Consider the following 60948-nt stretch of genomic DNA (forward strand, 5'->3'; position numbering starts at 1 on the left):
AGACTAGAGACTTTTTGGCTCATTTGCGTAGAAGGCAAATTCAAGGGCCTGTACCCTGATCTGGTACATGTAGAGTTTCTTATTAATGTGGCTAGGCAAAAAAATAAATAAAACAAACACCCCCCACCCTCCCCAATATTGTACCAGATGGGTTTTCTCACATCATTGCTTGCTCTTCTTGTGAACATAGTCACATGACAAAGTCAAAATCAATGTGTACCTCAGGTATATATGGATGTGAGTGAATCAGTTATCTCAGCACTGGGCAGATATATATTTGTGGTTCACACAAACTTATATTTTTTTGAATAAGCTATACCAGTTCTAAATACTCAGTTCTTTAACAGCAGAACACCTTGACAAAACTTTATAAGTGTATGATATCGTTTATTCAAATGAATTCTAAAATACGTCATTTTAAAACAATAGGATGTATTGTGTACAAATGCATTCGATTGACAGAGAGATGTTTTGAACCAATTTAAGAGAGTTGCAGCAAGTGATATTCTTTCTGATGAGTTCAGCAATGCAAGCTCAGTCATGCCAGTTTGGTGAGAAAGCTGAACCTCACCCAGCTGTGAGATTTTGCACTGGAACCTCAAAGCATCATGAGCAATTACATCTGAATGTGGGCAACAATTATAGCTAAAACAGCAAAATACTTGGTATGGGTGAAAAGCAATCAACATAGAGTTAGTTTAACTGTTGTGCTGTTTGTATTTCCTCCCCCTCCCCCCCCCCCCAAAAAATGAGTAATTTGTGTGTATGTGAAATATGCCCAGCCTTTGCATGGGATTGCTCCCCCATGTCAGAGCCACCCTGGCTTCCCCTTGCAGGTGAGGCAGAGGAGGGCCAGCACAGCTTGTGGTAATGGAGGCAAACATACCTCTGGTGCAAGAACAGCTGACTCCTTAAAAGAGATTCTGCTTGCATGTAAACAGTCTGCACCACTAATATTTTCAAGAGCTAAACTTCTGAAAAACAGCAAGAAGACAGAGTTGCCAAGTTTTCCTGTTTCCGAGGCTGATTGTGATGTGATCCAGTGGTAGAGTCTTCCTCCAGGGAATAAATAAATAAATAAAAATTCTAGTTATGTTTTTACGACACTTAAAAGAGACTTCCTGCAAATGCTGAGTAATGTGACTCAAGCAGATCTTTGAGGGCTGCCACATTTCCAGTGATTAATGATTTCAATAGAGTGATTACCTACTGTGACCAGTTAAGTCCTTTCTTCGAGGTGCAGCTAGGATATTTGTGGGAAATTCCCAAACACCTGTAGTACACTTGGCTGTCTGCCAGGGGAATTGTGTAGGTACATAAAACAAATGCTTACAGGTCAGCATCACCAAAGTAACCAAGAAATGTTAATGAGAAGAATAAGAGCAAAGCAGTTATGATTTTGACTATTTAAGAAGCGTGGACAGAATTAAAGAAGCTGACTCAGTGTCTATTTCATTTACAAAAATCTTCCAACTTTCACTTCGTTGGATCATCTTTCACATCTTTGAATACATCAAGTTTTCTTTTTTTGTTTTCTGTGTAAATACATAGTGTCATGCATACTTGTCTGAGAATAAATTCAGTGTATTTGTAAGAATGATTCATTTGTAATATATATATATATGTTCATAATAAACATTAAGTTAAATTCCTTTGAAATTTGGAACTGTTCAGTGTACATTAACTTGAATGACTTACAAATGTGAGTAGTATACTATTACCAAAATCTCCAGATAAAGTCAAAACTGGTAGACTCCAGTTTTACATAAAAATCTCAAATGTCACTTCAAAATCAGAGGGTATTTCCTGTTGTTTAGTTGCAGGAAGAAAGTGAACAAAAATAATTAAATATTAAAATTATAACAAAAAGCTTCATTTAAAAAGACTTCATTATTTTTTTCATGATTTTTTATTATTGTTATTTAAAACTGCCATTATTTTAAAGTGCTGTTGTTATGCAGCATTACGTGATAGCAATAAGCTTCAGTGCAAAAATAGACTTCTCAGTACATATTTTTGGAAGCTATCTTCTATGTCATATGTTCAGGTAGGTATCATTATAGTACTCGTGCATCATTTGACACTTATTAGTCATTTGACACATCACTTATAGACTTTAAAATAGATGGTTTCTCCTTAAATTATAAATTATCTTTTAATGAAAGAAAAAATTGCATATCCAATTTACGGTATGTATAGAAAAAGAATAGTTAAAATCTGACACTGAATACAAAAAAATATTCTGATTATATATTCACATCAGATACACCACAACCACTTGCCTTTCAACCATCTCATCAACTTCCATTCCTGTTAACTTTTTATGACTGAATATCTTTCCATTCTTTTTTTTTTTTTCTCCTAACTGACAGAATGAATAAGCTTTATTCCCCCATCAATAAAAACCAACATAATAGTTATATAGTTATAACTAATAGTGATAGTTATAATATATATATGTATTATAATAGTCATTCAAATGTGTTTATACTTATACTGTAGACAGTAACAAAAGAGAGAAGCAGATTAAATATCTGGCAAGTCTTTTCCTTAAAAAAAAAAAAAAAAAAAAGAAAAAAGGAAAAGTCTGTATTATTATTATTACTTATTTTGGTACTTACAATATTATTTATGTTATAATGATGATATTAAGCATTTTGCCTTCACAGAAATCTGTCTGCTATAGTTCAAGATCAAAGGAATGATAAGAAAATGTGCATGAATTTATATTATTTCAACACATAATGCAAAATTCTATTTTTTATTAATTGGTTAATCACTATCTGCTTTCTCCAACTACCTGTTGTTTATGCTTGTAAATTAAGTAACTTGTCTTTATTGTTCTGAAAATGTTAGTGGCTTGAAAATAATTTATGAGGACTAAATCATTACTTTTGCATGCCCTAAGGAGAGTTTTCTGTTTATAAAGGATGAAGCTCAAATAAATAAATAAACAAACAAATAAATAAATAAAGTTGAATATTAAATTTCTTATATTCAGTATTTTCCGAAAACAAAATGATGAATTATTATTATTTGACACCCAATGACCAATTCAAAGCACTCATAACAAGCCGCAGCTAAATCTGCTGGCTATAGATGTTTCAAGAGTGTGTACATCTTCTGAAGGCACACTTCGGCTTTTGGACATGGTTTACAACTTTAATTTTTACAAGACAATTTTTTTCATACCCTTAAAGGTTTTTAAAAGATTTTGCCAAGGAGCATTTGAACAATTAACTTAATTAATTAATTAATCAGCTAAAGAAAAAGGAATTAAAAATATATCCATCATTGCTAGTCTCTAAGAAGTATGAATTAGGTAATTATACACTGGTTAGATGAAAATTGGACTTGCTGTTTTCCAGAGGTGCCCAAGCGCACTACACCAAAGTGAACTCAAAAGCAGGCACGTTACCTGCTCCGTGGAGCACTGGCCTAAGCAGGACTGATCACATATAGTGTCCACAGCAGGAAACCAAAGCAAGAAGGCATGTGCCTACCTAAAATAAATGTGGGGGACTCTAGATCAATGTCTGTCTTAGGAATTTCAAAGTCATGCTTTTCCCTTGCCTCTGCAATTGCCCTAAATATTTCTTGCAACTCTCTAAAATTCACCTGCAATTGCCTTAGCTATTGAGGTTGGGTCTCTGCTTGGCAGAAATAGGTAAAATAAGGAAACATAAAGAAGCTTAATGGTTAAAGAAAGCACTCAGAGTGTCTTAGTTCAAGATGTTCTGTGCTTTTAACTAAGGATTATTTGCAACTAATATATTTCAAGTAGTAGTTATGAGCTTGATGTGGATTACAGAGCTTGACCTTTGGGAGGTAATGATCCCCTCTGACCTTAAAATCTGTGCTAGCTTGATACCTTTGAATGAGACTCATACTCCTGAATTTCCAGAACCCTTTTTTATAAACCATGTGAAAATGTAGTATAATAATTCATGTTTTAATGCCTTGTTGTTGAGACTGTTCTTGATTGAAATGGATCCAAGACAGATTGCCACTTTTTTCCTATTTAGTTGGGTTTTAAAATTTCAATGTAGATAAATTGAAATTGTGAAGGAGTTTCAATTTTTTTTTTCCACTGTCAACAGAAGTGCCATTTCTTATATATTCCTTTTCTTGAAAGAAATGTGCCCAGTAACTGGCTTTACATAGTTAACCTATCATGCCAAGACATATTGAGCTAAAATTTATGTCCTTACAAATTCTATAGAGTTAAAAAACCTCATAAGTTTTATTTTTAATGAAGTATAAAATGCGTTTATTAAAATTTTGGAGAACTGAAATTTCCCCAGTTTTCAGTAGGTTAATTGTTTTGGAACATGAGAGAAGACAATGTGAAAAAATATATATGCTTTTTATTGGGTAAGAAGGAACAATAACGTATAATTACATGCTCATAAATACTACATGCTTTCTTTGAAAGCTTGTTCCAGTGTCATGTGTATAGTTACAAAATTTAAGATGTCAAAGCCATTTTATTGCAAATAACCAGCCCACTGCTATGGAAATAAGTTTGTTATTGATGTTTCACATAGACTTGAAGCCTGCACACATGCAAACTTATACATAGTAAAAAGTATAATTTATACTTTTTATATGTTATATGTGATGAATATTAATGTAATTTAAATTCAAGCACGCTCTTGTCCTCTAGCTTTGAAAGCATATCTTCACATGCTGAACTCTAAGTCATTGAGATTACTGGTAGTCAAGTTATGCACATCATTAAATGTTCTGAAGATTAGGTCAATTTTTATTTTATTTATTTATTTATTTATTTTGTTAGTGAATTTAAAAAGATTATTTAAATATACTTAGCAAATATTCCTATATTGCATAACATACATAGATGCATATTAGAATAACTTGTGTACATAGTGATAGAGAGAATCCATGTTGAAATATCTGCCTTTCTCATCCTGTCCTGAATCAAAAAAATGTGTAGTGATGAAAAAGTTTTTGGAACATAAAGCCAGAGTACCTGAAGGTCACAAAGTGTCTAAGGAATTTTGAAATTAATTGTATTTCATGTCCATATGGGTGGTGATAATAAAAGTTAAGATATGTTAAATAACATTCTGAAATTAGGCATATAGCTCTAAGCTGTGTTTTTCTTTGTATTTCCTTTTTCACCTTTAGAGAAATGTGAATATGTAAAGAAGTTTATGGTTATCTGCCATGTTACGGTCATTTGCAAATTAAAGATTGCAGGCAAAAAGTAGCAATTGTTAATAGATTTTCAATTAAAAAATATGCAAGTGGTTAGACATTCAATGCAATACTGAGAGGAGTATTTAATCCAGCAGCTTTATTTGATTGCCAAGAACTTTCTAAAGGTGCTTGCATTTTAGAAAACTATTGCCACATTTTCTGAGTATGGTAAATTAAAGCAGATAGTTTTGTTGTTAGAATAAGCCAGGTCGTTGGAGATGTTACGCACAGCAGAAAGCTTAGAATTTCCTTTTCCTCTAACAATGAAGTCTGGATACTGGAGCAGATAAATTAAAGACATTTTAAACATTCATGAAAACAAACAATTAAGTATCCAATCTGTTAATTTTTGTAGCAGCCTCCTTTATTTTCCTTGTAATGAGAAAATTATCTCTTACTGCCTTACTGACCCACACTGGTTCTGCATTTAGTCAAATCACTGGAGTTCAGGAAATGAAGTCAGATTACTGTTTTACGCTATTCTTTCTTTTCATAAGAACTCATATGTTTGATTGTAGAACAAGCAAGCAGTTATCAGTATACTAGTTCGTATCTTTTTTTCAAAAAAAAAAAAAAAATCTTATGCAAAAGTAGTCTCATATGTTCCCTGATCTCTACATGGTAGGAAGTAAAAACGGCCTTTAAGTTCTTCACTCACCACAGGAGGGAATACATACATGTGTCAAATACTAAAATGAAGTATGTTAGAAGTTGTTATGATAACAGTTTTGGGGAAGTAATGATCACAAGTATGAAACAGAACCACACAGGAATATCTGCTCTATCCCCTAGGACAGTTTCAATTTATTTCCCATTTTTAAAGCAATGTTGTAGCATGCTATGTATTAAACAATTAAATGTGTGTCATCATGTTATGCAGCTGTATACGTGGGATGGACTATCCCATCACAGCAGGTGTATAGGAATTATGTCCATCTCAGCAGGTGTATAGGAATTATGTTTGAAAAGGTGTCACCTTTCACAAAAGTGTCCTACCCTTATAAAAGACATCCTTCAAGCTGATAGAAAGGTCTACCTGTGACTGTAATGAAAAATATGTTTTTTTATTGTATATTCATACACAACTGTTTATCTTGGCTATTAAAATTATTGTAACAATAATATAGCAGTCCATAGTCCATAGCAGTCCAGTTACATCAACACTCAAATGTACATATCAACATACTCACATGCATAAGACTTACACATACACAGCAGTGACTAGAAATTTGTATACGAAATTGTCACATTATACATCAAAATGCATATTAAGATTAGTTTGTGACACATCTACTAGAATTGTTAAAATGCTATTTTATCCAAGATCTGTTAAATATTGGATTCAATTAACTAGCATCTCTTAGAATATCTGCATGTATAGGTCAATTTAATAAATTACTAATCTATATAAGAAATGTACTGTAGTTTTGGGAGTAATAACATCAGGTTGCAAGAAAAACAATCTTTAAAAAAAAAAAAGTGAATCTTAAGAATAATAAATACAGATTTTTTTTTTTGCACTTTTATTCTATGAATCAAATCTGACAGATATGCAACAAGAATTTTACCTAAGAAAGAGATAAAAATAAATGTTCATTATTTGCCCTGTTTCTTGAATTTTTGGTTAGTGATTGGTTTCTATTTACATTTTCCTGGTCATATGTTTAGGTGTTTGTTTTGTACAAATCTACTGTCTCATCTGGATCTAGGATTCTTCAAAGGAAGTAGGATTGTGACAATAAGTTCAGAAAGCGTAGTCCATTCTTTCCATCATACTAACAGTGGCTATTTAAGTTTTAGATTAAAGAATGTATTGTTTCATCTGCTTAAATGTGTACAATTTTCTGTCTGTTTTTCCCCATTTCTCTCTCGTTCCCCACACTGATTTTGTTGCACCTCTTATTTCCTGCTCTGGCATGCTCAGTGCTCTGTCCCCTTGCAGGTGTAAGTCAGTAAGCAGTAGACTTGTAGTCATTCTCTTTTTTTAAATAAATTTAATATGATATCAATGGAAAGATGAACTAAGGCCAAGACATGATGGTAGGACTTGCTGATTTAGAAGGTCTCTTCCAACCTAGATGATTCTATGATTCTGTGATTCTATGACGATTTAAAGGCTTAATTATTTTGGCAAACACTTGTTCCTCTAAATTGTTTCTGAGAAATGATTGCTTTTCACTGTGTAGAGTCTGTCAATGGACTTGTGCTTTATCCAAAAAATCGGCTCTATGAGGTTCTTTTAGAGGCTGTCAGAGTCTTCTCCTCATTGAAATTTCAGTAAATTTTATTTGACTTTGCCAATGTTTGACTGTGACTTTGCCATTCTTCAGCTGAAGGAGTATTTCAGTTGAATGAAATCCTTTCACTTGATACCAGACGTGATATTTCCTTTTACTGGAAAATTAGAATACCGCTTCTGCAGATGCCCAATATCCCGCTATCTTCCCTGGTGCTCAGGGTAATCACTCTACATATTTCAATTAGACTAATTATGGTTCCAATCAGCTGTTTGGGAATGTGTTTTGATATCTCATAATACAATTCTGTAGTATTCTCTAAATGGAATATTTTTCCAGAGATCCAACATAGTTAGAACCAAGCTTATTAATTAAATTAGACTGTGTTTATATAAAAACAAAGGTAGCAGCCACACCTTCTCATGGGTAGCAGTGCGTCTTCCAGAGCCCCTGTTTCAGGGAACAGACATTCATGTGAAATCTGAACATGACTCACGTGCTCTTGCAACTAACTGGATTATTCATCATAGGTGTAGTCACTGTACAGAGGCTTGCCTTTCCTCTCACTTCTGCAAGACCAGATTTGGAAATAGTAATGGTAGTACATACATGCCAGAAATACTTTATCAGATATTTTAGATTTGTATGAAAATTTCAAATGTTGTAGTATTTGCTAATTGGGTTCAGTACTTCAAAGGCATTGATCTTTTTGTTTCACAGCAACATTCAGAAAAATAACAAGTTAGCTGCTGTATGGTTTCAAATATTAGATCTGCAGTCTCTCACACATCTCTGCTTAAAAGGTCCAAGAGACAAAGCAGGATCAGTGACTCCTATATTACTTTCATTAACTCTCACAAATCCAATTTTATTCACAGATTCATAGGGTCTACCTAGACCTACTTACACAAGACTAGCAGTACAGATGTTTTCCTGTTTAATATGACTCTTCGGACAACCTACAAGCCTTTTACTATATATGCATGAGATCAAGAGAGAAAAGTTCTTTGGAAAAGCTGCCATAAAATTCCCATTGACATTATAATCTTATTTCTCAAGTGCTAACTGTGAAGTCATTACTCATTAATCAGCAGAAGCACACAACCTAGTAAACAATCCGTGTAAACAACTTCTTAGCTAGGAAACATATCTTCTTTTTGCTTAAGATAGAAATCCTTTAAAAAAAAAAATAATCTTATTTATACTTTTTCTTACTCAAGATTTTTAAAGAATCTTTATCTCATGCACATTGAAGTACACTACTTTTTAAGTAAAGGACACGTAGAAAGACAACTTCCCTTAAAAGGTCTGGTGATATATGTAATGGTATTTCCTAAATTTTCTAGGCAAAGTTTGTTTTTCAATGCTTAAATTAACAGCCAACAACCCCCCAAACCTTAACCCAGTTTTCTATGTTGTTATAAAATTGCACAGAGGGAAAAAAAAAAATAGGTAACAGAAATCTCAAGGATTTTTTGGGTAACAGTAGTCCAGTGGCTCTTTGTCCCTCATCTTCCTTCCTGCTTGCAGGGTCGTGTGTTCATCAGCTCATATCTGTGGGCTGCCCCAGCCCCGTCTGTCCCCAGCTCCCTAGAAACGCACCCTGAGGTCCTTGTTTTCACTGGCATCAGACTCCCCTCTAGTGAGCCTCAAAAGAGGTGACAGAAAGTGATGCCATCTCCTGGCTTTCTCCTATAAGCCTGTTCCCCCAGTCACTGTGGTGGAAATTGTGCATCGCTCTATGCTTAGTGGGCGTATTTAAAAAGAAAAAAGGCGGGCGGGGGGGGGGAGGGGGGGGAGGGCAAAGGGGGACAGGCATATGGGAACGTCCTGTGTATGTGTGGGTTCATCATGCTAAGATTTTTACTCTGGTGGAGAGAGCCCAGAGTTGCAGGGCTTTTTGAGGCCTGTAAGAATGGTCTCTGACCATGGAGACTTGGCATATTTCCACAGTTAAAGAAACAGTCAGTTTCAGCCTTGCTTAATTAAGACAGAATCTCTGCAGGATCACATGAAGCATATTATTTATACATAAGTATGAAATCAGAGTTCAGACTGGATTAGAAAGTAACCTGGAGAAACTGCATGTGCAGGCAAGGGTTGTGTTTCTTGGCAGGGAGCTGAGCTCAGTGTAGAAAGTGACCCTTCCATTGGTGGTTTTTATTTTAATTAACTGCAAAAATGGGAAATAGGTATGAGCCCATTTAACTTTATTTTTGAAACAGTTCATGTTGTTAAATAAAATACAGAAGGTGCGTGAGTATCTGCTGTTATGCATATTTTATCAATTTTGCAGTGATTTATTCAACTGTTTGCTGTTGCTTTACCACTACAGCCTCACAGAAAGAGCTTTGGTTCTTGAGGAACATATCCAGGCTCAGCTGGAGAGCAGTAATGATGTTTAAGGTCACTTGTCAGAACTGGGGCGTATGCTGCAGCTGTGCTTGCTCCTCCTTACCCCTGTATTTGAAGCACTGTCTCTGCCAGATTCATAGCTTCATGGGATTATGCTCTGGGGCTGTCTTAGCTTGTTTCAGTTTGCTCAGGGGAAGAGACTGTACTTGTCATTTGGCAAAATTGATATTGTTTGTCTTTATTTCCAGATACATTAATTGAATCCTGTGTTTTCTTCAGTATTTCTTCTTCACTTTTCATCATTTTTTTTTTATTTTTTTTTTTCCTGGTCTGATTTACAATAGCAACACAGCTTCTTTGAAAAACTGTAATATATATATATATTATTTATAATAATCATGTCCACTCCACTTTTTTTTTTTTCTTTACAGCCACAGTAAAGACTGGAAAATATTTAGTATGTTATATTCCCTTCCTTTCATTGGCTGCAGTGTGAAGTAAACACAATGCATTTAATGTGTCTTTGTCTATCCTCTGGAGTATATAGACTGAGTGATGTGCTGTTGGTCATTCTAAATTATTTCTTTGTGGTTTTGTTTTTCACAAGAATACCAAACTCTATTAGACAATGAACCTCTTTAATTATTAGATGAAATATAACCTTTCCAACCATGGTCTGAGTCGCAGAAGACAGGCACAACTTAAAAAGTGTCTTTGTATTTACTTTTTCTTCTGTTTTCACAGATTATTTTAAATTCTTTTCATCTGCACCTTTCTGAGGACAGCTTTATTAAAATTTATAATATAACAGGTTTCTACTTGCTTCCATGATAACAACTGCATTTTGACCATGACAGGTGTTTTTTGTTTGTTTGTTTGTTTGTTTTTTAAGAATTAAGCTTTATATTTAAGTCCAATCATGATTTACAATTATGTTATTTCATAATTTATTTCATTCAAAGTATCCAAAGGAAGTAATAAAATAGTGAAAATCAAACGAAAACATTACAAGTGTATCTTATAATCTAATACACTGTAGAGCATTGCGTACTCTTTGGTCAGCCTGTAAAAGTAACAGGATAGGTATATGCTTCTGAGTGTATTTCTTCCATTTCTCCTACGTTTCCAACAAAATAAACTTCAGGAGATTGCTAATTATAGTTCAGTATTTCTCATAACTAAGGGATTTCCTTTCTTAATATCTTTATGCACTCTTAAAATTAACCTGAAATGATACCGTCAAACTAGCAAGCTATATATTTTGTTTCTTATGTTGCACAACACTTTTGACATTGACTCACCAGACAAGTTAGGTGCTGCTACCACAAGTATCTTGAAGATAATCTAAAAAAATAATTGAAATCAGTTGCTAATCCTGAGAAAGTATGAGACTGTAACCAGAAAGAAATCACAGAGGCAGATTTTCTTAAAATCAATTTATTATATGGGTTTGTAAAGTACAGCTCTAAAGTGATACTTTAAAGTCAGAAATGTTCTGACAAAATCCATACACGGAAAAGAAAAAAAAAAGAAAAAAGAATAATAATAAAAAGAAAAAGAAAAGAAAATGGAAAAAAAAAAAAAAAAAAAAAAAAAAACCAGGAAATGTGATCAGTGATAGATCTTGAGCTGAAAAGAAATGATTTATAGCTGCTGCATAAACTAGCAGTGCTCTAAATGCTCAGGAACAAGTTCTAGCTGTCACAGCAGGCAGCTGGTGGCTGGGCATGTTGCACTGGAACCTAGGTGGCCCTGGCAGCAGGGGCAGGGTTGCAGAGTCCCATGGCCAAGTTGTTTGGCAGATCCTCTGTGGCAAAACCTAGTGATGCTGGAGGCAACCACTGGGACAGTGCTCTTGGGACAGTGGTGTGCTTTGAACATGTGTGGTCCAGACACAGCCTCATTTGCCCTCTTCTAGGCAGGGATAGAGCATGGATTCACAGCGGAGAGGGCTCATGCTGGGGCTAGGCAGCACACAAGCCCCACCATGTGCTTACTGGGACTTGAGTAGGACTGCTGCAATTTTAGTCCTTCCGAGGGGAAGGGATAGAAAAGTGTGGTTTGTCTGCAATTACCACAATTTGGCCTGCAGGTTGAAAATAGAAATGGTTAGATTAGAACAAATTAAAACTTGAGTCATGCACTCCTTTCTAGTTTTTAGCATGGTAAAAGCTATAAGCTCAGGAACTAATTTTCCAGCTCAGTTGCAAACAAAAAATGAAAGAAATGTAGGGCACAGGAAATCATTGTTTTTAGATGGGAACAGCTCACTCCTTGCCTTCCTTGTTTTGTGAAGACCATTGGAACTGGCCTCCCCAAACCTTCCAGATGCTCAGAAATACAAATTCTTTCAGAATAAGATTTTGAAGAAATTTTCATGCTAATATTTTTCCTTGGAAGAAGCTCGTTCTACCTGTTAATAAAGTGATCTTTAAATCTCTTAGTAAATCCCACTTCTGTCAGTTAACCTTTTTGACCTCTTCTGTCTCCTGTGCTTAATCCTTAAATTGTCAGTGTTGCGATTGTTCAAACTAGGTTGCAAATTTCTCAGGGCGGGAACCTTGTCTAAATTTGTATTCGTAAGACACTATCCACATACACTGCACCTAGGGCACTGTATAGGTAGTAGTGAATTTTCTGAGTGAATAAGAGATTTATCTAAAATTCTTTATTAGAATACTTATTTTAAAAAAAAAAAAAAAAAAAAAGCATTTAAAGTTTACAATAAAAGTTATGATTGGAACATACATGTTACTGATACCAACGATATTTTAATGTTATTTCTTTTTGTCAGTAATAAATGGAATTCAAATTTAATAACTGGAAGTACATTCACTGTAATTAGCATTTATCTTTCAAAAGCGTTTATTTTACTAATTGTGTTGCTACTGCCATAAAGTAAAGTGTTATTGTTATAAAAATAAGTAATTTTTAAACATAATATGAACTTCACAGAGACAGAAAGGTATTTAAATGCCTTGCTTGAAAAAATGCACTTACTGTTGTTGGTTGTATTCTCATGTATACACAAAATTTCAGTGCAATTACTCTGAACTTGCACTCTATTGTTAGACAGAAACATGTCATGTTTTTTCTTAGGAAGTCTCTGTCCCAAAGATTGCTGTAGGCTGTGTGAGTTTGCTAGGAAAGTACCAGTATGTACCTGCCATGTTCTTATATGCTTCCCTGGATCCATTATTGGCCACTGTCAGAGAAACAGGGAGCTGGGCCAACTGGGCCTGTGGTTTTGTCTGGTACAGTTGCTTTTATAGCTTTAGATGTCTGTGGAGGACTTAAGCTCATCCTACGCAAGGCACACCAAACAAATTAAGGCAATACAACTGTTGTATAATAATCATTTCTGATATTTTTGCAAGCACCAAAATGATTTAAAAGACTTCTTTCCATAGAAAAAAGCCTGGAGATACTCTTTCAGTCTTATCTGACCTTCTGTAGCAAACCTCACTGAATCTGAATCTAATCTCCCTTTGCAAATGAGAAACAAACTTCACTGAAATGAATGGAATGTCATAAAACTAGATTTTAAATTAGAATTGGGCCAATAACACTGCTTTAGAGGATTGTCACACAGCCGATTTCAGAGACCTCTTCTTGACCTAACTGTGAAGATACAGGAAACCAGGTGTGCTGGCTTCATTTGAGATTTTAGCTTGAAATTAATGAGAATTTAGTTTCTTATTCTTATTTTTTATCCAGATTTTAATGCAACCTAATTACAATTCTGTAAAGATGTACAAACTCCAATGAAAATCACAAAAGAAAAACAGAGTAGTTCCTCCAACAAAGGAACAGAGAGGGAAAACCAAGTTTCTCTCATGCTGTTAGAAGCCAGAGATCCTGTATTTCATGGGATGTACCAGTTTGCACAGAGCTTGGCAAAGTTTACATAGCATTGGTGAAGATCTGCTGTGAGCTGTAATATGGGGACAATGCGACTGCCAGAGCTCAGTTTCCAACTTGTCCTGAGGGCTTTTTATGCTTATATATGCCCCACCTGCAAATGTGCTTAACTAAAAGGCTAGTACTTACAAATGACATTCAGTCAGCATTTTCACACGATTAACTTGCCAATTAAAAATGGGCTTGGTACTGCGTGTAGAAGTTAACTTAGATACTCCTAGCTTGGGCAGAGAGTTGCTTTCAGGCAGGGTGAGGCCAAGTCTGATTTTGTAGGAGGTGTTGTGCCTGCTTTGAGAGAGACGCTGTGACTCCCTGGGGAGCTGGCGCAGCCTCAGCCGAGGACTTGCTGCCCTTGGCCCTTTTCCCGGCGTTGCAGGCAGAGGCAAGAGCACTGCTGGCAGATAGGAGTATGACTTGTCCCCGGTGAATGGCAGTTTACTGGGGTTTCTTTCACTTCCCCTGCTCTTACTTGGTGCTATGTATAATGGGTTCAAAAAATAATAATAAAAATAATAATTTCCATCATTTTAAAATCTTTAAAATAATTACTATGGGCATAGCCTAATTATATGTTGGTTCCACTGCAAGACGAAAAGTATATGTGTCTGGAATTTGATGACTGTATAGCTCAAGAAAGAAGATTTACAGTGTTTTAAGTATATTAATTATACACTTTTATATTAAGAGAGGAGATAGAAGGCATCACAAGATGCTTTTCCTCTAGGTGACATAAAGGCAGAATAAAACAGCTACTTGTCCTTGGAAAAGCACATCTGTGGTGGTTTTGGATGTGTTGTTGGATTGTGAGGGGTTTTTTTGTGTTTTTGTTTGTTTGTTTGTTTGTTTGTGTGTGTGTGTGTGTTTAAGGGGAAAATGCTTATCTTGGATATTATAAGCATGAACATATCTGGAAAATAATAAAATGTTTTGGTGTGATGTATATATAAAATACACATTAGTATGGCAAAAAATTGGATATTAATTGAATCTAATTAGACTTATGCATATGACATTATTCAATTTGTGCAAATAATTTTGATAACTGTGAATAAAAATTAGATGTTTGTCCTTTACACATATTATGTCTGACATTTGGTTTATGTATATATACATTAACATGTGAGATGTTGTGACATAGAGGGTTACCTTCTTGACTTCCCTACATAATAATGAAAATTTAAATTTCCGGACAATCATAAAACAAAGCTTGATTATTTTAAACAATTGCAACAATTAATTTTGGTCTGTACTAATATTATGAATTAGTCTGAATAATAATGAGGAAAATTATATTTCCCTATCACTGTCCAAATCAAATAGCAATACAAGTTCTCCCTGTGGCACCTGTGTAGATATCACTCGTCAACACCTCCTACTGTTTGTGATAGCTGTTAGGGCCTTATCTTCTGTACAAGATGAAACTTGATTCATTTACATTTTCCCTTTTCAAAGTAACAAGTAGTAAAAGCCATAAAATCTCTGAGATTTTTTTTTTACATGTTCCCTGTCACTGTCATTCATGCCTTTCTACTTTAAGTCACACATAAAAATCAGATTTTCTAAAGGAAATAAGCTGAGAAGGAACTCCCTGCTTGTCTCTGACCACATGACTGCATTTGCTTTGTTTTGCTTTGCTTTGCTTTGCCTAAAAACATTCTCCAGAGCTTTTCAGTGGAGGGATTACATTTTTTATGTTTTTGTAGCATCTTTGATGCTATTAGTGCTCCTGTAATACAAATAATCAATATTTATGTGAGTTAAATATCAAGAACTATATTCTAATATATATTTTATAATATAATGTATTCTAATCTGTATTCTAATAAATATTCCAGACAGTAATTTTACTACTCTCATATGGTATATTACCCCTAAAGGTTACATCAAACTGTGGAAAAGGTCCATACCATAGAGCTTTAAAGTTCCTCTTTGTCTTCTTAGGCAAATGGTAACTCTTTTGTTTACATGGGATTTTCATTCTGCATATCCTGCCTTTGCTATTTTAAAATAATGTAAATAATTCATAGAGACAGAGGTCTAACAGCAGCAAGTAACTTCAGTGTCAACTAACACAGATTAACTCATGCAGAAAGAAACAAAAATGAAAAAAGTATATGTAAAACCTGCTATGGTGAGGGGGCTCCCTACATACCATCTTTCTCAGCTCTCAGCTCTGTTGTTATGATGATTAAAGCAAAAATGAGGTCCTTTAATTTTATCTTTGTTGATGACAAAATTCAGAAGATGAATTTTGACAATTCATTACACAGTAAACTGAGCTGGCAATGTGCACTTGCAGCCCAGAAAGCCAGTCATATCCTGAGCTGCATCAAAAGAAGCATGGCCAGCAGGTCAAGGGAGGTGATTCTCCCCATCTACTCTGCTCTTGTGAGATCCTTCCTGGAGTGCTGTTCATCTCTGGGGCTCCAAGTATAAGAAGGACATGTAACTGTTAGTTACCCTATCCCAGAGGAGGAACATGAGGATGGTCAAAAGGGCTGGAATACCTCTCCTATGAAGATAGGCTGAGGCAGTTGGAGTTATTAAGCATGGAGAAGAGAAGGCTCCAGGGAGACCTTATAGTGACCTTTCAGTACCTACAGGGGACCTACAGGAAAGCTGGGGAGGGACTCTTTGTCAGGGATTGTAGGGATAGGATAAGGGGGAGTGGCTTTAAACTAAAAAGAGAAGGTTGCCAAGAGAAATTGTGGATGCCCCATCCCTGAAATTTTTCAAGGCCAGGCTGGATGGGGCCTTGTCCAGCCTGATCTAGTGGGTGGCATCCCTTGCAATGGCAGGGGGGTTGGAGTTAGATGATCTTTAAGGTCCCTTCCAACCAAAGGCATTCTATGATTCTTTGATTCTAAAAGAATATTATTTTAGATTAGGTATTAGGAATAAATTCTTCACTCAGTGGTGAAGCACTAGAATAGGTTGCCCAGAGAATCTGTGAATGAGCCTTCCCTGGAAATGTTCAAGGCCAGGTTGGATGGAGCTTTGTGCAGCCTAGTCCATAATGAGTTATCCCTGTCCATCCAGGGTGGGTGATGGGGGTTGGGGTGGAAAAAAGTGATCTTTAAGATCCCTTACAACCCAGGCTGTTCTATGATTATTCTATGATGACAAACTGCAGAAGGCAGATGCACAACCACAGGATGCCTGTTCTACAGTTAGCTTCTGTTGGCAGAGGTCTCTAAGTGAAAATGGTGAGCCTATTGTGTCTCAGCATAAATGCTTTACCAGACTTCTTCAGAGAGCAGGATTTTTAAATCAATCACAAACTTCTGTGTTAACCATTCCTTCCTGCAGCAAATTTCTCCTTCTGTCAATAGTTGTGACACTGTCTTTCTTCAGTCAGTCTCCGTGAAAGACCCATTTACTGACCACTGTCAATGATGTATCTTTGGTTTGTGTATCCAGTGATGTAGACTCTGTGTTGTCTTGAATATTTGATTAGTTTGCAAGACTCTATAGCTAATGCTATCTCAGAGACATAGACTGGTTAGGAATGATACTACACACCTCGTGCTTCAACTTTTTCAGTTCCACTTAAAATTGGAACCTCAATCTGGTAAGCCATCCTATGCTAGCTACAGGCCCCCAACACATTGTGAAAGACCACGTTTTACTCCTTTCATGTGTAACGAATGTGACTTCAAGATCATACAGACTTGACTACTACCTTTTGTTTTGAAAATGTATTGGTAAGCCTGGAAATGAAGAATAATAGGAGAAAAGGAGATCACAATTAATTTAAGATAACACATGGTAGCAGCAATATATTTCTAGCAATATTGATTAAATAACTCAGTAAGACTACTGAATTGTTTTTATAGGAGCAAAAGAGTGTCAGGTATTTAAAAAGCACTCAGCATCTGCCTGACATTCAAAAGGCTGACACACTCAAGGAAATCTTTGTCCTTATTGTCTCCAGACTGAGTAAATGGCATTAAAATGGTCAGCCCAGAACAGACTGTCATAATATAAGACTATAAAAGACCTTGACAGGGTCAATGAGTCGAGCTCCTTGTTGCTGTAAGCAAAAACGTCAGAGGTGTTTTTTCTACAAAGCTATCAAGTTCTCATCTCCTAATAATTAGATGTGTTGGTTGCTGTCCTTTAATTATAACCTCATTGACACTGCAGGAAACTGCTCCTTTCTTTGTTTACATTGTTTTAATTCACTGGAACGTAGTACAAATTTGGGTGGAACATGCACAGGTTCCTTTCTTTCAATTACTGTAATAAACCTCTCCTAGTACTTACTGTAACAAAATGTTGTTAAAATGTATGTTACAAGACCAGAGGATTTCTGTTATAATTTATGGAAACAGTATACAAGCACCAGATAGAATATTTCTGTAATAGGAATCTGATGTGTTGTAATACAGCTTTGTAAGACTTTGTGATTTTGTTCTTAATAACTTCTTCACAAATCACTGATGAAATTTATGAAACAAAGACAAAAACATCATTGAGCCTAGATATAAAACAGTTGTTTTTAGAGGGAAGCTGTCTTACCAGGCTGGAGGAAGCTGTTTCTCAGAGGATCTCTGTCAGCCCTTGAATAGGCAGCCCTTGAAGAGCTTCAGTCCTCCTGGCTAATGTTAGGGAAAAGTGAGATTTACAGTATATAAGCACTATTTTTTCATCTCTTTGATTTTCCTGTTTATATATATAGTTTCTGATTGTGAGGGAAAATAGAAGTCTGAATTTAAGAAATCAGTTTCCAAAAGGAAATAAATGTCAGTTCTAATTTCAATGAGGCTGATTTATTAAGGTGTTATATTCCAAAGATTTACTGGCCTGGAGTAGCACTGGACTTCAACTATGTGATGGAAAGGGTATAAAGCCTGACAGCCTCGAGGTGCTTCAAAGTGACCAAAAGAGACAGAGGCAAAGATTTTCCACTTTCGGTTTCCGTTATTTAGTGCTCTTTCAGGGAACTTTCTAAAACAGAGGTTCAATGATCTGACATATCTTACAGGCAATATCACTTAGCTTTGAGTTTCTTTCTTCCTTTTCACCTTAATCCATCTGAGGGAAGTTTCCATCCCAATATTTTTATTTTTTTTTATTTACTCAGACATATTTATTCCTCATTTAAAACTTTCAGAAAGGTTTGGTCACTTATTTCCCTATTTTCCATAGTACTTTTCCTAAATCATTCTCACTGTTTTTCTTTCTCTCAACATTTTTCTATTGTTCCCCATTCCCTTTTCATGTTAAACTGAGGATCCTTCAGTGCTAACAAGATTTACCCATCCATTTAAGTCTGGTTCCCTTCACTCCCTTCCATGCACCTGCTTTACTTCACTTAATCACCTGTTTCCTAATCAATTGCTTTGTCTCTTTTTGATGTCTTGCTGGAAAGTTCTCGTACTCTTTTCCATCAAACTTCCTCTTGTAGAGAGAAAGTTTCGCCTCTGACTTTGGATGATACCTTCTCTTTTTCACTTTTCCCAAAGTCACGAATCATATAACCTGCTGTTTTCATTGGTTTGTCTGTGAGTTTTTTAAAACAATGAAACATCTTTTTTGATTGAAAAAAATAATTGTATGTTATAACATTTGGTAGGAGAATATACTTCAAATAAGAGATATTTCTGTGGCTGGGTTTATTCGATGACAACATTTTTTCCTGTTTGAGAGTTTAAGGCAGTGTGCTGTATTATGCTGGTCCATTGTTGCTGTTCATTAATTCTGACATGATCAAAGACCACAAAAAAGGGTGAGGTAATATAGAAAGAAAAAAAAAAATATATTAGAAAATATAGTTAATTAGATTTTTTCATTTAAACACATAGAGAGTGTTTTTCACTGAGAGTGAATCCCCCACTTTGTCTAGTGCATTAATCTGTCACTCTGCATGGGATATAAAGTATTACTGCTGAAACTAAATGAAAGGTTATTTTCTGAGCTGCACAGGACACTCAGCCAAGCATTAAAACTAAAAAGTAACTCTAAGTTATGGCTAGGTACATGTATAAATAACAAAGCAAACTACCTGTATCTCAGAAATTCATAGCTGCATTTTTTTTATCTTATCATGAAAGTTGTTGATGGACAAATTTTCATACAAGTTGAAGTAAGTTACAACCTTCCAAATAAAGGTACTCAGAAGTTTTGATTCCCTTTCTTGTTAGTTTATGTTATTCTATAGTAAATGGGCTGGATCTGAACTTATGCTTTCTTTTTAGTTGCATAAAATAAATGAACTACTAGAAAAGAACAGAAGTGACTCTATATTAACGTGCAACTTCTCTGGGCAGTGAAGAGCCCTTCCCCTCCAGAGCCTTCCAAAGAGGTTGATACAGGATTTTGTCTTATTTATTGCCCTCTGAAGCAGTCAGGAGTCTCTGATTAGCCAAGTCAGATTTCTTTGATAGTTCATACTATTAATATTCATATGAATATGATATTTCATGTGATAGTTCATACTATCACATGCTCCATGCTATGTAGCCAAATGACAAAATAAGTGCCAAGAAAGGAAATTACATTGGTAGCATAGCAAAGTGTTAGAAAGCTCAGCTAATATCTCAAGTCATAGATTCCATTAATATTGAATAGATGTCCATGTATGTTTGCTACTGTTGAGTTTTAGTCACCATTACTGAGGTAAACACTTCCCTCTTCCGCAAAGAAAATAAGACATAAGCCCTTTCCTTTCATTTATGCCAAAGTGTCATAACTTTCTCTTTGACATCTGCTTGTTTTACTGGTTAGATTCACATTTGCTCACACAAACTTGCTTAGCATGAACCCACAAGAATAACCCAGTTATATTACCCAGAAAATGCCCATGTATTTTGTCCCCTTTCCCATCCCAAATCTTCTAATATATATATATCTCTATATATATATGAAATCTGACCACAGAGATGAAGGTAACCATCAGTTTAAAAGTACTATCAATTTTGTAGTCTGTCTGAGCAGTACAGCTTTCTGCTTGGAACTGAGGATTGTTTTCACCTGCCAGATAAGTAAAGCAGATCCACAAGGACCAAATAAATACTTCCTCATTCAGTGTCTCATTGGGATCTGTCAAGAAATTGACAAGTGAAACATGTACTTGACAAGTGTATTTCATGATTCACACACAATTGCAGAGTATATTTAACTAAGATTTCAGGTAGATTAATCCTGTAAAAGAGGTCTATATAAAAATTAACAATACTATCTGTATTACAGGTCAGGTTCTTCAATCTATAATTGTCTGCTCTCCCATTCCTTATTACATACCTTGTGCATTTTCTTTCTGTTTTAAATGCATGGTAAGTGCATGGTTATAACAATTTAATGACTTTTTAAAATATATTTTAACATTTAATGTCATTGATGGCAAAAGATAATCCTGTAACATATTTTCATAGCAATCTTAAAATCTCTTAAATATTTTGTATCATAATGGAAGATGTGGTGAAAATATACATATATATTTAAGCTACAAATATTTTTCCTACTCTTATGTTTTCTTTCTTTCTTATGCAGATCACACTGTATTTATTCATACTTTATTTATACGCTGTCAGACTTGCTGCAAATGTTCTTTAGGAATTAATCTTGAAAGACAAGTTTATAGTTATTGGGTAAGTACCCCAAAAGCATAGATGCACTATTTGAATATTTACGATGGTCAGGTAATAAACAAATAGCATAGGAAGGACTGTGCTGGAACAGACCAAGATAACAGACAGAGCAGGGCACCAAGTAAAAATTATAAAAGTAGGCAGGTAGGTAATGATTTTCCCAAACATTGCAACAGACTGATTATTTGCAACTTGGGGAGTACATGAGCTCAGTGTATTCTGTGACCCTATAGATTTTACTTCCATGAAATTTTTCAGTTTGTCCTTCGATCTGTACAAACTTCTAGTTTCTGCAAAACACTGTCACTATAGTGACATCCTGCATGAAAAAAAAAAAAAATCATATTGTTTGGACCAACAATCTGCAGATTCATCTGATGTCACTGCTTCTACTATTGAGAGAGACAATGAACAACTGATGCCTGTTCACCCTTCCCATGCCACTCCCCATATTTTATGGCTTTATCATATATCCCCTCAATTGCTAGTTTGCCAACCTGAAGTCTCCTAAACTGTGTAATTGGAAGTTGTTCATACCTTTGATCATCTTTACTTCTTTTCTCTGGATCATCTACAGCTCTTCCATATCCTTTTTTGAGCTGGGAGGATGAGGACTGCACTGAACACTCATTCTGTGTAGATCAAGTGGGACCCTGATAATTAGAGCAAATATTTCTCACACGAACTTGGGGTTTACATTTATCAAAACATTTAATTCTCTTGATTTCCTATTACAAGTCAGGATTTTAAGTTCAAGATTGGCTAATGAATACTGCTTTTGGCATAGCAAATCAAAGTTTGTTTTTAAGTGATACAGCTCCCGGGAAACATATGTTTGCAAGCTGAGTTTGCCTATGCTGAAACCAGACAACATAGATCCAGTTCTACCTTTGAATGTTTAGATAATAATGACTCATGCTAATATAGGCTGTCTAGAACAGTTCAACTGGAGCGTACTAAAGAGTTTATTATAAAATATATTAAAAAGGGGCATATACACAAGTGAGTCACAGACCAGAGCAGTTCAACATGCTAACAAGCAATGCAAGTGAGATGTGTCATCCTAAAGGTGTAAATGCTCTGGTGATAGCCCAGCTGGGACCACTGAAAAGTATGGTATATAGTATAAGAAAAAGCAAGGAAGTCAATGAAAGCACATGTGCTGAAAAAGGATACCAACCCTGTCTCTTTTCCATATTTGACATAGTTATTCAAAAAGTTATTTAGTGGAATTTCATCTCACACTTGTGGCAGGCCATTTATGAATGTAGACAGAGAAAAACGAGCCTGAGTCAGCTCTTTGTGTATGTAAGCAATGGAAGAAACAGACTCTTTTATTATTATTATTATTATTACTATTAATTTAATATATTTCTGGTAGAATTACAATATTATTTTAAAATTGAATATATCATAGTTTTCCTAAGCATGATGCTTCAGTCAGCTAGGCTCCTCTTTCTTGAATAAAACTAGTTGTTGCTTATATTTTACATGTGTATTTTTACTTCAGGCATTACTGTATTTCTGGGATTTATTACTGGATATTTTACAAAATTAAAGCTGTGGCATGTATTTTTTACTACTTTCCTCCAATAGTACATAAGCTGCTGTTCCATGTTAAACTTAAAAATTCATTCAGAGATTCCAAAATAAACACATTTTAATGAGCATTCATTTATTTCTGTGCATCACTGAGAAAAAGAAAGCAATGAAAAAGATGACACTTCGACATTATGACTGAAAATAAGAATAACACAGTGTAGGGATGCTTCAAGTTCACATTTCCTATCATGAATTTCTAATTTGGAGCATTTGTTTCTTTTATCATGCTGCTATGACAACTAGAGCATTTCCCCCTACTTCTGTGTTCAGCAAGAAAGAAATTAAGAGTTCAGCTAATGCTTGGTTTTCCGTATTTTGGACTGGTGAATTATCTACAGCTTTTTAGGACTGTTGACACAACCATCTCATTATGAGATCGTATCCTGTGCCTGAGAAAATTTTACCAAATCAGCACAATTCTTCAAAAATATCTAGTGTCAACTAGAAAGTTTTTCTCTGAATAACTGTATAATATCTTTAAAAAAAACCTCTTGAAATCACACTGAAATTCTAGAATATGTAATTGCTTACAATTTTTAAATGTGTAATGGAGATTTACACATCTTCTGTGCTGCAGTTTCTTTCCTGCAGAACAGGTTTGAGTTGTCATGAGTACTCCACCCATGCATATGCGTATATGAAAGATTAGCAATGAAAAAAAAAAAAAAAAGAAAAAAATTGAAAAATATAAGCTAGAAATAAATTAGTAAGTATAAGTCATAAAAGTTCACTTTGCTTTGACAGTACAGAGTCATGCTGCTTGAGCAGAGACAATGGAAAATGCTTTGAATCAGCGAAAAACCCTACTGATTTTCCCTATGTGCTTTGATGATGGGGTTATTTGTTGTACAGAGTTCAGCAGCTACATTATTACATCAAGTATTTCTGGCCTTCCAAGAAAGACATAAATTGACTGAAACGAGTCAAGATTACATTTACTTCCCAATTCATGTACAAGTTACATGGCTTTAGAAGAACATAAATAACACTGCGCTAAGAGCTGTTGAATGTGTTGCAAGCAGATTTTGCAAGATACAGGAGTCATGCTGGAAAAGCTTGTGATGAGACAGGACCTACGCAGAGAGTTGTTCCTGGGGGAAGAGCAGATAACCTTTGCCAGCTGTATGTGACACATGGGGTCATCAAAGAGAGAAGCCATGTTGACATGCTCCAGAATTTGAGACATCTCCATGAGGGGACAGACTGAGAGGGGGACCAGAAGAATGAGTGAGCCTTTACTCAGCACGTGTGATCTGACAGGTCTGGTCAGGTTGTAGATAAATCCTTTGAAACTGCAACATCCTTTTAAGGAATGAACAAGTGACAATGAATGTATGGGAGGTACCACGTTGGAATCACACATCTGTTCCTTGCAATCAGTTCACGGCAGTGTGGCACAAGAAAGGGCTAGCCATAGTCCAGTTCTATGTAATGAACAACAAGACAACATCTCTTGAAGTTATCCATCAGTGTACAGTGTGAGGGCTATGAAAATACTTACAATCAGACCTGTAGAATAAAACACAGCAATAATGACAGGATATACTGATACTGCACAAAGGGTCCAATGCTGCACTTTTGCTTCACATAGTCCAGTTGTGATCTGCATGATCATCCATAACAGCATCATAAGAGGTGCCAAGACAATAGAAGATGAGCTGAAGTGGGGAAATAAAAGTTTCTTCAAAGGTCTATAGCATAGCCCCTAGCTTTAAAGATCACTGTTCTGTGTCACAGTCAAGGTGACAACAGTGCTGCATCTACTGGAAATGAAACTGAGTTGATGACACCTTTGAACTGTTCTACCCTGTGAATTTGTCTTGTGGGAAACTTCTTTTTTTTTTTTTTTTTGGTCAATAAGTAATGATTTAATGATGCCCTTTAGTTATAAAATTAAAATGTTTAACTTTCTGTACCACTTTTTGTTTTCCTCCAATCATTATTCTATAGTGATTGACAATCACCTGTTTTACCCAGCTTTTACTTAATGAACTCGAGAAGGGATCAATTCAGGTAACAGCCAATATAGTCAACAATCATAGCAATTTATTTGAAGCTAAATAGACTTTTCCTGTCTTCTGGGTGATATAGCTAGTACACAGTGTGTAATAAAGGTTTTTGTCAGATGAGGTTCAACTAGCCCTCTCATTACAAAGGAGCATTTGATGACTGAATTTCTTTCACTCTTTCTTTACTTTGTTATCTTTGTTGGCTAAACCCTTGAGACTCCATGGGCCCTGAGCCCTCTGTTCTACTTATTTATTCATAATCTCTATGCAAGTACCTTCCCCCTCAGGATATGCTCCACCAATGGGAAGCTCAGACCAGCATGACCCTGGGACTTGACTGTACCACTGAAGTCCATGTGGGTTTGGCAACTGACTTAGCAGAGTTAGGAACAGTTCCTAACCACCAGAAGTAGAAGAAACAAGGTCACATAATACAAGCTGTGTAAAATGTGGTTACCTTCATTTTTTAGCCACTTCACCAGCAATAGACCACACAGTCCTTTAAGTCAATGCCTAATCTTCTTATAGAATTTAGAAATAAAGCATAAGATCTTACGCAAGGATCCTGAAGAACAAGCACTTGAACTGGGGACCAATATAAACTGCCTACTCAGCAGTATTTAGGAGGGAAACGTAGCGGTTCATCCTTGCCTGTGAAGAGGATTAAGAAGCCATCTATCTGCTATTTGAATCTCATGTTCAAGGCAGATGATTAAATCAGTCCTTTCTCATAAAATGTGAGAAGATAGAATTTAATCCAGACATTTGCAGTACTTAGGCTTCAGTACTTCCTCTATTTATAGCACATATGCATTTAAATTCATCTTCTGCCTCATTTCTGCACCTCACATGAGAGTGCCCAAGTTTATTAGGGGTTAACTATCTGCCAAGAGAAGTTAAGAACGGCTCTCCAAGAACCTGTTGTCTTTCCCACAATGCTGGGAGTTGAGAAAAACAATTTTGAATCCCCATTCCAAAAAACACAATATAAACTATAAAAGTGTTTATCAGTAAATGGAGATGACCAACTTATCCTGTAAATCTGTGTTTTGTATGCCAAGAAATCTCTTACAGAGACTTCAAGTAGTACCTCACAAAGCTGACTCAGGTTTTCTCAGGGCTGGATCTTGTCCTAATAACTTGTCTTTAACGCCTTTCCTCAGCCCTTGGGGAGTCTCAATGACAGAGGTGCAAACAACTTTTCATTACATATATTTGTAGCACTGTAGACTGAATGTTTTAAAAATATTGATCTATACATGATTATTTATTTTTACTGAGTGATTTCCAGTGCCTTGAGCATATCGAGGCTATGTTCATACTCTTTCACAAACTCCTGCATAAATACAAACCTCAGCAGGAGCACTTAGACTGTAATATGAACCACAGTTCAGCAGTTTTCTTTTGGGGAAAATAAAACAATGACAAGGCTATGCTGTTTCTGATGTTTGAGTTAGCACTTGGGGCCCATTAACAAAAGGAGAGAAGGGGAAGTATTGTGATGACAAGAAGAATCTGCTCCTATTGCCATATTGCTATCTATCATACAGCTCAGTGCAAACCAGTTGTAAGAGATTTGAAATCTCTAAATCTCTTGCTTACTATTCCATAATGTCTTTATGGGCTTGTGGGCCTGTCCCTAGAGGAAAAGTATGCACTGATTACAGTTCATCTATCAGCTGACACACTCTCCAGGACTTCTGATATTGTTGTCTAAACCCTAGGGATCTTCCTTTAAAGAGGAGATTCCTCCAGGAAATTTAGACCTGACCTTAGCAATTCATATAAATGGGACATATGGAAGTACATGTCTTTGTTAACCTTTTGCCCTCCAGTGCACAGCATAATGAATGCCACAAGAAAGACTATGGATTTGTCTACACTGAAACTTGTTATTGACTCTTAGAGCCGAGGCACATCAACAGCCATTGCCTGTCTCTACCTTGTCTAGAAAGCAGTCTCATCACATCTTCTCAGTTTTGCTTCTCATGGAAAACAGAAACAGAAGCATGTGTATGCAGAGAAGGGAAGGGAGGAAGAAGTCTGGGCAAGAAAGTGATGGATCGCTGATGCTGGATTTCCTATTTTTAGGTATGTCCTTGCAATGATTTTTCTATGATCCCTGAAGGATAGAGCTGAGCAAGGATTACACTAAAATTCACTGGTGCTTCTAAGCTCAGACTAGGTGGTTACTAGTGTGAGAGGAAGGAGAACAAGACAAGGTGTGGGTTGTTGTTGTTGTTGTTTTTTAATACACATATACATATAGGAAGTCTGTGTTTGAGAACTGATCAGAAGTGTCAGTTAAATTTCTTTTTGCTGGTCACAAGAAATCTGGAATTCCTTAGGGAAAAAAAAAAAATATTTTCTGTCCTCCCTTCCTTTTGTCTGTTGATTATTATTTGTCCATACTTTTAAACATTTACACACCATTGGTACTATTTGCCATATTTTTGTTGGTTTTCTTTTACTAACTCTGAAATCGGTGTACTGGGCACTCATGCTTTTAGATAAAGGAAGTTGCATCCTAGATAGATTGGCAAATTACTTACAGCTACAACCAGAAAAGGCTGTAGGGGAATATTTGATAATTTATGTGTCTACATGGGATCTCCAAAGCCTCCGTCACTTGTTGTCTGCCCTGACAGTAGCTGCATTCCTCCATCATTACATTACCATCAATAAAGACCTGTCGGCACCTAAAAGTCTGACGCGAGGACTGCCTGTAATACCACTAAGCTTTTGTCATATATGTGCCTCCTGTCGTTTGCCAAACAGGGAATTGGGATCCAGGGATGGCTTTAGGCTTAGGCAAAACAGGAAACTGTCTAGGTCAGTAGGCTGCCAAGTAATCACAGTGCTGGTGGAGGCACTACTGCCAGCAGCAGTTTTGTGTGGGCGCCAGAGGAAGGGCATCAACATTTCCAGAAGTTGGTTAGGCTCAAGAGGCTGATCTTTGCCTTTTGCTTGGAGCATCTCATATTGTTGCTCCAGTTGATGATGTCTTAAAAGGAGAGCAATTGCCTAGCCCTTTTCCCCACAACCAACTAAGGTTTAACACCTGAATTCCAGGATTCCTTTCCAGCTTTTCTAATGGTAAGAAAGAGAATGTCACAATAAATACCCCAAGAAAATATGTTAGTCACTGGTATATCAGAAACACTAAAAAAATCAGTCTCTGTAGTGAAATATTGGATAGCAATTAAGGACCAGATAGATCATGTCACATTTATGGAGGATATCAGTAATGATCAGAAGACCTTTAAAGGAATAGGAAGAAGATCTGCAGACGAAACTATAGGACTAACTCAGTGGATGAAGAATACTGCAAGGAAGTGTTTTCACTATGAGGTAGGATATTTTACCTGTACAGTCCTTTTTTGTACTGTTAGGCAAACAGAAGGACAAGAGTTTGGTAATGTTCACTGTGGCTTGGTAGACATGGAGCAGACAGAAAAATTCATTAGCATTTAAGGGGCAGCAAACTGTTTTGAGCACAAAACTGAGATGACAAAGAGACCAGCTAAATTATTTCTGTGGATTTCAAGCTCATTGCCACAAGGAAAGAAGATCGAGGGTAATACTGAGATCAAGGGACTTTTGATTATTACCATTGTAGTATTACCAGTATTATGAGAATAAATGTGCCCTTCACAGAAAGAGGTTTGCAGGGAGGTAATTTGGAAAACAACCAATATTTCACGTTTGTAGAGAAAAGAATGCACTGCCTGAAATATATATACATATGTATATCTATAAATTTCTTACAGATCTTAACAGTACAAAAATCAAATTCCACATACTAACATTTGGTTTACTTGATACAATATATATTATATGGTACATTTTTTACTCACAATATTCCACATATAATGAAAGAAAAAAGCAAGTAAGTTTTCATGTTCCAAACATATGGTGTTAGATAACATGGTGTCCTTTTAAGGTACGGTAAGCTTTTCTTCTTTGTGTGCTAAATAAATATAACTCTAAAGAGATAGAATGTTACTATAGAATAAGCAACAGTATGGTCAGTTTCAAAAACTAGTTTTAGATAATGCTACCATTTTTTGTCCAAAAAAAAAAAAAATATATATATATATATATATATTCCGCTATTACTGAGCGGAATATATTACATATTAAATGAAAACACTTTTGTATTTTTCTGTCATCTCTTCAATGGACAAAAATACTTCTGAATGTATGTACAATGTATGTACACATATAAATATTTAGGACATATATTAAAAATAGCCGTGTGGTGATTGTTTGTTTGTTTGTTTGTTTTTAACATTTCTTCAGTTGTGAATAAAACCTGATTCCCAAATACTGTTTGTGCAAATTTGGAAAAAACATAATGGTAATACCCTTCAAAAATAACACTGAAAAGAAAAAACAAAACAACAACAAAACAAAACAAAATAAAACAAAAAACAGAAAAAGTAAACAAATTTTCAATATTAATATCAAGAAAAAAGTCTAATTAACAGTCTTTTGATTGGCAACGAGCTTGTATTTGTTTTTTACATGGAAAGGTGGTAGACTCTTATAAAGTAGGATGAATTAAAGTAATGTTTTTTAAAAAAATCTGAGGAGAGAACTCACTGAAGTTACTAATATAAATACAAACAGAAAATTAAAAAAATATATATTAAAACAAATTATTAAAATAAATTTAAATGAATGGTTGAGGGAAAAAGGAGAAATCTTAAAGAAATTGTATTACTGACTTACAGATAATAATCCAGTTTACACTCAGTTTCCCTTGGGCCAGTCTTCTTGATAAGCAACACCACATATGCTTGTGAATGTATTTTTAAGAAAACAATGTCTCTCATAAATTATCTTTAAACACAGCAATAGCAATTAATCTCATTCCCATGCCATGACTTATACCATGACAATTTTCATTCCACATAGCAGATTTTTACACCTTTTCTGTTCCATTCATGGGTGTTACTTTAATTGCAAGATTATTTTGGATGTTTGTTCTGTGTTCACTGGTGCAATGTTTATTTCATCTCTTTCTCTGGGGACAGCATACTTTAAATTTTTCTTCTGGTGTTATTATGGTCAATAACTGCTGATAATAGATCACACCCTCTAAAATCTCTCCTCATTTTATGCTTTCCAGTCTCTCCACAGCTAACAGGGTAATTTTGCAAACTTTTCCCAGCAACGATATCTCTCAGTAAACTTGGAAGCATATAGGACAGCCTACTAACTCCAATTTGAAGGCACAAAAATGCTCAAAACATGACTTTTGCATGGTCAAGGTCATACATACTTATGAGACAACCTTTTTCTTTACATTCTTTCCATAGCTTATCTGAGTTTCCTGTTGTTTTTATATGCAAAAATGGTGTCCTTTTCTCTGGACCCTATCTGTCTAGCTTGGGTGATTACAGATCACCCAAGCAGGGACCATCACAGATGCTGGAGAAGCTGTAGGACCATGGAAACATACAAGCCTTTCCACCACATCAAGGTCAAGCACTCACTAAATGTTTGTTTTCTTGTTTGGGGAGAATTCTGTTGTTGTTTCTGGTATCATTAAGTTACTTTTGAACTTGAACAGCTTACTATTAAGCTCATGGGTAGATCATAGAAAAGTCACTAACTCATAGGTATTTATATAATAAATGTATATATAGGAGGGGCAGATAGGGGTAGAACATTATAAGCAAGTGAAGCAGTGTTCAGGCACAGTGAGATGCACACATACTACAGCTAGTTTTATTGGAAAGGAAGCAGAGAGCCAACTCGTGATAAACATCAAGAAATCTTGCATGCTTTCTCACTTGTATTCCCAGACCCCAAATTAATTATCAGCAGATCACATTTGTTTGTTTCACTTTTATACCTAATAGACAAAGTAAAAATGGCAACTGTTTTGAACAAAGAAAAAATTGTTAAAAATGCCAGGTTAATACATTGTTCATGAAAGGAGAGAAGGAGAGTGAAAGTAATCCTAAAGACAAGCATTACTGGATCTTCTTCACATGGTCATGCGAATAACTGTTATACTTATTGATGGGCAGCCATTAAACTAGATATGAGATTAATTGCTCTTTTGTGTCTCAGTTCATATGTAGCATCCTTCATCTGAAATTTCCTTGAAGTATCTCACAGGATAGAAATATCTGTATCCAGTTCTACAGGGAATAAAAGCACAGAGCTGTGAAGTGATTTGCCCAAGGTTGCAGATTCTTCTGGAAGAGCCCAGAAATAGATGCAGGTCAATTGGTTTCTAGTCCTGCCTTCAACCCTTTGCTGATTTGCCTTATTAAAATATTGTTTCAAGATTAACTCAAGCCAAATAATTTGGCTGTGTTTTATATTGCAGTCTTCATTAAAACTTACTTTTCAGAGAGTGCTAGAGAGAGAAGCCCTGATGAGAGTTTGACAGGGAAGTGAAGCATTAGTTGAGTCATCAAGGAAAACATTTTAAAAGTCAGCATCAAGGAATTGATGCGATGTATGATTATAGCCAGCATCTCCTTCCTGGATTACTTCTTACCCACAGTCCACAGTGCTGTCCATTTTGGAAACTCCATCCCTGCCCTTTGGGTTTCTGTATCAGGGATGGCCAAACATGTAGCTTTTGTAATATGAATGCAATTCACATGCTAGGGCTGCTCTACCAAAAAGCAAGATGGTGTTGCTGTGGCAGTTTCTGTGTACCCAAAAACCCTGGTAAATGGAAAAAGAAAAGGAGCCATTGCTGCTGTGGCAGCTCACCTGTGGGTCTGCCTTGTCCAGCAATGGGGCAAGGCACTTGTAGAAAACCCCTGCACTCTCCACCTTGAGCTCCTTCTGTTCTCTCACACATATACTTAAAGCTGTGTGGGTCTGGTACAATTTGTGGGGCGAGAAAAAAAGGGTACCTTTACTTGAGTCCCCGCTGGGCCTTCTCCAAGGCACCTCTGGCAAGGGCACTGACTGGTAAAGTTGGACTTTCAGGGTGCCAGCTCAAAGCACAAGAGAGTAGGCTGAGCCTGCCCATGGAGGGTAACAGGAAATTTCTTTTCTGCTATTCCTTCCACTTTCCATCCTACCTGCAATGAAGGAGAAAGGAAAGGGTACCAAAAAAAAATGATTGTCTGGGGTTATGATCTCACTTCTAAAACCTGGTGTTTGCAAACAACTTTGATTAGACCAAGATCTAGAATTAACTGTATTTTGCACATATTCCAGATGCTTTACACAAAATCTATTTTACATATTATCCAATATAAATCTGCTTGAAATGTAATTGTATACACAACCAGGGAACTTGCAAAAATACCTAAATAATGTAATATATGCATAATATAAGGGGAGTCTTTACTGTGCAGCAGAACAGAAATCCACAGACTAGTACTGAGCTACCAGTGTTAAATGCAGCAGTGGCACATTGCGTTCAGATTAAGTAACTGAAAAGAAGCTATGCTGTTTCAACACCTTAGTGTTTCTTCATGGTGGTATTATGTGCCCATGAACACACGTAGAGCAGGCATCAACGCACATGCTGCATGGCATCACACAGATGTACTTTTAAGTAGTTTGGAGTTCTTTGATTGTTTTGGTTTTAATTTTAAACAATACATTGTCCTTGTGCTAAACCGACTTTGTGGAACATTCTGATACATAAAGCAAAGCAGTTATTCACTTCTGTCAGGAATGATTCATTATTTTGTAGCCTAGGTGCAGAACATTTTAAACAATTAGAATCAGCAATTATTTCTATGGCAGATTATGGATATTTCAGGTATCATATATTCACAACCCAAGGAGAATGCTTAGAAGTGAGAATTTGGTCTTTTGGAAGTACTGTGCAATTATTTGTGACATGAATAAAGCAGTAATGATAAAAAAGTAGTAGACACTTTCTGAGATGTTTGTCTGAATGTCAAATGTGACCTTGTTTTGATTTCTCTTTCCTTTTTATGTTTGTCAAGGACAATAAATTTATCCAACTCAGATAATTCAACTCAGGACTCTCCAACTATGAAAGCTTTGGTTTCAAGGTGCAATAGAGTTGCAAAGGTTCTTTGTGTGTGTGTGTTTTGTTTTGTTTTGTTTTGTTTTCTTCACAATCTTATTTGTTTGAAATAATACATTGTTCTTGTCCTTCCTCTTCGTTGCAATCATTCCATTCCTTCTTCAACCAGTAACAAATATTTAAATCACTGTAATTCTTTAATTTCTATTAGCTTTGGGCTCAAAAGTGAAGGAGGAAGAAATGGTCTTAAATCAGTGTGATGACTGGGATGGAAGCAAGCCAGCAGGGACTTTGGGTTACCTTGCTGGTGGACACGCACACCAGCTGTGCCCAAATTGGGAGGTTGGACAGCTGGGATGTACAGTAATATCCTGAATTCTTCCAGCTCTCAGCTACTCAAGCTTCATTATGTATGTCCTATGGCCGTTAGCCACATGGCAATTTTAGAAAGTCATCGGTAGAGTCTTTGTCTTACTGCTGAGTGTAAATCTGAATAATTTTCCAGGCACGCGTAGAGGTACTTTCATAGATAAAATATTTATCCAAAATGAATGACAGATGATATTTGCTGTGTACTTTGATAGGGTAGGTGATACATCTTTCCTAAAATCCACCTATAACTTCCAGTCTTACAGAAAGTTAACTCAAATAGATAATAGATCCAATAGCAGCATGAAGTTATGTTTTCTTGATAAAGTAAAACAACTAACATGATACTAGATCCTGGGCAACCTGCTCTAGGTGACCCTGCTTGAGCCTTGTTGGACTAGACAGTCACATGAAGTCCCTTCCCACATCAACTGTTTTGTATTTCTGTGACTAGAAAAAAGTTCTACTTTTAATGAATTTATCATTTTGGCACATATCTCTTTCCCTCTTCTTTTTCATTCACTCTTTTAATAACTTACTTACCGTGAATTTCTTCTTCACGGTGAGGGTGACAGAGCACTGGAACAGGCTGCCCAGGGAGGTTGTGGAATCTCCTTCTCTGGAGATATTCTAGGCCTGTCTGGATGCCTACCTGGGCAGCCTGTTCTGAGGAACCTGCTTTGGCAGGGGGGTTGGACCCGATGATCTTTCGAGATCCCTTCCAACCCCTACAGTTCTGTGATTCTGTGATTCTGTGAAAACAATTAATGAAATCCAAATAACTCTTTCATGTCTTTGCATAGGACCCGATGAAACGGCTTGAAGCTGTGGTGGGGGCAGTTCAAACTGGATATCAGGAAAAGATTCTTCACCAAGAGGGTGGTTGGGCACTGGAACAGGCTCCTCAGGGCAGTCGTCACAGAACAGGGCCTCTCAGTGTTCAAGAAGTGTATGGACAATGCTCTCAGAGGGTCTGATTTTTTGGGTGGTCCTCTGGGGACCCAGGAATTGGGCTCAATGACCACTGTGGATTCCTTCCAACTTGGGATATTCTATGATTCTATGATATCTTCCTCAAGACAATACTTGTCATCTAGAGAAGCCAAGCTGAAATACCTATAGAAGTACATGCTGTTAAAAATATGATTTATAACCTCCATAAAAAAAAATCACTTATTTAAGTACTGACTCCATTTTATTTTTATATTCTTATAATATTAGGCCAGCAATGTTCCAATGGTAAGAACACTTAATAGTCACCTTCTTCCCATAATATGAGCCTTACTATTCTCTTGGGATATTAAATTTGAGGCAGAGTCTGTCAGGTAATGTCTATGGGTTCTCACTGTGACTTGCAAATATAAAGACAGAATCCATAAAATGTATAAATAACTGTTATGTTTATCTCCTAGTTAAGTGGGAATAATAAATGTGTGCGTGAATACATTATTATTTTCCTCTGTTGAAATATGACCTTTGATCTTTGGTAAGTACTCCCACATGCACACCACAGTGCAATGATGTCACAGAGGATGGTGTAAAGTTTCTCCCTCCTACTGCTTTGATGCCTATAAAGCCCCTTATTTGCCTGCACAAATATTTTTTGCATGTTTCATAATTTGTTTTGGCATGTATTTTGCATATTTTTAGTAGTAATTTGACTCCTTGTCCTTATGCTTTAGAAAAGTTTATTCAGAACTTAGGGTACCTCCAGCACACCAGCAGAAGGAAAGGAAATAAAAAGCACTTTCTGCTACCCATGCCTTTCACAGGAAGGACTGCAGACTTCACCTGATAAACCTCTGGGTAGGTAGACAGCAGAAGATGGGAAAGGTTGAGATATAGGAAGGCAAAAGAGTGTGACAGAAGGGGAAAACTGGGATAGTTCTTTTCTGAAGTGATGCAGAAACCAGGCAGGGGATCATGAATCTAGCCATGGAGTCATACTGTCTTTCCTGGGCTGATCCATTGCAATAGAGCTGACAGATAGTAAACAATACTACATGCACATACCAATTAAGAAAGTACTCCAGTGTACTCTAGACAGATTGCTACACATCAAATTGTTTAGCCTTGTCCAGGGGTAACTGATGGATGAGGGTAATCACAAAACTTTGCATGTCACTGTGCATGGTCCTCTGGTGTCCACGAGGCTCCTCAGCATCTGCTCATCTGAGCAGTCCTCAGGGCCTTACTGTGGTTACCTACAGTGTCCAGGCTCCTGTCCAATGTAGATGTATGGATATGTGACTGCCCAGTCCCACTAGATTAAGCTGGATTCAGTTCCCAAACTCTTGTTTTTTCTCACAGCCTCAAAGTCCAAGGCTGTGTCAATCACAGAATTGTAGGGGTTGGAATGGACCTCCATCGGGTCCAACCCCCCTGCCAAAGCAGGTTCCCTAGAGCAGGTTGCACAGGTAGGCATCCAGACAGGTCTTGAATATCTCCAGAGAAGGAGACTCAACAACCTCCATGGGAAGCCTGTTCCAGTGCTCTGTCACCCTCACTGTGAAGTTCTTTTTCACGTTGGCACAGAACTTCCTGTGATCCATTTTGTGGCCATTGCCCCTTGTTCTGTCCACACAAACCATTGAAAAGAGGTTGGCCAAATCCCTCTGTCTCCCACACTTCAGGTATTTATAAACATTAATAAGATCGCCCGTCATTCTTCTTTTCTCAAGACTGAACAGACCCAGGTCTTTCAGCCTTACCTCATAGGGGAGATGCTCCAGGTCCTGTATCATCTTTGGGGCCCTCTGTTGGACTCTTTCCAGAAGATACCTGTCTTTTTTGTACCAGGGAGCCTAGAACTGGACACAGTACTCCAGGTGAGGCCTGACCAGGGCAGAGTAGAGGGGGAGGATCACCTCCCTTGACCTGCTGGCCATGCTCCTTTTTATGCACGCTGGAATCCCGTTGGCTTTCTTGGCCACCAGGACACACTGCTGGCTCATGGTCAACCTGTTGTAAATCATATTTACAAGGGGAACCTTGATTTGGATCAAACAGGTTTACTTTACACAAGCATTAAAAACTCATCAATCTTTATCAAGAATAAGAAATACATACATATCCTGATAAACTAAACTGCCAGCTGCATGTTCTTTCATGTCTTGGCTGATTGTTAGGCAGTCACATTTAGGTCCAAGACCCAGGAGATGTAAAAACACTTTGCCCTTTTTCTTTTATGAATGCTTCCCAAAACAAAGAGCCCAGCCTCATTTCAGCAGGAGATATTAAGCTAACTTACCCTCAGCTACTGGTGAGATTCCATCAATACAGTCACTTTACAGTGACACTCCAGCATCAATGTTCTTGGAAACCTCCCCCAGGTAAATGTATTGAATTTCCTTTCCTGTGCTAGGGTTCAAACTAGAGAAAAGCGAGTATCCCATTCAGAAGTCCAATCATTAAAGGCATTCTTCTTTGGCTTCTGACAAATAAAAGCACTAGTAAAATGTAAAGAAAAAAATATAATTTCCCCTGAGGAAAAGTATAGACAAAGGAGCCACACGTGAGCCTGGTAGTCATGTTGCTTAATGTGACTTTGGAAAACAATTAGGCACAGTACTCAAGCACGAGAAGAATAGAATCATATATATATATATATTTTTTTTATAATTCCAAATATTTGAATACAAAAAAATGTTTTAATTTTAATGTAATTAACTTTTCTGGAGCTGCTGTATTGGAAGCACAAATTTATTCTAGTTTCAGTTGGGGGGGGGATGAAGGGGGGCATTATGTCAGTTTTACTTAGAAAGACACTCCCTAATTTATCATACCATAACCAAATTAAGCTTGAGAACTACTAATCAGTAGGTGTCTATTATACAGCAAAGCATTAGCCTTAGCATGTACAATGCCTTCGGCATTCAACAGTGCATATACTGGAAATAAGAATTCCTTTGTCATTTGGCCAGGAAAGCAATTATCTTCATAGTTCATGGTTTGAATAATAATCAGTTAAAATAAGGTGTGTCATCTGCAGAAGCTCATGAAAACATTAACTTTCTGGTTCTCATTTACCAGCTTTAACTCCTTAAATATTTCCAAAATTCCTGAAAACACTGTGTGTTAATATAGCCCACAGTTTCTCTTTCTGAAGTCCTTCTTTTTTACCTCCTCTCCCCTCTGAAACACACAACTTTAAAAGAAAACTGGAATTTTCTAGTTACGGTTGAAGACTTTAGTCTACAGTATTTCTCCCATTCTGATCTTCTATCTCTAATTTCATGTATGCATCTGTGAACTACGCTTGTTCCAATCTTTTCACATGAAATCTTCTCCTTGTTCCTATTTCCATACTAGTTTAACAGACATTTCAGGTCATATCTCTGAGCCAGGCATGGCAGTGTGCTCTAGCTCACCTTAGGGTACCCTCAGGAGGCATTGTGTCCCTGAGAAGTTCTCTGCAACCTCTTCCTCTCTCTGCTTTCCCTTTTTGCAGAGGAAGGAATGATTTATGTGCTGTGTACAACAATAGTAGCAAATTGTGTCATCTTGTTTTGCTGCTTTATATGCTGTTTATTTAGAGTTATTTACACTAAATAGTGTAGAGGCTATTATAAACACTACTTATTTAGCATTTTCTTAATCCACACCCATCCAAATGGAGTTACCAGGCATGCAATTTATTATAGTCCACATGTATTAGAGCCCAAGGTCAGGAAAGTTATATCTAACCACCTTGCTTAACATATGATACAGATTAATCTAGCCTTTTACTACTAGATACTTGAAAAAAAAAAAAAAAAAAAGAAAAAAAAGTATCAAAAGTATCACTAAAGGTAGGACATCAAGTGACAGATATTACTTCTATACATGTATATTTTTCAGTGACTTGGTTTTACTGAGCAGAAAAGAGCTAATAATTAATATAGAATAACTAATAGTCCATGATTAATTTTCAGACCACCATCCATATGAAGTCTCATAACACTTTGCTTTTTAACTAATGGAGATTGCAGGTTGTCATCAAAATCTATATTAACAGTCCAGTTGGTAGGAGACCTCCTAATCCCTCTCGTTAAAATCATCTTAAGCATCGCATCATTCAGAAATCTTACATCACGTGCAAAACCCAAATACTTAAAATCAAGTAAATGATACAAAAATCAAGTATTTAAAGTATTTAAAGTTCTTATTTATTTCAGATAATGTTATTTCTCTATCTATGCCAAGACTCTGATCAGATGAACCCTTAGTCTGATGGTTCAAGCCACTCTCATGCATCTGTCCCTCAGATTCCAGAACTCCTTTCTTCTTCAAGCTGATGTCACTTTAAACATCTGTTTTGACAAAATCATGAAGAATCTTTTTGAACTTACTGTTTTCTTTAGGATTACAAGAAAACTGTACTCTTGCAGAAAATCCATCTGTAGCATAGTGAGGAAAGCATGTACATAAAAACTGAAAATTAACAGGGTTATTATTATTTGAATTATTTTATGTCATATTGTTGAACTGAAAAAATAACAAAAAGATACACTGATCTTCTAAAAAATTATGGATAGTGCTATCCAAAAGGTAGTAATATAATATTTTCCCAGTTGCATAGTGCATGGATCTCAAGCTTTGGAAATTGAGGAAGAAATGAATTCATTGATGAAAAGGCAGGAAGAGTTCTTTGTGATTTTATAATCTGGTACAAATAGCCAAGATCATGCACAAGCTGAACAAAGGGGAAAATCACACCTGGAATCAGAATTAGCTAAAAAAAATGTTACTTATTTTATTTGAACTTTATCTTTACCCTCTTGAGAAATAAATAAATATATATATATATATATAATCATACAAAGCTTTCTTATTGGTATCAAAAGTATTAAGTGCATTGGTATTCCAGCACAGATTCTATCTTCCCAAAAGGCTGAATAATCCTGTGAAGCCACAAGACACAGAAACAGTTTCTGTTTTCCTATTCATGGGTGTTATAACCACCTAATAAAGTTAAGTGGCTAAATATTGTTTTTACTGAGGAAGAGAGGATACTTCCCTGCCTAAAGAGGAAGCCAGTCTTTGGTGGCCTGTAGCCATACCAGAGCATCCTGTCCAGTGACCCAGTCAACCTGTCTATGTGTAGGGATAGCCCTTAATAACCAGACACAATATTTTATGGCAGGTGTAGTTTAGTGGACTAAACACAGCATTAAAGGTCCAGCCTTCCTGATCCTAATAAGAGCTCACATAATTGCTCATATATATTTCTCTTTCCTGTAATAAAGTATCTGCATCATGAAACAGGCACAATGACACCTTCCTTAAACACATATTTAATTGATTTGTTGATGCTCGCAATACCATTTGAGGATGAAAAGTTCTTCAGATGTCCTCTTGTGTGAAATCATTACTCGTTCCTGAGTCAGACTGAAATTGTATTATCTTCCAAGAGAATTTTCACTCAGAATTTCATATTGTATTGCTAAATTCAAATATTCATTCAAATTGACTGGTTAGCTTTTTTATCTTTTGAAAACTGCATGTGACAGATGCTGGTACTTTCCAGTACTGTGAAGTGATTTCTAACAAGTAGATATACAAACACCAGAGCAGAGAAAAGAAAAATGTCGGTATTTCAAATGAGAGCAGAGGCAGACCAGTATCCCCCTAATCTCTACTTTTAGAAAAAATATTCTATTAAAATTTATTATTGAAAACTATTTTCATAAATGGGCTGCTACTATTGAGAAATAATGTTTTCTACCAAGTTCTTGCTCAAACAATTGAGTGAAGATCCTGAATGGTTCAGCTGTACAATTAAAAAAAAAAAAAATCCAGAAGAAAATGTTGAATTGATTCAGAGCACTGTAACAAGAAACAGGATTGTCCCTGATACTTCAGCTCTAAGTTGCTGCCCATGACAGAGGTGTTTGTTGTTTTTTTTTTTTGACAGACTGGAGCAGTCTTGGTTGTGGTTGGTGACTCATGGTGACTCATGAACAAATAAAGGTAATTCTCTCTTTAAAAAAAGGTCTCTAAAAGACATAGTTTTTAAGTTATGGTGATAGTTGGTGCATTCATAAATGAATTACCTTATATTGTTGTAAGTACTGCAACGTTTCACATATTGTGGTCATGTTCACAAAAAAATGTTTGTAGTAAGTTTGCTCTTCATAAAGTTAAAAGTTTCAGCAGTGCCTACAATATTGTGCTTTTTGCCTGTTCACTGAAATTGAGCTTAAATAGAGGTCAATGTAAGCTAAGGTCTTGGAAACTCCTGTCTGCTTCTGGGAGATAAAACTACACTCACATATAACTGCAGTTGGTCAAATATCTCATAAAACTGGTGAAATGGTTTTGGGTGCTGTAGTGTGTCATACAAAATAGCTGAGCTTAGGTAGTGTCTTCTCTAAAATGTCTACAGGCCAAAAGATAAACCTGCTAGACAACTTTCTAAGGTGGGGACTTTCTGTGAATAATTAGCCCTGAGCAATGAAACTCAGGAGCCACACCTGGGTTGAATCTTTGATCTGTCTTTATACAGCTAGAACCACATTATAGAGTTTATTATCCTGATGTTGCAGGCGATAAAATCCTTACTCTTGCATCCACACTGTGTGTATGTGCATGCCTATATCTCTCATATATATATATGTATATATGTATGTATATACATATGGTAACAATAGATACTAAGGCTCCCTCTTCAATGTAATGTTTCTCCATTGTTCATTCTGGTGTGGTTTAATCACTTATATGATTTGTTATTTTTTCTTTCTTTCATGTAAAAGATGAAACTCAATGACACATTCTTTCTTGATAGCATCAGTTTTAAGAACAATATGTACAATAATTATTGTGCTGACAGGGAAGGATCTGCACCTGACCTATTTAGCAGCTACACTTATCGAAGACTGTAAAATGAAATAATCATTTATAACATACACATGTATGTATTTTTAAAATGCCATTATTTTAGACAGGTTTTATTAAATAAGAAAAAGGGTCAGGCAGTCTCATGTATCTGATCAAGCTATGTATGATCTTTACTGGATACTCTACATGAAAAACTGAGTTGAATGATAATCAGTTTCTCCTCTGTTTTAATCCTTGATTCACTTGCAGCTCTATCTGTGGCCTCGGGCAAATCCCTGAGATCCTCTGTCTATCTTATACATGCCATAAGAATTATAATAATATGGAATTAATTGGTTATGTGTTTTCCATTTTGGAGATTATTAGCCTGATTCTTCTCTTGTTTACACCAATATAATATCTCAATTTAATGAATTTGCGGCTGTACAATTTAGAGAAATTCAAGCCCAGCTTCCACCATCATAGTTATTAATGCTTCAGCTCTTGTATAATTAAGTTCTGCAAAAACACCGAGGAAACACCAATTTTACAAAAATTGTCAAGAATAAAATACTTTGATTCTTCCCTATCTGTCTGTCTTGGGACCAGTGATTTTCAATATCTTCATCAATGACATAGATGATGGGATTGAGTGCACCCTCAGTTGACACCAAGCTAAGTAGTACAGTTGATGCCGAAGAAGGAAGCGATGCCATTCAAAGGGACCTGGACTGGCTGAAGAAGTGGTCCCATGTGAACCTCATGAGGTTCAACAAGTCCAAATGCAAAGTGCTACAGCTGGGTCAGGGCGATCCCAGACATGAGCACAGACTGGGAGAAGAACTCATTGAGAGCAGCCCTGTAGGGAAGGACTTGGGGGTTCTGGTGGATGAAAGGCTTGACACAAGCCAGCAGTGTGTGCTTGCAGCCCAGAAGGCCAACTGTATCCTGGGCTGCACTGACAGAGGAGCGACCAGCAGGTCAAGGGAGGTGATTGTGCCCCTCTGCTCTGCCCTTGTGAGGCTCCACCTGGAGTGCTGTGTCCAGAATTGGGACTCCCAGCACAAGAAGGATGTGAAGCTCTTCAAGCAGGTCCAGAGGAGGGCCACAAAAATGATCAGAGGGCTCCTATGAAGAAAGACAGAAAGAGCTGAGGATGTTCAGCCTGGAGAAAAGAAGGCTCTGGGGAGACCTCATTGCAGCCTTTCAATACTTAAAGGTGTCTTATAAAAAGGATGGAAAAGGACGCTTTACTTGAACAGATAATGACGGCACAAGAGGGAATGGTCTTAAACTAAAAAGGGACAGATTTAGACTAGACATTAGGGGGAAATTCTTCACTGTAAGGGTAGTAAAGCACTGGAACAGGTTGCCAAGAGAGGTTATGGATGCCCCATCCCTGAAGGTGTTCAAGGCCAGGCTGGATGGAGCCTTGCCCAACCTGATGTAGTGGGTGGCATCCCTGCCTATGGCAGGGGGGTTGGAACTTGATGATCTTTAAGGTCACTTCCAATCCAAGCCATTCTATGACTATAAATAGCTGAGGGGAGTGTGTCAAGAGAACAGAGATGGTCTCTTCTTGGTTGTGCTCAGCAACAGGATGAGAGACGATGGGCACAAACTGAAGCACAGGAAATTCCGTTTGAATATGAGAGGGCACTTCTTTATTGTGAGTGTGTCAGAGCACTGGAACAGGTTTCCCAGAGAGGTTGTGGAGTCTCCTCTGTAGATATTCAAAACCCACCTGGATGCCATCCTGCACAACGTGCTCTAGGTGATTCTGCTTGGCAGGGGTTTGAACTAGATGATCTTCAGAGGTCCCTTCCAACCTCAGCCATTCTGTGATTCTATGATTCCCTCCTGTGTAGTAATCACTACTTCTGTTGAATACAAGATAGAATAAAATTGCATGTCAAGTATGTATTAAAGCTCTAGGAAAGTTAGAAAAGTTATTCTTATGCAAAATTACTAGAAAATCACCCACTAACTCAGAAATTCACCAGGCCATTCTGCATTCAGCTAATAAAATAAGCCTGCTTCAGTGGAATCCATTGTTGTAAATACTAACTTTTTGATATCTGTTGTTCTTTAGTGTACCTGTGTACCTGTATGAACTTGCTTCAGTCTCACTTCTCGTGTGAATATTCACCTTTACTGAACTGATGCTGCAGGTCCCACTGAGAAGTAACTACCTGAGTAGTGGATAAATCATCAGGCAAGTATCTGTGAGCTGTAGTTCTTTCTTCTCTTTTAGATTGTTAAACAGTCAGGCTAACTTGCACATTCAAATAGAAACTCAAGATGAGGAAACTTTAATTTCATTTTGCTTTCAGTACTGGCATATTAAAAGAAAAACAAGTTTTTACACATTCTGGCATTCTTTTGAAATTAAACCAAAAATAAAATGTTTTAGAGCTACAAAAATTTAGAATAATAAATAGCACTGCCCTTTTATATTACTCAGGAATTTCTTATACTTCTATCCCAATATAAATTATGAATATTCATGTATTACTTTTCACTTAAGCTTTTATGAAGCCATACACAGCGTGGTTTATTCTCTAACATAAGGGCTAGGAAATTTCATATTAGGCCTGGACTAAATGTCTAAAAAAGAATAGAAAAAAAATAATAATACATTAAATTTCACCTTTGTTTGATCATTTTAAAGTAAACTAAGCAGTTTTGTCCATGTTTATTTTAAAAATCCTCCATATTCCCAAGGACAAACACTGATCTTCTGATCCTGTTGATGCCAGGAGGCCATGAATAGAAAAGCTGCAGAACATGGTGAATCCTTCTCCTTGCACACTCTGCTCAGCAGTGATGGTTCCACCACACAGCATCCCAGGAGTGGGTCCTGCCCAAGGGGTAGTGGGGCCAACCTGGGATGCCCCTGGTGAGGGGCAGCCCCAGGTCCCCCTGCAGAAATGGCACACAGGAGGAGCACCTGTGACTTTGCAGCTCCTGTAGTGCAATGTTTGCACTCTACTATTGCCTGGGCTTGTTGTGAGGGCTTGGACTCACAGCTGATTCTCCGAGAACGTCCAACAAATCTTGCATCTGAGTGAGGTTTCAGTCAAAACCTCAAGTAGCATTTGTTAACAGCAGTGTTTGCAGTGCTGTGGTTTCAACTTCAGGCTAAGAAAATGAACAGTTAATGGGCAGTAATTTTTAAGAGACTTGTAGGGAAATGTGGTTTTGTTTGGCTATATGCTGACTCTCAGGCTGAGGTATCAAGTAAAGTGTTCAGTGCGTGGTTTCTTTTTAAGACCTACAAAAATGCTTTTGGTCAACTGTTGCAGTGCTAAAATAATCCACTTCAGTTAGCATTTTAGGCTGGCATTCATGTATTCAAGAGCTCTAAAAATTTTGTCAATAGGGCTGGTGGCCATGGAAATGGAGGACTGCCTGATCTGTCTAAGGTACAGCTCAGAGCTAGGGTGCTGCCTGTCTCCTTATTAGCCTTGTTTCCAATCACAACACATGAACTTTTCTTCCTTCCTTCCTTCCTTCCTTCCTTCCTTCCTTCCTTCCTTCCTTCCTTCCTTCCTTCCTTCCTTCCTTCCTTCCTTCCTTCCTTCCTTCCTTCCTTCCTTCCTTCCTTCCTTCCTTCCTTCCTTCCTTCCTTCCTTCCTTTCTCTCTCTCTCTCTTTCTCTCTCTCTCTCTCTCTCTTTCTCTCTTTCTCTCTCCCTCTCTTTCTCTTTCTCTCTCTCTCTCTCTCTTTTTCTTTCTCTTTCTCTCTTTCTCTCTTTCTTTCTCTCTTTCTCTCTCTCTTTCTTTCTCTCTTTCTCTCTTTCTCTCTTTCTCTCTTTCTCTCTTTCTCTCTTCCTTCCTTCCTTTCCTTCTTTCTTTCCTTCTTTCCTTCTTTCAAGTCTCTTGTTTATCCTGTGGGTATGGTGTGCTTCCCCTTACATCAAGAATGGTTTTTAAAAGCTGTGACTACTCTTTCTCTCTCTCTTTTTCTTTTTCTTTCTTCCTCATTTCCCCATTCCGTTAAACCTCCATCCTATACAGCTAGGCATTAGTATGGCGCATGCTGCAGCAAGAGCCCTGAATGAAACACAATTCACACATATGTACAGGGTGGAGAATGGTGATGCCCATCAGCAAAATAAAATAAAATAAAATAAAATAAAATAAAATAAAATAAAATAAAATAAAATAAAATAAAATAAAATAAAATAAAATAAAATAAAATAAAATAAAATAAAAAATAAAATAAAATAAAATCCCAGTGGGAAAAAAATGAGAAACCTCCACCATCAGAGCAGATGAACAAGATAGTAGAACATGAACAAATTTCTTCCCCCTCAGATTTCTCACAGAGTCAGCAAGATCAGGCCAGCATTTGGCCGTTGTAATTCATGGTTGAGTGCATTAAGTGAAGCCGACATCGGTTTTGGTGTAAGTTAGCATGCTGGGTTGTGGCCTACCGTGCTTGAGAAACTGGTTCACGCTCACAGCGGTGAGCTGCCTGCCATGAGCAGCGAGGTGGGGCCAGCCACCCTAGTACCGGCTTTCTAAAATGTCTCCAGACTTATTTTAGCGTCTCACACGTATTTAGTGCTTCTAGAACTGGCTAAAACTAGAAAGCACAACAGGACTGAGAAAATACAGGAAGAGGAGATTAGGCTTTCCGATCTCAGAGTAAACTTTTCATTCTAAACAGTTAACTAGTTAGAACTAGTTATACGAGCAAAGCTGTTGTTTTGTCCCAGCCAGTTTGCCTGTCTGCAGGATTCCCTGTCGAGGCGTGGTTGTAGGCAGCATGCTGTGGTTAACTAGGCCACACGCTTCACAGCCCCACTGTATGTGCTTGGCCTGGCTGCATGCTGTGGGCACTTCATGAGAGCGCAGAGAGACGATCCCCAGGCCACACTTGAGGCTGCAGACGCGGGCCTCTCAGCATTCACAGGAGGCTCAAATTTCAGCCCTGTGCTGTTGGGAACAGATCAGGCACGCCAGGGGTGAAATATTTTAGCATCGTGCTGTGTTTGGTTTTCTGCTGTGGTTATAACCTTCAGACATTAAATACAGCATGCTCTTCACCTAGGTTACTTGACAGAAAAAAATATTTATTGTTTGGTTTGTTGGAAAATGTGTATTTTATATATGGATTTTGTATGGCAGTGTAAAACAGAAATGCAACATATATGCAATATATATGTGTATAAATATTTAAATCACCATTATTATTTTAAGTGTAAGGATTCCTGCATTGGTAATCAAATGTCCATTAGAAACATAAATAAATAAATAAATAAAAATCTGCATTTATTATTAAGCATGCATGTTTTCCTCCAGCAATATATCTAAGTCTGTTTGATACTGAATGGGAATCCTTTCTTCCAGAAATATTTGTATGTAATCAGAAGAACAACAGCAGTAATGTTTTATTGGGTCATTTAGCTCTGATAAAGGAGCACCCCACCCACCCCATTCCTCAGGGTAGACTCAGCCTCCGTGCTTTTCCTCACCGGGGAGGCACGCAGACCCACGGCAGCTCCCAGTAGCACTGGGCTTGTCCCAGCCCACTGAAACACCTGGGCAGGGCTCAGGGCACGTTACACCTGCACTGTGTCCCCAGGCGTCACTCAGTCAAGTGAGGATTGTAGCCCTGCGTCAGATGTGCAGCGGGTTGGACGTTTGGGGTGACAGCTAGGGAAAAACAATGCTCAGCAAAAACACACCGGCAGGTTGCTTCCCTCGTCAGCATGATGCTAGCTTGGGCAAAAATGGAAATTCACAGGAATAATTATCAAAGCCTGTAGTTACTGCTGATATAATGAGTAATATAGAGAAGATGATCAAATCCCCTTGGCCAGCATATGAAATTTCAGTGCTTCTACAAATGCCAAATTGGTAATATTATGACTTTTTTTTTTTTTTTTTTAACAGCCTTTTGGATTGTGCATGTAATCCACAAATGTGTGATTTTATTTATTTATTTATTTATTTATTTGCCTTGATAGGTGTAATGTGAAAGCCCATCAAATTCTTTGGGCTTTTCTTCTTCTGAAGAAAATGTCTTCAATTTATTGTCGATAATAAAAACAGCTGACAAAAACCTATGTTTTTCTCTTTCTAAATATGTTTTTCTCTTTCTAAATAGGTAATGAATTGAAAAACAAGTTCACAAATACTGTCCTTTGTGTAGCCTTTACATTGCTTTGTACACTGCTTTATGGTGTAGTTAATACTAAAACTTAGCCATTTAGAGTGGATAGTTCTATGATCTATATTACCATTTCAAGTCTTTTGTTGTTGTTGTATGAGACTGTATTTGCTTCAGAAAACTTGTCAGCTGCTTTCTATTTAACATACGTCTACTGCCAAGTACTGAAAAGATAAACATGTTTGTCTAAAATTGATTTTAGTGTTTATCTGGTTACCAACCAATATTATCTATTCATCCCTATATCATCAATATCATCCCTAGATATGGGGAAGGCGGACTTCAGGCTGCTCGGGGAACTAGTCAGCAAGGTCCCCTGGGAAGCTGCTCTTGAAGGCCTTGATGTCCACCAGTGCTGGTCACTCTTTAAGCGATGCCTCCTAGAAGCACAAGAACAGGCAATTCCTAAATACCGCAAGTCAGGCAGGCGTGGCAGGAGGCCGGCGTGGCTGAACAGGAACATTCTTACGGAGATTAGGTGGAAACAGAGAGTGTTTCGCTACTGGAAGGAGGGCCGGGTGACATGGAAAGAATACAGGGATGCTGCTCGTGTCTGTAGGAAGAAAATTCGTGTGGCTAAAGCACACCTAGAGTTGAAGCTGGCTGTGTCTGTGAGAGAAAATAAAAAGGGTTTTTTTAGATATGTGAATGGAAAAAGGAGAACTAAAGAATACATAGGGCCGCTCCTTGACAGGGAAGGTCTTCTCACAGACGATGACATAGGCAAAGCAGAGACGCTTAACGCCTTCTTTGCCTCTGTCTTCAATGCCGATGATGGGCTTCGGGACCCAGGGTGCCCCGAGCTGGAGGACCGGGACGGTGGGGATGACAAACTCCCAACCGACCCTGAACGTGTGCGGGATCTGCTACTCCACCTGGATCCCTACAAGTCCATGGGTCCGGATGGGATTCATCCCCGGGTGCTGAAGGAGCTGGCGGATGTCATCGCGGAACCTCTCTCAATTATTTTTCAACGATCCTGGGAGTCTGGAGAGGTCCCGGTAGACTGGAAGCTGGCAAATGTTGTGCCGATTTTCAAGAAGGGTCAGAAAGAAGACCCTAGCAATTACAGGCCTGTCAGTCTCACATCAGTGCCTGGTAAAATCATGGAGAAGATGGTTCTCGAACGTATTGAGGCGCACCTGGGGGACAAAGCAGTCATTGGCCCCAGCCAGCATGGGTTTGTGAAGGGTAGGTCCTGCCTAACTAACCTGATTTCCTTTTATGATAAGATCACCCGTATGGTGGACCAAGGGAAACCAGCTGATGTGATTTTTTTGGACTTCAGCAAGGCTTTTGACACGGTTTCCCATAGGATCCTACTGGACAAAATGTCCAGCATACAGCTAAATAAAAACATCATACGATGGGTGAGCGATTGGCTAACGGGCAGGGCCCAAAGGGTTATGGTGAATGGGGCTGCGTCAGGCTGGCGGGCGGTCACCAGTGGGGTCCCTCAAGGCTCCATTTTAGGGCCGGTACTTTTCAATATTTTTATAAACGATCTGGATGTAGGAATAGAAGGCATTTTGAGCAAGTTTGCTGATGACACCAAACTTGGAGGAGTTGTGGACTCGAATGAGGGAGGAAAGGCCTTGCAGAGGGATCTGGATAGGTTGGAGAGCTGGGCGATCGCCAACCGCATGAAGTTCAATAAGAGCAAGTGCCGGGTCCTGCACCTGGGATGGGGAAACCCTGGCTGCACGTACAGACTGGGCGATGAGACGCTGGAGAGCAGCCTAGAAGAGAGGGATCTGGGGGTCGTGGTAGACAACAAGTTGAATATGAGCCGGCAGTGTGCCCTGGCAGCCAGGAGGGCCAACCGTGTCCTGGGGTGCATCAAGCACGGCATCGCTAGTAGGTCGGGGGAGGTGATTGTCCCGCTCTACTCTGCGCTGGTGCGGCCTCACCTCGAGTACTGTGTGCAGTTCTGGGCACCACAGTATAAAAAGGACATGAAACTGTTGGAGAGTGTCCAGAGGAGGGCTACGAAGATGGTGAAAGGCCTGGAGGGGAAGACGTACGAGGAACGGCTGAGGGCACTGGGCCTGTTCAGCCTGGAGAAGAGGAGGCTGAGGGGAGACCTCATCGCAGTCTACAACTTCCTCGTAAGGGGGTGTCGAGAGGCAGGAGACCTTTTCTCCATTAACACCAGCGACAGGACCCGCGGGAATGGAGTTAAGCTGAGGCAGGGGAAGTTTAGGCTGGACATCAGGAAGGGGTTCTTCACAGAGAGAGTGGTTGCACACTGGAACAGGCTCCCCAGGGAAGTGGTCACTGCACCGAGCCTGTCTGAATTTAAGAAGAGATTGGACTGTGCACTTAGTCACATGGTCTGAACTTGGGTAGACCTGTGCGCTGTCAAGAGTTGGACTTGATGATCCTTAAGGGTCCCTTCCAACTCAGGATATTCTATGATTCTATGATTCTATGATTCTATCTCAGTCCTTATCTGTTGTTTGTTTATTTTTTGTCAGCGTCTAATTGCAGTTATTTCTTGTCTCAGTCTCATGGGACAGTTCTGAGGCTCAGGATGCTCTCTCTTTCAGCTCCAATCACACTATTCAACAAAAGATTTTACTCCAAATATTGCAGCACATTCTCTATAATCTGAAGCCAAAAATGGCTGATGTCACAAACATGACTAAAGAAAACTCTCAAGGTATGATTGATCTTAGGAGATAATAAACTGTCAAAATATTGTATCATGAATTTAGAATTCCATTTAATTACTAGGAAAAAAAAAAAAAAAAAAAGTTTTATTTCTACCTAAGAAGATACTCTCAGGAAAGAGTTAATTAATAAGACTTCAGTAACACAATTTACATGAGAAATATTAGCTATTTTTCTCTTTATTACAGTTAGTCACCTTAATGCATAATAAACAATTTTAAGCCAAGAAGGACACTGTCATTCACACATCCTATATAAGTATGATCATGTAATATGTCATTTTCTGTATTAGTCATTTAGACAGGAAATTCTTTGGAAAATAAAAAGAAAGATGTCTTCAAGACAATTGAACTCCACTTGCAGTCCTTCAAAATGTTTTGATTGACAGACAAGTACTGCAGCTCAGTCAAAATGATCATCAAAATTAAACACTCTTGCCTCTGTAGTCATTTTTCCCTGTGGAAAGCAAGCAGAAAAGTAATTATTGTCATAAAGACTTATAATATGAAACATATAATTTCTACCTCTCACTTTATAAATGACTGTAAAAGGAAAGATGTGGTAGAGAGTAATGAAATAGATAGTAACTACTTAATGACACCTGTGAACAACTGTAAGCACAGTGGGCCTTGTTTACTCATCAATTACATCTTTTTACATCTGAATAATGCTATTGATTTTTTTATTTTTTTTGAAACAGCTTTAATAACATTGATGGTAATGAAGTGAATTGAGAAACAAGCCAACTCACTATTCTTCAAAAATATTAATACGCATAATGAAACACTTTGGATTGCATACTGATTAAGTAGAAAGTAACTTGTCATGACTATTTTTCTGGCATTTTCTTGGACTGCTTTATTCAGTCAAAGCCAAGCAACAGGTAGCATCTTGCTGTCTAGTTAAAGTCTGTATGCCATAAAGTTATGCAAAATCTCTGCAGTTCTCTAGAACTTGATGATAGACTTCATAATTTACCGTATTTACAACATACATGTATAAAACCACATCAAACCTAATGAAGACAACTTGCCCTTGTCACTGTTTATGTTTTTCTAATGTGTGTATCACTTTCCTGATAACAATTACTTCAAAAATCATATAAAATACAACTCAGATCTGAAACACTCAATTGCCTTTTGTTCAATAAAATGAAATCCAGGAGGAATGATTTAGCAAAGCAAATCTACCTCCAGCTAGTTTTGCCCACCCTTATCTCCTTTTTTTTTGCAAAGAGAGATGAAAATAATACTCTGTAAATGAACATTAAACAGTAAATGTATTTCACCTTCAGAAATCTGTATTAACTGGAAGCTTTCTTACCAGTTTAGGCTTCCCTTTCCTTTTTTTTTTTCTACCTTTTTTTTTTCCTTCTCTCTCCCCACCCCCCTTTTAACAAGATATGCAGATATGTTGTGCTCCTAAACAAGGCTAATAAGTACTGAAAAGAACAAGGAATGCTCTGATCCGTGTTAGTGGAATGCTATGAAAACCAAGATGCAACATGCATGGTTATATATAAATGCTAGTAGTGATTTATTGATGTGATTTCCACACACACAAGTAGTCCATTCAACCCACATCAACACATACAAGCACAAAATGCAAGTTCAATTTTATTACTAGAAAACTTGTCTCTATGGGAACAAATTCTGTTCAGTGTAACAACAGTAAGTTTAGCTTTAATGTTATTCACCAGTGTATGTAGGCTTTAAATTTTAAAGGAGCAAGTAATTCCACCTGTATGAGTTATGTCAAAAATACACTGCTTCTGGATAAAAATACTTAGCTTCACAAATATGAGACATAACCAGGCAACAAATATGCAAAATAAGCTGTAAGTTTTTGAAGATCACAAGCTGAATTGGATCCAAGGATTTCAACTACTGAAGAAAATAAAAATAGGAACAACAAAAATATTATCCTGATAACCCTGATTTATAAAGAGAAGCACTGTCTGTAAGATGTACAACACAACTTTCTGACCTCCTAATCTCTGATAAGGCTTCATTTCATGTGGTCATTGAAAAGATGCCTGTAGGTGATCATCCTACAAGGATGATCAAAGGCCTGAGAAACTTGGCCTATGATAACAGTTTGAAAGAACTGGTATTGCTTTGCCTGAAGGAGAAGAGACAAGGAAAGACACCATAACATTCCAAGATGCCGCAGGAAGAAGTTGAAGTCTAACTTGAAGTCGAAGTATAAGAGGAAGAAAGTAGTTTCAAAAAAAAAAAAAAAAAAAAAGTGGGAGAATCTCTATAGAAAAGTAAAGTGGTCTGTGACAAAACAGACCCTTTTCCATGCCACTTATGAGCTTCTCCCAGTCCCTCAGTATGTGTGGTGTGCCTGCCTTGCTTTCCTTCCTTACCTTTACCCTCCCGAACCACCTCTCCCATCCCTTCTGGGGAGGCAGAGCTCCCTAAGAGCACCACTGGCCTCCCTGTGGTCTTCTCCTCACAGGAACAGTCCAAACCACCATGGCCCTTCCTACCACTAGTCCCTTCCTTTACACCACCCTGAATTAAGGATATATTTTCAAAGAGCCTTGAATTGGCTCTCTGTGAAGGTTCTGGAGGACTTAACTAGTGAAATTGCTTTATTCATAGGACACCATAACTTGCTACTGTGTTTTTGGGGAAGCCTAAAGCATTATAGAAACATTAACTACTTTACCACTCACAACAGCATTTTAAATACAGTTATATGGTCAGTTTGGTTTTCAGAGGGAAAACAGATCGTGGGAACTGGTGCATCTTACCACACTTCTTCAATCATAGAAGCAATTAAAATTGAGGAAGAGAATAAAAGGTGGGAACTCCGGGACTTTGAGCCTCAGGTTCTAAACTCCTATCAGTAAATTCATCTGTCTAGGGAAAATAGATAGATAGATAGATAGATAGATAGATAGATAGATAGATAGATAGATAGATAGATAGATTTGGCAGATTTACTCTCAGTAGTCTATAATGAATCTGAAGTAGTCTTCATGAATCTGAAAACTGGTCTGAAATGTTATGAAAAAGACTTACTTCAAGTTCCTGTACATTTGGACTGACTGATTTCAGTGACAATTTTTTTCTCTCATTTCTAACTAAGCTTAGATTACCTGTTCATGATCAATTACTTTGTCCCTGCTGAAACACAGTTTCATTCTCTACATCATAAAATCATTACTCATTTTTTAAGGACACAAAACCAGGCCCCACATTCATCTGTTATCAAATGCTTGTTAAACTATTCCACATTTTATGAAATTCATAAACTTTAAGAATATTTTATCTTACCTAAGAATATAAGATTAAATGTGATATCATTTTTAAATTTTGTTTTCTTTTAATCAGGCCAAATTACTGAACTACATCATATTTGAATCCTTTTTTTAGCTTTCAGAGAGATATATAGTGACTAGAAAACAAAAATGTGAGAAAGGTATTTGTTTGTTTGTTTGTTTTGTTTGAGTTTGCTTGATTGCTTAGTAGATGCAAGAATCAATATTACTCCACATTTTGAATAAATCACACAGTCATGACTGCAACTATCTATACTTTGAACTTGAATTGCTATGCTGTACAAAATGAAACTTCCTCTGACAAAACTCTTCATTCTTCATTCTATATATGTATATATATATTTATTTTTTTTAGGTGACAATGATTGCTCCTCTTGCAAAGTGAAAGAACTAAAGCGGAAGAAATATTTACATCCTGAAGATGATGGACTGGAGATAAAATTTCATCAAACCCTTCATACATTGGTTATTGGATACAGTGGTAATACTGAGATGATTAAATGGTGTTGTGTTAATCCACAGTAGTGTGTAGAACAAGACAAATATTGTTAGCCTTTCACAGTTTCTTCATAGAATTTGGAGTAGTCACTGTTATCATCAGAAACTGATTAATAAGATATTTATATCTAGCTGCCTAGTTTAAATGCTGTGGGTTTTTGTTTGTTTGTTTGTTTGTTTTGTTTCTGTCTTTTGTTTATAACTCAGAATGTATTCATTTCATGAATTTGTCCTAAATTTATCTCAGTGTAGATAGCCTCCTGATTAATGCAAATTGAAATGAAAGCAGAAGCACAAATAAAATTTTATCTGCATTTAAATTAGGGAATTAATGGTTTTCATAATTTATTTTTTTAAACTATATTTATCTATCCAAATCCAATAGAGTAGGTGGATAAGAGTATAAATATTTTAATGGGACAGTATTTTCAAACATGTCTCTTGATTCATTTCTGTATCACAAAGTACCTTGCAGGGATCTCTCATTTTCTGTTGAAATTAGCACTTACCATTGTAAAATTATTATTATTGCATGTAATTTTGAAACCAGAGCCATATTCAATGAGTTGTCACATCCAAGCTTTTTAGCACAACTTTCACATTCTTTATATAAATAAAAATAATAATTTATGAAAATGCAGATAACTTTTCAGTTAACATTTTGGGGTTTTGTGTCTTTGGCATATGTTTCAAATAAATTCTTGTGTAAAATATGGCAATTTAGAAATAATTATCTTTGGGTTTTGAGAAGACAAAAACAATGCACATTAACAACAAATGTTTCTTACTGTGAAAAGATACTAAAATAAAAATTATCATTCCACAGGTTTTCCAGCTGAACACATTCCATTTCCACCTTCATTAACACTCTTTCTTAAATTTGCACATCAAAAAGAAAGAAAAATGCTGTTACACCTGAGGTGTAATACTGCCACAACAGAAGTGGTGGTCAAATGATTAAATAAATAAGTAAATAAATGCAATTTTTGAAAACTTCTGCTGCAGCCCTTTTGCAGGATCTAGAAGGAATCTTTGGTGAAGATGTGACAAGCCCTCTGTCCCATAATTAATTTACCTGCATGCTACCTTCCAATATTATAGCAAGCCAACCTAATACTGCATCTGGAGTGTGCAATTCTTTTATGTTGTATTTCAAGCAGTTCAAAGCAAAGTCTTATTTTATGTACCTGTGTGTAATTATAAAACTGAGATCCTCATATGTTAAAAGCAGATAAAATCTGTGTGGTACACAAGGATAAAGGTTTTTCTTTGTTTTTCTTTTTTCTTCTTCTTCTTTTTCTTTTTTATTTTCTTTCTTTCTTTCTCTCTCTCTCTCTCTCTCTCTCTCTTTTTTTTTTTTTCTCCCAATAATTAACTTTCTGTTTACTATATTATCTAGAATAGGGACTGTGTAAGATGGTGACTGGCTAACAAAGTTACAATAGTATTCATGATATTTACATTTTTTCCCTTATTTTAATAACATTAAAGTTATGATACCCTGACGTCATAATACTGTATTATAAGACTTGTTTTTAAAATAATTCAAGAAATAATTAATTGTATTTCTGATATGAGGATAAACATCTTTCATAAGATGAAATGTTTTTCTTATGGCATATACTCATTTTTAGAAAATTTTCTGGAAACTTCAAATTTTTAAGCAAATTTAAAGGAAAACTACATGAATATATATATATTTATTTATTTCAGATGGAACATGGCTTAAAGGATAGCAAAAGAATTGGGACATCTTTTGTTGGAGAGAGTCTGAAAAATTAAGAAAAAAAATAAGAAAATATTTGATATGCTTTTCTATGTCAACTACACAGTTGCACTGAATATAATAGCAGTGAAGGAAGTGATTAGATTCAGTCACCAGTTCAACAGTCATCAGATATGGACAGTAAATAAAATGTAAAAACAAGTAATAAATTAGGTTTTCTCACATTCTGAATCATGTCTGGACCATTTTATCTGTGCTTTAATGGAAGAATATTTAATCACAGTCTTAACATAAAGATTAGCATAGTCATCAAGTCAGTAGCAAAACATTTAATAACAGTTTTTGAATATCTATCCTCTTCATATAAAGATCATGAATGATGTAAATTTTGATATCCATAAAGGATTTTATTACTTCAGAAACTTTTTCATCAGGAGGAAATTTCTCATTAAAGTAAGATTTATAGAATAGATGTCAGCCTGTTGATCAGGGTCATCTCTACAAAAATTGGGTCAGTCACAGAACTGGGCTTGGTGACCAGTAAATTTTTAATTATTTTTACAATGTGGACCAGGTCTGATAGGTTGGAAGGATGTGAAAAAAAATAGTAAAGGAAACATTCAACCTTTGTTTCTAAACACCAAGGTAACTGACAGCCAATCCTTGAGATTTGTTGATGTGGGAAACTGTATGAGATACAGCTGAATAAATGTGTGTTTACTACACAGACACAAAATGTCTGAGCTCAGACTTTTTTATAGTCAGCGGAGATCTGGCCAGCAGTTGATGCATGTGTCTTATCCTAAACTAGATGCCTACATTTGGTCAGATTAATTTTGCCCTGTGTGGCACTGATCATGTTTACGGTACTTCCATTGAATACAAATGGTGACTAGGTGACACTAGCTCACCTGTGTGACTATCTCAGGTGCAGATATCTACATCACAGACACCAAAAGATGGATAAATTAATATTGGCCTGTATGATATTGTGAACAGAGTTTTTGTGAGATTCATTCATATGTTACACGAATCTAATTAAAGAGCCTGAGCAAGGAATAGTATAAAATAGACAACCATTTAGGTTGCTTTCTTGAAAAACTTTGGGACATATCTTTCTTCTTAATTATTCTTATTTATTTGAGCAGAAGGTGATACATATTCTTAATTATTTCTTCTTAATTATTCAAAGAAACAACTGAAATCACAATACATTCTTGCAAACTGCATTGATTACAGGGCTACTGTAATCCATATTCAATACGAATGGTTCTTAAACCTTTGGATTCTCTTTTCATTCCAGTGCAGTGCAGGATTTATTTGAAAAATCTCTGATAATTCAAAGAGATGGAAAAAATCTTCTGCTCATTGCAGTTCCACAACATTTTTTTTGCCACAGCTGTGCCTCTAAGGCATGTTTGAACATCTAACCCTTCTGATCCATCTGGGAGAATATATAAACAGAGCCAGAGTAATTTAACAGGGGAGTTGCTTTCCATTACACATTCATAGAGTTTTTGTTATCTGCTTAACATGGCACACCCTTATCTGGTCCCTTGGCACTTCACTTGAACCAGCCTTAAATTGCCATAAAATTTCTTAGCCTTAGACTATAAAAGCTAAATTCAGAGATGATCTGTCAGATGTACAGGGAATCCACCGTGAATCTTGAGTGGTTTACCCTGGCAAATTAGATAAATTTAGATTACCTCTAGTGTTATTTCATCTCACAACTACAGTTGTTTCAAATTTACATAAAATTTAATTCCTGAAGGTGGCAGTATCATAAGCAAATCTATATATAGCCTTCAGTGCATGCAGAAATCTAGAATATGACCATGCAATTATGTGTTAATTTAATAGTAGTGCCTATGAACATGTATAGCTGAGAGTAAATTCTGTGCTAACATTAGGTTAGAGAGGTTTGTGCTGAGTACTTTCAATGTGTTTCCCCTGAGCTGTAAAACATAACAAGTACATCCTTTCCCTTTGATGCCTTTTAGCAGTTCATACTACTGTTCTTCATGATTTATCATATGTATTGCATACCAGAAATAGTGATTTTTTTAACATTTCTGGCCTGTTTCTTTGTTTCACAAAGGTCATTTTACATAAAACACGCATAGAAAAAGGAGTCGCAATGCCTTTTCAGAATGTAAAATGAAATCTGTAGGGAGTCCCCATTTGTCTGAAAGTGGTTTTATTTGACTTTATTATTCATAGTTGCTAGCTATGTCAGCGTAGGCTGGCTAGTTAGATAACAATGTGGGGAATAAGAAGTTTCACCTACCCATGTCCCTGTATGTACAGAGGCATGAATCACCCTTTTCTACATAAGAAATTTTTTAAAAATAAATAAATTTTAAAAATGCCTTTGATAGCAAACACTTGAGATTGTACTGAAATCAAGGGGGAAAAATCCATTAAGCTTAATGATTATGTGAGAAACCTTTGATTTAAGTAGACTGAAAAGCGAAAAAAAAAAATAAAAATAAAAAAGCAGAGAAGAGATACAGTCGACTCTTGCAAAGACCCCAGGACAGTCAAAAAGAGTCTCACTCTGCACCCAGAGGAATGTAAACTTGACTCCATCCCCACCTCCTTGGAAAAAGCAAGCTCTTCAGTGAGGGTAAGTCCAGCCTTTCACATTTGAGTAAAGCAGGGCAAACCACCCCATGCAATGTGGCATTGCCACAGAGAGGTAAAGCAGTATGCAGGCATGTTCCCTGGTGCTTCCTCCTGGAAGAAAGAATTTGCATCATTTCTTAATAATGGCTACACCTGAATGTTGCAAACTAGCCCTCAGTTCTTCCTTGGCATTATCTAGAGCACACAGCTCATTTTCTGGTTTAACAGGACTCCTTCCCTGCTGTAGCACAGGCCTCTTGTTGTGAGGCCCCTGGAGCAGAAGCCTTCAGGTCCATGATATGATGAGGGACCCCATGCCCTCTGCCTCTCCCACATCGTGCTCTCTTGGGGCACCCAGCAACTGGCTGGCTCCACAAAACACATAGTTTTTAATTAGAAAAAGGAGACAATGTATCTTAAAATGTTGAAATAGCATGAATAATACTTAACTTACCTGCTTGTCACATGGTTTCCACATCGAAATCCTTTGGAGGGTTTAGCCCTGTCTTGCTCAGCCTTACATCTGTCAGTGATCAGACGGGTGGCGTGCTTTTTCCCTCATGGCAGAACCCAGATTCTCTGCATTTTCACATCCTCCGTCTTCTAATGCTTCCCAAACCTGACTGAACTAGTCTAAGCAAGTCCCACAGGGCAATACTTCAAAAGACTTTTTTCTCCTTCATTTTAGCATTACAATTTACCCTCATTATTTTCAGTTCCTACAGCAAGCATTCCCTGGTTTAACAGATAAGACAAGAAGACTTTAGCTAGCTCTGTAAAAATGTGTATGTAACCTCAGTAAAGTCAGGATTGCTACTGAATCTTATACGCTGCTGTAGCATCTGCAAAATTAGCATAATTGAAATGAAACAGTTAAAATGCTAACAGCCTGTCATTTTTATTGGGGAGTTCCTGATGCAGCTTCTTTAGAATTTCACTTTAAAAAAAAAAAAAAATCTGGCTCAAATGCAAATATTAGAGGTCTACTGAATTGCCTGTGTTTCCAATACCTCCAAGGCAGAATTAACTCATCTCTGGTGTGGTTACACTATAGCCGGTATTACAGCTGGGGGATTGTTTTCACCAGAGCCACTTTGCACTCCAGAGATGCTAGTAGACATAGAAAATAGGACGTGTCGCAGTGTATCATAAAGAAAACTGGGGTGGCTAAGCAGTATTGCTTCAGCTAATGGCACACATTACTTACCTGTCATTCTCAATAATCATCAGCATGAAAAAATATAATTATTATACTTAGAAATATATATAAAATGAAGGGAAAAAGTTGAATGAAGTGGAAATGAGGCCTATGACCCTCTAGTTTCTCTAAAATAAACTCAGACTTTTAGAAGAGCCCTGGGTACATCAGCTGTCTAAATGGGACTGTGCCCATCGGAGGAAGGCTCCCCCAAGCCTCTTCTGAAGTACAGCTCTTCCTAAGCACCCCTCTTGCAGTGGCACTTCGTCTTCTGCTACTGTAGCCGCTCATCTCTGGTGACTGTCACACCACAAAGGTGGGAATACCAGATCCCTATACCTCTTTCTTTCTTTTTCTTTTTCTTTTTTTTTTTTTTTTTTTTCTCTAAGAACCCATTTTCTCTTAAAAGCAATGCTTTCAGAAATCTTTTCTCGCAATTTCTATCTCTAGATTTCATCTGGGCTATGACTATAAGCCATAATTGCTTTGTCATTCAGATCTAGCTGAATGATAATAAAATAAATAAATAAATAAATAAATAAATAAATAAATAAATAAATAAATAAATGCTTTGACTAATTAGTTGCTGTACAAAAGCTTTTCCAAAGGTTTATTCTGATCCTTGTATTTTTAATTTAATTTAATGCTTTGCCTTTTTTGACATGACAGATAAATGCATATCACATATTTTGATGAATGTAAATGAGTCTGTATTTGGGAGGGAAAAAAAAGTCAATGTAAATTTCACACCTTGGAGCCTTTCCAGCATTGCTAAGTTAAATATAAAAAGGTAAAAGATTTTATGAAAACGTAAACAGAAATGTACAAAATCTTTTAGGCATAAATAGAAAGTTTCAGCATTGTATCTCATTGCTGTGCCTCCAAAACAAGTTGTTAATATTTTTCTGACAATCTGAAAGTAGCTGGAATTCATTGCAGAGATTTTCTCCAGTCAAATTATAAACAGCACCTGATGTTCAAAGACATTGGAAGTACAATGCAGTCTTCATATCAAAAATCTTTTTAATGCATGGCTGTGCTTGATGACCTAATGCATGTAAACCCATACTTTCAATTTATAAATATTTCATTTCAGTAACCTACAAAAACTGTGTGCTGTGTGCTACACAGAGGTTCACATGTCCTAAAGCATATTTGTACTTCTGCTCTTATGGACTTTACTCTGACAAAGCCTCCAAATGAAGTATTTCAATCATATCTGAATTTCCAATTATTAAATAGATACCAGGCCTTCATGGGAAAACAAGGGCTTCAGAAAAATGGTTTTTAAATCAGGGTGACTTGGCTTGGGAGTTTACTTTGGCTTCTGTCCAAGGAGAAAGATTCAGAAGAGCCAATTACACCTCCACGCCCAGTTAGAAAGTCTGCAGGTATTAAGTTGTTTGTTAAGTAGAGTCATTGCGTTAGTAATTTTAGCAGCGTTTGTTCTTTGTGGAAGACAACAGGCTCTTCCAGATAGTTTCAAAACATGGCAGGGCAAAACTTGATCTTATTAAAGTTTCTACACATGCTTTTGTTTCTCACTTCATAGGTCTCCCCTACTCTTTTCGTTCAAAATTATTGTTACTGTATAATTCTTTGTGAAACATCTTTAAAACAAATATTTATTTTATATATTATACTAAAATAATTTATTTTAGGGAA

General features: G+C 36.9%; 2 long non-coding RNA genes across 2 annotated transcripts; one reads left to right on the forward strand and one right to left on the reverse strand.

Annotated features, from left to right (window-relative positions):
- Window positions 1–20405: 20405 nt before the first annotated feature.
- LOC140001869 (uncharacterized) lies at window positions 20406–36871 on the reverse strand. The gene is made up of 4 exons (XR_011807514.1): window positions 36004–36871; window positions 29674–31997; window positions 21866–24439; window positions 20406–21647 (listed from the first exon to the last, which is right to left on the reverse strand). It is a non-coding gene; the product is annotated as an uncharacterized lncRNA (long non-coding RNA).
- LOC106015759 (uncharacterized) lies at window positions 24464–53942 on the forward strand. The gene is made up of 4 exons (XR_011807513.1): window positions 24464–27030; window positions 40188–40243; window positions 43182–43304; window positions 53589–53942. It is a non-coding gene; the product is annotated as an uncharacterized lncRNA (long non-coding RNA).
- Window positions 53943–60948: the final 7006 nt, after the last annotated feature.

This window comes from Anas platyrhynchos, chromosome 2 (genome assembly GCF_047663525.1).
Source record: "Anas platyrhynchos isolate ZD024472 breed Pekin duck chromosome 2, IASCAAS_PekinDuck_T2T, whole genome shotgun sequence".
NCBI classification, from domain to species: Eukaryota; Metazoa; Chordata; class Aves; order Anseriformes; family Anatidae; genus Anas; species Anas platyrhynchos.